Source organism: Hippopotamus amphibius, chromosome X, assembly GCF_030028045.1.
Source record: "Hippopotamus amphibius kiboko isolate mHipAmp2 chromosome X, mHipAmp2.hap2, whole genome shotgun sequence".
In the NCBI taxonomy this organism is placed as follows: domain Eukaryota; kingdom Metazoa; phylum Chordata; class Mammalia; order Artiodactyla; family Hippopotamidae; genus Hippopotamus; species Hippopotamus amphibius.
Window position 1 is genome coordinate 97,628,567 of NC_080203.1, and position 72,089 is coordinate 97,700,655.

The following is a 72,089-nucleotide window of genomic DNA, read 5'->3' on the forward strand; positions in this document are numbered from 1 at the left end:
TTTGCTCCTCTGACTCAGTCTTCTCCCACTTACAAAACCTCTCCTTTGTCTCAGACTACCTTTCTATTCTTTCTTTAAAAATTTTAAATTTATTTTATTTTTTATTTATTTTTGGCTGTGTTGGGTCTTCGTTGCTGCATGTGGGCTTTCTCTAGTTGTGGCGAGTTGGGGCTACTCTTCTTTGTGGCACATGGGCTTCTCATTGTAGTGGCTTCTCTTGTTGCGGAGCGTGGGCTCTAGGCTTGTAGACTTCAGTAGCTGTGGCATGAGGGCTAAATAGTTGTGGTTTGTGGGCTCTAGAGCACAGGCTCAGTAGTTGTGGTGCACAGGCTTAGCTGCTCTGAGGCATGTGGGATCTTCCCGGACCAGGGCTCGAACCCATGTCCCCTGCATTGGCAGGTGGATTCTTAACCTCTGCATGACCAGGGGAGCCCTACCTTTCTATTCTATTCTCTCTTTTTTAACCTCATGTGGCCCCAGCTCCTATCCTGGCTCCTCCCCTACTCCCCACATCCTCCTGGCTCACCGCAGTATAGGTTTAGGCCCAGCCAAAAGTCTGACTGTGTGTTGCTCCACAAACTCATCTTCATCCTCTGGTTCCCACTCTGTGGCTTCAAAGCCCAGACCCAATGGCGTTCTCTTGGATATACCACCCTGATCACATTATACCTTGCATTGTCTTCATAAGTGAACATTTCTTTCTTCCTTACAGTATCACAAACACCTTAAGAACTGGATCTATGTCCTACTTTTATTTGCACCTCCCACAAATAATAAAGCATTACTGTAAAAGCATTGTTCAGTGAATTTCTGTTGAATAGGGGCAGCATGGTGTAGTGGTTGTGTCCTGGCCTTTTTTTTTTTTTTTTGTCCTGGCCTTTTAAAGACAGCAAAGCCAAGGCTCATATCTGCTATTTGCTTGCTTAGTCAACCTCAGGGAAATCACCTGTCCACTCAGAGCTTCAGTTTCTCCACTTACAAAACAGAGAAGAATAGTATCTACCTTATAGGATTACTGTGTATCTCTCTAAAAGAGATAAATGCATATAGATATTTGGCACAAAGCCCAGCAGAGAGTAAACATCCATTAAATAGTTGCTATTATTATTAATAGATATGTTTGAATGAATACTGTTATATTCAAGAGCATGGTAAAGACTAGTATTCTCATTGATAATTGTAGATCATACCTAGCAGACTCTGTTGGTATGTTGGGATTTCACACACACACACACACACACACACACATGTCCCCCACCCACCCTAATCTGTACCCAGGTAGATATGATGTCAAATGTTATTGGCTTTTGGTGGGTGTCTTGCTAAGTACATATTATATATATGTATCCATCTAGAAATTTTCTACTTTCACAATGTTGTAGCAGACACTATAGCAGACTGACAATGAATCTGAAACCACTTATTTGGAAAAGTAGCTAGGAAGGAGAGGCATTTCCATACATTTCCATTTGTATGTTAATGATGTTAGTTTACCTAATTTGGAAAATGCAGCGTTCAGGTCAGGACTCCTGGTTACTAACCTCAAAAACTGTCTCTAGCTAATTAAAGCAGAAAGGAATTTATGGGCAGGATTTGTGGGTGTGGTTATAGGGGGCAGTTCACAGAATCACCAGGAAAGCTGGAGATCCAGGGTCATAAAATGATGACAAACACAGATGCAGCCCAAAAGACCAGATTGCTCCAAATGCCATCATGGATAGACTCTGAGTCCCCGGATACCCTTTGTTACAAGGCTGGGCTCTGTTGTACTTGACATTGGCTGCTATAACCTCCGAGATCTTGATACCAGTGAGCCCATAGGGAATAACTTGTAGAATGTCTGCAGGTCTTGGCCACTCCTCTTGAATGACACATCTGGTGAGTCAGGCTTGGTCACACCTGGCCCTGCAGCTGCTCTGAGGAGGGGAGAGGAAACACCTGCTCCCTTTAGGTTCTGCAAGGAGGAGGCAGGTCCTGCCTTTCACCTCCCTTGGGATTCCCCATCCTTTCAGGGGTATTTGGATGCTGGGCAATTCCTGTAAATATCCACTAGAGCTACCGAGAACAAGAGAGGCAACCTGAAAACAGAACCAGAAATAAAAGGCTCAAGAGGGTCCCTTGAGGAATTTCCCATCCAGCTGATAGGCATCTTCTTCTCCAAACTCTTCCCATTCCAAGTGCATATGAAATAACAGCAGGAGTATTCTCATCCCCTTTGGCATAGATAGAACAGTAAAGAGAGTCCTTCTTTCTCAGGAACATTAATGATGGCTGGTAAAGTAACCACACGTGGCAGAGTGACCTTTCTGAAAAGGCTGGTGATGTGATGAAAATTGTTACTGTTGCCAGATACCTATTGATAGGCTCAGAAACAGTCCTCTGGAGCCCAAGGGGCAGAGGCAAGCCTCCCTCTTGAAAGGGGCAGCAGATGGCATTCTTCGCCACCCCTGACAGAATAACGGCCGGAGGAAGCAGTGGGGCTCCATCTGGGAGAGAGCCTGTCTTCTGTGGCCAAGCAATCAATGTGTTTGCAATTTTTACACTTTCTGTGGTGCTCTTGCAGAAGGGCAGCTCGTAGGAGGCTGGAAAATTCCAACCAGGAAGAACCACACCTTTTCATGTTACTTCAGAGCAGATAGAGTGACTCTGAGAACCCAAAGGCAAAAGATAGCAGGGTGGAGTGGTGAACATATGTTGAGAAAAAAACAGATTATTAGGAGAAATGGAAAGGTGGATGGACGTCAAGCTCTGAAATTTGAAAATGTTGGTGGCCAAAGGATTTATCCACCCTCTCGATCTGACCCACAAAAGTGAGCCAGAAAATGTGTTCATGACTATTTCCATGGCTCTTACTCAGCTACAAGTCATTTCCCCTTTCAGATTATTTCCATTTTTAAGGTCCAATTTCCATTTGCTTTTTGATCTTCTGCTTTTAAGACATTTCGGCCAATATCATCATTGGCCAAGTGCCAGGTTTTCTTTCAAGGCTTTGAACTTGTCATTTATCCTTTATCCTTGTAGGTGGATTCTGTTTTGTGACTGGCTGGTCCCAGGTAGACAGGGTTTTCCTGGTAAAGCAAAAGAAAAGGGGCTTCTTACTAAAGGGTGAAGATCAAACTGAGAAATTGAAGACACCTCTTGTAAACATCAGTGACTGAAGTAAAGGTTCTGTGGAAAAGTAATAATGTAATTACCAATTTATGAATGAATAATAAATGATGTGATCTAGCTGAACATGACCGTTTCAGCATCAATAATTATATGGAGTTCCCACGAGAAATTTCTTCTTAAGTTTTATGACATTTATCAATTTTTTATATTCACTTTAATTCTTCATCCATGTTCTTTAAAAAAAAAATTCTGGAGCAGAGTTCATCTGACATAAAAAAATTATAACTGGTTCAATGGTTCTTTGTGTTTTCCACCAAAATTGCTGATGGTTTGCTGTCTTAATTTTCAGATTTAAGGGCAAGAATTATGAAACATTTCCCTTTGTATTCCCACAGCTCATAACACTATTATCCAGCTAGCAGGCATTTAGCCCACACACATAGTTACCTTTGTCATTTTTCTACTAGCTGCCGTGCTGTGGGTTGGCTTTACCTGTTATTCTCACACTCACATAACTCAAGGAGTCAAGGACGCCCACATTGTCTTCGTGTCTAAATCAGATCTAGAGTTTTATTCTAAATGATGCCGAAGAAGGCGCCGATTTAAGTATTATTGTGGATTTAACCATGGATCTGGTGCTAAAAATCATTTACTGGATGAACAACTCAGAAAAGAAGAACTCTCACCACCCACCCACATCGTGAAAAAAAAAGGGCAGCATTTTGCACTTGCTTCCACAGCATCGCCTGAGAAGGAGTTCTGATTCCCATGTTTCTCTTCTCTTACTGAAAATTTCAACTTCATCCCGGTCAGCTGCCGAAACGTTAAGCAGAATGCCACTCTGTCTTTGTATTTCTGTATCTTTCTTGCAGAAGGCACCTCTTTAGGGCAGCCACATGCTTGCCAAAGAATTAAATCCCGAATATTATTTAGCCCCTTATTATTTCCATAACACACACACACACACACACACACACACACACACAGAAAAAAAAAGAAAGAAAGGCGGAGGGCGGGGGAGGGGGGATTTCCTTGCCCTTGTTACTCTTACGCCGTTCCCATCGTAAGATGCTCCGTGGAAGGGAGCCTAGCGGTGGGCAGCGGCTGTGAGTCCCCGATACCGGGCGCCTCACATTTCCTTGGCATTCCCATTTGCTAGTGCGCTGCTGCGGCCGCACGCCTGATTGATATATGACTGCAATGGCACTTTTCCATTTGACATTCTCTCTCTCTCTCCCTCTCTCTCTCCCTCTCTCTCTCTCTCTCCCTGTGTCGCTTAAACAACAGTCCTAACTTTTGTGTGTTGCAAATATAAAAGGCAAGCCATGTGACAGAGGGACAGAAGAACAAAAGCATTTGGAAGTAACAGGACCTCTTTCTAGCTCTCAGAAAAGTCTGGGGAGAAAGGAGCCCTGCGTTTTCCCCCAAGGTAAGCAGGAAAACAGCGCTGACGGCTTGCCTAGGAAATTACTTCTTTCCAAAGCGAGCATTTCATCCTCCTCTCAGACAAAGAGACAACCTTTAAATACCACTTAAATTTGCATTAATTGAATTTGCATTAATCTGTAGTGTGCTAGCATTGTGTTTTGTAAATGAACGGGTCTTTGAAGTCGGTGACAGAGCAGGGGAGCCTCGCAGAGGGACTGGAAAATCTCTTTTGGTTTGACTGAAAGAGATTGGATTTTCAAACTCTGCGTAGTTAGATGTAACTTTGTAATGGTTCTTATATTCGACCCCGTGAAAGGAGACTGAGAAGCCGCTACTCGCCGACATGGATTCCTGGAGCCCCAGTATCTTCCCCGCCGCCCTCATCCCTCTTACAATGGGGGCACTATGAACGCCGGCAAGCCTGCAAGTTTAAAAGCGCACTGTTTACTTTTATTACTACTTATGTATGCTGCTGATCTCCTGCCTGGGCTCTGCCGGAGTGCTTAGAATGACTTCAAACAATAGGCAACATTTATTTCTAGCTTTCTGTGTCACGCTTTGCAGGAATCCTGTTCCTTTGCACCTTTCTCCCAACTTGCAAGATCTTCACTTCCATAAATGCGGTCAGGAGCGCCGGGGAGAGAGGAGGATGGGTTTACTATAGGATTTTGATTGGGCAAAAAGTCCGAGGAAATGCATGCTGTTTGCCTTGGCCTTATTGCAAAGGGTTATTTTTAGTAATCAGCTTGTCCCTGCAGCCCGACCGATGCTACCCTGTCCAAGCAGTGACCGGGAAAGGATGCTCCCACCAGCACAGGGACCAGGACCTGTAGGAATGACTCCTACAAACACCTGAGGAATATTTGGAGGGTTCTTGCAAGCTCCTGAATACAAGTTCTGTCTTTAAATGAACAATTGGGCTGTAGGAGGCCTGAGCATAACTCTTTCTTGGGGGACAGGAAGTTTGTCTGTGTACAGAATGTTAATGACTCAGAACACCCTGTAACTGAGGCTCATTGTAAACAAGGAGCCGAGATAAACCTGCATGAAAGAGGTATCCTCCCTTCTCTGCTGAGATTCAGGTGCAGGAAAGGAAGCTACTTGACAAGATGGGAGTCCCGTGTTCTATGCTCTTTAACTGTCATGAATAGCAGATATGGAGGCTGTGAAACATGTCTCTTTTCATTTATGATATTAGTGTGTTTTAATTACAAGGAGCCAACGTTGGCAAATTGCTCCAACACATAACCTTAAATACCAGGTGCACTTGAAAATGTAGAGATGCCTAAAATGCAGAGTTGGCTCTAGGCGGCTACCAAATGCAGTGGGGACTACAAAATGCTTCTCAATTGTGTGTTTTGACCAAATGCAAATATCTGCCCATTTTTCTGTCTTACCACTCTGGCTTCTGAAAGTAAACTTTTAGGTTCCTAGAGACCAATATTCATCAGGAACTTGGTTTATGGGAAACTCTTCTGATTTTCTCTATAACTAACCTAACAAGCATTGTTGAATGAAAATCTGGCTTTTGAATGGGCTAATTTACAACTTTGGGATTGTCATTATCCAAGAAAGATTTATTTATTCTGAAAAGATACCATGGATTCTATTGCTGTACAACTTTAAACTACTGCTGTTAACAAAGCATTTAGCCGAATCAAAACAATTTTCTCAAACTATTATTCAGACCATTATATGAGAGTGTCAGAACACAAAATGCAATGTTTTGCATCATTTACTTTAAAACACTTTTGGTGCAGGTAAAAGGAGAGCTGGCTGAAGCCTTCTTGATGACCATGTACCAAGCAGCTGACACCCACAGATGGAAACACGCCTGTGGAGTTTTCAATCTTAATTCGAGTTCCAAAGACACTGTCAAGGGGAAAATAAATCATTTTTCAATACATTTAACAATTTCCAACTCATTTATTTTCCTCGGTCCTTGAAAAATGTGGCGAGTTTCTCGGAATTATAGCCACCAGTGGTGGCCGGCAATTTTTACTGTATTTTAAGAACTCACAATTCAAGCACTATTATTCTTATTGGTTAATTATTCGTACCATCATTCTTTCAATAAGTTATGCTAGTCCTGATAGATTCAAAGGTGAATGAGACATTGTCCCGCACCCTAATTCTCAGTCTGTATGCCATCTCCAGTTAGATTTTGGAACTGAAATGGACTTGGCCAGAGGGTAAAATGGTCAATGAGTTCCTTGTTAGAAAGAACCATTTCAAATATCTGCTGGTACCCAGATTTACTGGAAATGATTGTCGTTTATCGGTGGGTTTTCTTTCCATGTGTGATAAAGGAGTTCCGCTTAGGCTTTTATCACTGGATCCTGGGGACACGTCAGTCACAGCTAACACAGCCTGGATCTTTCTTTCCTGGGTAGGAGAAGCCTGGAAAAGGGGCAGTTTATCCTTTCTCTGCTCCCTTGAGCCCCCTTTGGAAAGGACCACGTGCTGTCTGTATCAGGGATGGCTGTGAGTCACCTACTCAGTGACGGACATCAGGGCCACTTGCTGAATCATTGAATTAGAAACATGCGTGGAGGAAGATGCAGTCACTGTCTCCCACCACTTACTTGTCCCACCCCCCCGCCCCCAGGATCGAAACCAATGACCTCTGGGCCTGGCCTAAATTCAAGAGGCCCCTGGGAAGAAATTGCCGGAAGTTGTTCCCCAAACCCAGGTCTCCGTCAGAGCCACTATCAGCGTTGCTTTCGAATAATCCGATCTTGGGTTTTCTGACTCGGGTAGGTTACTGGGGGCGAAAACCCTGAAGACAGCATCACCAGAGTCCTTGATTTGGTCCTTATCAGCAGATAATCCCCCATGGTTGAATTAAAATGCCTCTGACTCCCTGGGGGGCCTGACTCACCCTAGCCAGCCCTCAGTTTCTTGGCCAGCGGCCTTTCAGGCCATCCTCACCTCTTCCCATGACAGTCAGCTAAGGCGACTTTGTCCAGGCCCCCTGACTGAGCTGGTGGGAGCGGGAGGGATGGGGCGGCAGGTGGCAGAACGGAGAAGAGCTAAAGCAGAGGAGGGAAGCTGGGCCGTGGGAGGGCGGGTGAGCTCCGAGGCCCAGATTGCTGTGGCCTGCCCTGGCTGTGATCAGCTGTCATTTCCTCTTCGTGTATGACACTGTGGAACATATTAAAATTTCTCTGGGATGGTATGTTTGGAATTCCTCTGATGCCCCACCTCACCAACTTACCCGGACAATAAAAGCAAGGTTGTAAGCCTTTGAACAGCTGGCAGGCTATATATTTCCCCTCTTTCTTTCGCATAATCTAATTCAGAAAAGAATCCCGCTAGACTGGCAGTGCCATGTCTGGGTACTTGTTTCCTGCAAGTTCTTCCTCCACCACCTCCTCCTGCCCTCCCTGGAATCTTCCTGGGTGGCATGTGGCTTTTCTTTGCTCTCCACCACTCCCACCCCGCCCCCTTTTCCCCTCGCCTGAGCTCCTTCCATTGTGAGCTTGCTCTTTGCTCTGCCTGTTTTCCAGACAGCCTGGGTCCTGTTCCATCCGGGGACAACAGCCCATGAGGTCTCCCCATCTCCATAGTATTCCCAGGATGTCATTCTTGGCAACAGCTTTGCCGGGCTGATAGGATCGGGGGTCTTTTTAGAGCGCCCCGAGCCTGAACCCACTCGCAGAGAGGAGCAGCCTCATGGCTTGGGCTGCCCTTTAGGCTGCTGAGAGCAGAGCTGGAGTGACCCGGGTTGGCAGGGACCAACATACCATCACAGTGACCCGCACATCTCCGGCAAAGGGCCGGGGGTGGGAGTGCTATGGGAACGCCCGGATGCACTTCGGCCTACATTAAGAGAAATGTGGTTATTCTCTGTTTCAGGGAGAGAGACAAGTGACTTGAAACAAAGCTCCCTGGATCCTTGGGCCCTGCCCCGCCCCCTTTCTCTGTCCTTCCCACATCCTTCCCTTCCCAAGGAAAAAGAAGGACAGATGGGACTTTTAATTTGGCTAGCGCGGGCCTGAATGTCTTTATGAAGCCCGTTTTGTGAAAGGGAGACGGGAGAAATGGATCCCGGGTTGAGCCGAACTAAAAATGCATGGGGCTGGGGAGATGGGGAGGATTTTTTCTTTTTTTTTTTCTTTCTTTTAAGAGCAGAACAACAGATCGGTTTATGAGTTGCAAATGGAAGGCACTGGACTTCTCAATTAGACATTCCCATTTAAGAGCCTCATGCAACCCCCTCTGCTCAGCATCCTTAAGAGATGCTGCTTATGTCCTCGGGACCAAAAGGTATTAAGGAGCACTCTACAATGCAGCTTCCTACTCCTTTTCTTTTCCTGGGGGCTTTGGTAGTCTTTTCCGAATTAGCTAAAGTTCATTAAAAGACCCTAAAGGAAAAATTGAACTCACACAGCTGAATTAAAATGAGTCTTTTCCTGTTAGCTTGACAAGAAGGGAAAAAAAAGAAGGGAAAGAAAAGAAAGAGAAGAAAGAACCAACTCCCCTCCTCTGCCACTTCTTGGGTTTTAATATGAATTATTCCATACAAGTCCCTAGGCTACAGAATCTATTTAAAGACGCCTGGCAGCATGAAGAGAGAGGGTAAAAATACAACCACTCTTTTGTCCATCAAAGGTTTTCTTTGGGAGGACATTAAGAGCCTTCCTATTTTCCTGTCTGCCCCTGCCAGTGGCAACATTCCAGCTGGTAGTACCCACTCCTCACCCTTCAGATCAGCAGTCATAAACGTCTGTGTTTGCCTCCAGGAGAAAACAAAGGGTGGGGAACCCTGCCGAAACCCCTGTGCATGTGCAGCGGGGTGGGAGAGGCTGGTACTGGCTTGGCTGCGCAGGTTGCGCGCTGCAAATTCACACACCCACACATTTGAGTTTTTGAGGAAGATTGCGCCGATGGCATTCTTTCTGATGCCAGCTGCTCTCACATCTGCAAAGCTTTTTTCTTGTGCGTCTAGCAATAGTTTGCTTGGTGCCATTCAAACTTACTGTCCCCCTTCATCAGAGGGTCTCAGCGTCTGATGGGTGAGCCTATAATTGCTGAGAGTCACACCCGCTAGACCCATTTTCAATAGAACGTAACACCCTGGATGAGGTTCACAGTCTGGGACAACTACTTTCTTGTTAGAAGGCTGCTGACTCAGAAAATGCAAAGAATGGGTAACTTTAGGAGGCAATATATCCCTCATGCTTCGAATCAGGAATTCATCCAATTAGAGTCCATTTCACCCCCATGTCCAAATCTGCACATGAACGTGAACTATAGCTTTAAACAGTTCTATAGGATTTGCAGTAGATACATTTTTCTTTTTGTTTTTCTACAAAAGCTAAGAATTTCTTCATCCCATTTTCCCTCTTCCAAGGCCTGGCTTGGTCCCAACTTTTTCTTTTAAGCTGTGATCCAACCAATTGCCGTATTCATTAAAAATGAAAGGGCAACAGGTTAATACATTTGAAAAAGTTGATGAGCTGTCAGAAAATGCTCAGGGGTGACCCTTCTGTAGGGCCACCCACCAACAATAGCCCTAAAGATGGAATCCCCTTCCATCCTTCCATCAATAGGAAATAAAAATAGGAAAAGAGCAGGCCATGGAGAAGTAACAAAAGAGAAGGAGGAATGATTATTTTTGATGTTTAAAATCTGCCACTGGAGATTTTCAAATAGCACAATTTCAGAACGGGGAGCTTCTCTTAATTTCACCTACTCCCTTCCAGGAAGAGGGGTTTGAACTCTGAAGTTGCCTTCTTTACTTGACATTAGAAAAGGAAGTCAACTTCTACAGTGAGAAAAGTACCCCCTTTCCTTAACTCTAAGCAAAATGTAGGCACACACATTCTTAATATGGATGTGAAGAGTCAAAGAAATCCCGTTCTTAATCAAAGTCTAATTTTTCTTTAAAGCACCGGGCCATATTTAAGGACTTGATACATTTCTGTGATTTCCCCCCAAGTTATGGGAAATGACTTCTTTTCAGAATTAAAATTTTTCTTTTGGGGTTTGAAATCCAAAGGCTGCAGAATAGAAGTGTCACGGAGAACTGGCAATCAAAAGACGTAGCCAGAGTGTGCATGGTTTAAGCAAAGCAAAATACGAACAGAAAACCAAAAGCCCAATAAGTTCAGGGTGATTAACAATAGCGGGAAACATATTTGAATGTGATTGGCTTTTTAAAAAATTTTTGTAAAAATTTTTATTGGAGTATAGTTGATTTACAATGTTGTGTTAGTTTCAGGTGCACAGCAAAGTGATTCCGTTATACATTTACATATATATATGTGTGTGTGTGTATATATATACCCACTCTTTTTCAGATCCTTTTCCCATATAGATTATTACAGAACACTGAGTAGAGTCCCCCATGCTTTAACCTTACCCCTTTGACATGCCTGAGGCTTTGTCCACAAGTGTTGGTTCCAGATTGCCACAGGATGGAATTCAGTATTCAAGTCCCATCATGGGGCAGAAAACGCAAACTGAATGGGGAATGGAAATACTGAGTTGCTCTATTGTTTATGCCCAATTTCTAACTAAGGGCTCTACAGCTGTTAGGTGAGATCACTACCCACCATTCCAAAATGCTGTCGTGGGTGAGGAGATTCAAATGCAGCTTTGGAAACACTTTGCTGGACACTTTGAAGAAAAGCCAACATACTCATTTGGCTCCAGGGTGAAAGGGAGCTTGTACCCTGAGCTAACATTGGTTACCTCTCATCTCCTAAGGCCATACCACCGCCAGCCAGCAACCAGTGGCAGAGCAAGTGTCAAATTACATCAGCACCAGGGTCCTCAGAACACCTGGGCAACTTTTCTTTTCCACAGGGAGAGTGTACATTTGTGTTTTGGCAAGACCAAGTGCCCTGCGTTGGGTGTCTCAGAACTCTCCTGCTTTCCTTCCAAAGGGTCTTACACGAGGTGAGTGGTAGAGTGTGTCTCATTCCTCATGTGAAACCCGCTTCCTGGGATGGAGTGGGTGACATAGAGGGAACCTTCCCTTTCTGGAATTTTGCTATTTGAAATCATTGGAAGGGCAGTGGCAGATGTGAAACATAAAAATAATCCTTCTTCCATCTCTTCTGTTACTTCTTTTGTGGCATCCTCTCTTCCTATTATTGGTGAAAGGATGGAAGGGGACTCCATGTTTAGGGCTATTGTTGATTTTTGGCACCACAGAAAGGCCACCCCTAAGCCTTTTCTGACAGCTCATCACCATATCAGTTGCAGTTTTCAGTGTAGTGGTAGATTTACAGAAATAATCCAAACCCCCAGAGGAAAAGACTTCAGCCGTATCCTGCTTCCTGACACATGGGTAATCAGCCTCGGTCATTTCCAATTTATGCAAGGTTTGTTCTTTAAAAGTCAGTTATGTCAACCATTAAGAACTCAGAATGAGTCTTTTGATGAAAACAATAGAAGCCTGCAGAAGCCCAGCACAGGATCCAAGCCCCAGACCCAATGGGCAACTCTTTTAGACCCAAGTCCCAACCTAGAGCTTCAGGAACCCTAGCACGAAGTTTCCATAGATGCTTTACCAAGCCGAGTGCCTTGCTCTTAACCACATCTGCAGAGAAGAAAACTCTCCTAACCAATCTTTCCCTTCTATCCTGAACCAAAGCGTCACAAATGGCCCCACTAGGCCATGAGGCTCTGCGGCTCTATCTGTTAGGAATAAGAGTCATTCACAAGGAAAGTGCAAGAGGGTTGAACTCAGCCTATATCATCATCATCATCAATTGAAAGAAGTTTAATTCTACTGTGATTGACTACTATTCGCCTTTCTCCTCCCCCCGTCTGGTGGAGACTGGAAAGAAACACTACAAATTTTAAGAAAGCTTTAAGAGAAATAAGAACTGCTTAAGTATCCTCTCTAACTGCTTCCTATTATTAACGACACGTTATTAATTTATAAACCATATTTAGTCCATCCAAACACCAAGTCAACTGGTTATTAAGAGCTATTTTTATTTCGGGGCACCAATCTGACCTCATCAAGGGGCAAAAACTTATAGCTTGGGCTTCAAATTTTGGCTTAGGCACCACATCAGAACTTGTTTGAACTTTTCTGTGATCATTAACTTCTTAAGTAAGGAAGGAACTCTTTCTGCCGGATTTCTTTGGGGAACGTGTAGCCCCCAAACAGGTGTGTACTCTGAGAAGCTTGGGTAGAGTTAGAGAATGTCAGCAATGGATAGAACCATAGAAACCTCTAGACCAGTCCTTTCATTTTGCAAATGAGAAAACTGAGCCCCAGAGAAGGCAAGTGACTTGCTCAAGATCACCCAGCTAATGACGGAAAGGTAGGGCTCAGAGCTTGTGGCTCCTCAGATCAGCCTTCCTTCCACCAGAGCAGACATCTGTAGAACGCTCTTCAGGTTTCAGAAGGTTGTGAAATAGTTATCTAATGTTTCTGACAAATGAATGCAAAAAACCGGGACATGGGACACAGGCTAGAAATGGGTTTGGGGAGGAAGAGATGAAACTTGTATGTAGGTGGGAGTGTGGATCACAATGAGAGGTTCCTCTGGATTTCCTGAAAAATAGGGATTTGGAGTTTCAGTCAGTCTCAAGGTCCAGTCCTCCCACACCAGTCCTGCCCCAGACAGTAAAACTATTCAATCCAAGGACACACACACACAGGTGGGGCCACTGGACAGCTGGCCAGAAATTACTTCTATTCCCAGTCCTTCTTTTTCACACCCTTCTTTACCCAGGCTTGTGATTGATTGCTTCTTTCCTGGGCTCTATTTCTCCTTCCCCTTTATTTCTCCTATCTCTTTTCTTCCCCCATCACCATCACTGCTGAGTCTGGCCATGCCTGCCTAGTAATTCAGGCTGGGAGAAAACAGACTATCCCAGACTGGAGAACTGTTGTTTAATCCCAAGGATGTCTTCTTTATCCTAAGATGGCTCTTTGGGAGCAGGCATTGCCTCCCACACTCTGCCACCTCTAATTGTAGAACAGACACCGTGAGAGGATGGGGCAGGAGCTGCTCCCTCCTCTCTGACCTTGTGGCTGCCTATCCTTGGAGATACCTGGGGCTGGCAGGCTGGAGGGCTGGCAGCGTGTGTGGTCAGGACCGCTGCCTCTGGGGCAGCCCGGCTTGGCTTCTTGGTTGCTACCGACGTGCTGCCAGATAGGAATAATATCAAAAACCACTCATTGAGCACATGGGATGCTTTCTAAAATCCAACATGCTGTTTACAATTTATAAATTAAGTGCCTTGGGAAGAGGCATCTGACTTATTCTCCAAGGCATCTAGTTGACTAGATCCAGTTGGAATTCTATGAGTTCCTGGGAAGGGGCTACTTAGCACTTCACACTCTCTGATGAGACTTTGAGTTTCTTGCTTTTCTAATCCCAGTATGACGTATTATCTAGTGGCAAGCTTTCTTCCACATTTCAATCTCTGGGTTTTTTGTGTTTTGGTTTTTTTTTTTTTTTTTGCAATTCCTTTGAGAGAGGCTTTATGTTCTGCCATTTTTACCTTACTCTTGCCTGCTATGATTGTTTTAAATGATAGCAAATATCAAATAATTCTGTCTGGCACACTGATGTCATTCCTCAGTCACTTGATTTCATCTGCTTAACTAGATCTTAGAGATGATGCGATGGATATTGCGTATGAATTAGATGTTAAGTGAGTTCATCAGCATGTCCAAAACAAATTACTCAGGGAAACAACGGGCCAAGACTCTTTGCTTGTGGATGCAGTGAGCTGGAAGAGGGAACCAGAATAGGACCTATTTTCCCCCTTGACCCTTAAATTTCATCTGATACAGCAAAAGGAAACACATAGTAGGTACTCAATGAATATGTGTTAAGTATATATTTGCAGAAATAAGCCCCGGGAGGTAATACCTGCGTGTATTATATGAAAACAGCCCACTGGAGAGAGATGGATTCTGAGCACCGCTCTCCCCTGTCTGGCAAGCAGGGCGCGAATAAGGCCACTCTTGGCACATGCCACTTGTCTTAGCCAGTTGCTGGAATAACTTGTGTGAAACCAGCACTTTACCCTTTGCCAGGCAGAAGGTCAGCCCAAGAGTGAGCTGATCTGTGGACACAACACCATCTCTCACCCAGGAGGCTGGGCCCACTGTAAGCTCTGCTATATTATTTCGCTGAGAATGACAGGTGGGGAAATCTGGGCACCAGTTGTTCTTTTCCACTGGTATCGTTTGGAGGGTAGCTCCAAAGTCGGGCACGCCAGCCTACGTGCCTCTCCTGCCGGCAGAGGCTCCACATTGGAGCTATTAGAATGTGGGCTCTGTACATCGGCCAAGTCCATGTCTCAGAGACTGTACCCGGAGCACAGAGCAGCCCAGGTCTACTGAGTTCAACAAAAGAATCGCTTTCTCACTCAATCCATCACTGGCTGGGCCGAGGTTCTAAGTCTTGATAGGCAGCATTTGATTTTTATGCTATGTGGCTTTAACAAAATTAAAATAGGTTAGAATTAACTTAATTTTGGGAAAAATGACAGAAGCTCCTACAAGACAGACATAGATACCCCTAGGCTGGCATAAAATGGGGATCTCAAGTGATGTAAACTTCCTTTATTCCTGATCTTCCTCTGTGCGTGCTTCCCAGGGCACTCTGCACACCCTCACCTGTGCACATCTGGACCAACACAATGTTAAGGCAACTTGACTTAATAAACATCACGCTTTTCTTGAGCATTCTGTTTCTTTCTTCTTCAACACAACAGTGTTGGTTCATTCAATTTGAACACAAGGCAAAAATCCCAATGTTATGTTGCAAGGCTCATACCTTTATGCTTCGAGGATTCTGTGAGTTCTGTGGCATATTTACACTGTTGCTGGCATTCTCATTTCAGAGTTTAACATAACAACAGAACAAAAAGTATCATGCATTATGAGCGTGTTGAAATGAAAAATCTGTTTCTTATTAGCAGTGAAGCAATATTTCTTCTGTCATTCTTTTATACTTTATCTTTATTACTACTTCTGGGTTCAGCTTATCATCTTTAAAGAGAAAATCAGATAATAAAGTTACATTTTGTGTGACATTAACTAGCTCTTTATCAGTGTAAATATCATAACATTTGCTTGCAAAACTATTTTATTCACCTTTCAGGAAAAAAAATTTTAACTGTGCTTGCAATTCAGAATGTTGCTACTAGGTGGCAGTAGTGCACAAGAACAAAATGGTCTACCTGGAAGAAGGTTTCACTAAGAGACTAGCATGTCTTCCCATATTTATAAGGAATAAAAATTTAATACTATTAAAATACTCAAACTGGCACAAACATTAAACATCCATTAACTTAATTACTATTTTTAAGCCAAGCTTTGATTTGAAAAGAGAATGCAATTATTTTTTAATGAAATTTTGGATAGGCAACACATTCACAAGTTCAGACATCTACAAATTTAAAAAAAAGATATACAGTGAAAAGTCTTTCTCTCATGCCTGTCCTACAAATCCCACAGGTCACTAACTGTATAGTTTCTTGCATATCCTTCCAGAGCTTCTCTATGTAAATACAAATTAACACAAATATACATTCTTATCCCTCCTTGTTTTAACACAAATCAGTAGAGCTTCTGCATCCTTCTTTATAGAGTTGCATAATATTCGATTGTATGAATGTTGCATAATATATTTAACCAGTTCCCTACTAATGGAAATTTTGTGCTGTTTCCAATTTTGTGCTATGACAACCAATGCTGTAGTGAATAACCATATGCTTGTGTGATCTCACATATAGGATAGTTCTCCAAAGTGAAATTGCTGGGTCTAAATTATATACATTTTCAATTTTCATAGGTATCACCAAATTGGCTTCTACAGAATTTGTACCACTTTTTACTGTACTTTCTCCAAAACAGGCCTGTTTTCCCACAGCCTTGCCGACAAGGTGCATGACTGGACTTTGGAATTTTTGTAAATCTGACTGGTTGAACAAAGTATTTCAAAGTACTTTAATTTTCATTTCTCTTAGATGGGTGAGGGTGCCCATCTTCTACATTTAAGGGCCGATCATATTTCCTTTTCTGTGGAGTAAACGCAGGTGCCAACACATACAACCGTACATACAAGTATACAGGGTTTTGTTGTCAATGTCGTTGCTTGTTTTTACCATCATGCTATGCATGTTTTTCATTCATTTGCTTTGCTCATTTAACCATATCTCCTGGCCAGGACTCTGAAAAGAAGTTGTCTGCAGTGGAGAGGGAAGGTTAGGACTGAAATGTCTGCTTTCCCCCTTCATCCGCTTGCCATTGACTCCTGGGGGAAATATCTGTAGACTGGAGTGGTGAAAGGAGAAATCTAATAAATTCTCTTTTGGAGGCTCATTAAGGCTTCAAAGAGACAGATAACCACTTGGGAAAATATAGTCATGTTCAAACTCGGGAAATGGTCAGTAATACTGAAGCCTCTGAACATGGAACCCAAGAAAGCTCTGGCTCTTTGAGGTGAAGCTTGCTGAGTTTCAATGTAATGTGCAGAGGAAAACTTAGAATATGCAGCTGAAAAGAAAACAAAAATGCTCTTCTGCATCCTTTGCTGATTTGGAGCTTTAAGCTCAGTTTTCATCAATTTTAGTGAGCCGTTGCCGTTAGCATGCACATAAAGGAAAGTGGTGCAAAGTTCATGGCAATATAGTGTCCTCAACTTTAGGATTATCTTCTGCATATGGAGATGGAGGTAACTGAATCCATAAGTATCTAAAATATTGGCGTTTTACAGAAAGAGAGGACTGCAGACGCCATTTTTCCCAACTCCCCTATTCTACAGATGAGGAAACCGGGGCTGGAGTGCTAGAGTCCAGATGGGTCCCCTCATTACTGTTCCCTGCCCTTCCTGTGATTTAGAGGGGTTCCCTGAAACACGCATGCTGAAGTTTTCCCACTGCCAGGGATGCTCCACTCTGAAACAGCCCTGTGTCACACACACTTTTTCCTCCTGGAATCCCCTGGCCGTACACTCGCAAGACAGCCAAACTGAGGTTAAGGGGGTCTGCGGCCACTATATTAGAACAAAACTAATTGACTTATATGTACTTGAACTTCTTCATCTTATCAATGCTTTGTCCTGTTTGTTCAGACTGTCCATGATTAAGACGCTTAAAAAAAGGTTGTACTATGAAGCAAAATAACCTTTTATCTGAAACAACTTTGAAAGTTTTCCTGAAGCTTTAATTATTGTGTTCCTTTCGTTTTAGATGTAATGTCAAGTCCCCCAATTTCCCTAAATGTTTGAAAATATTTTTGATGCGCTCTTTTTGCCGGTGTGATAGTGTTGGCCATGCCTTGGGGAGTGAGGTTAGTGAGGTGATTTGAGGAGATTCTGGACCCAAGTCCTTTGTCCAAGAGGTATATGCTTAAGAGAACAAGGCACATTTCAGGTATGGCATGATCCCACTTTAATGATAAGTCTCTGCCCCAACAACCACTTACTTTTTCAAATTATACCATGTGCTTGGGTTACAAAGGCTCTTCAGAAATGTATGCGTCTGTTGGCAAATACACATGTGTTGCGTTAACCGCACTGGAGGCCAGTCCACATAATGTGTATTTCCGATGCAGCTTATCATTGATGCTGGGTGGCACAGGGCTTCACAGAAAAACAGGATGAACCTGGAGTGCAGAAGTGGAAAACTAGGTGGATGGGTGGGTTGGACTTAGACATGGAAAACGTACTTCCTTCCTGTGGGATACGACTTGTGTTTGTTAGTGCTGACTTGCCTCCTCTCTAGCCCTGTAAGCTGACATTGACATCAAGGCTTACTGAGGAACTGTATAGACCCTCTCCCCTACACCAGCCAGGGATAAGGATGAGACCACCCTACTGAGTTATGGTATGGCCAGAACCACATGTTTAATCTTGACTATGGGTTCAAACTATCCTTGCTCCTAGGAACGTGGACTCCAGCAATTAAAGTCAACACATGCTTCCATTAAACCATTGTGTCCACCTCCAAATGATTATAAAGATGTACCATAAGCTATGGGGGAGGGGCATGAAATGGATGACAGCTTATGCTAATGACACTCTAGAAACCAATGTTCTCCACTCAAAATGACATGGAAAATTTCTACTCAGTACCTCCACGGTTCCATTCGTTTTTCTGGGGAATGTTTCTGGGGAAAATAATTTCTGTTTTCATTCCAGCTGTGCAGCAGATACAGTGGTGATGGATTGCGGGTGCAGAAAGTAAGACGAAACTCCGGCATACAAAGGACAATGACAACCAGGAAGCTCCAACCAGATCCTGCCCTTTCCTTGAAAGGAACTGGAGCCTAGGAGGTGAAGGCATTTCCAATTTTTAGTCCTCTGCCTCCCTCTGCTGTTACCTCTTGAGAAGTTTTCCCTTACAACAATGAGAAATCATGTACTAGCTGCATCCTTTTCTATGCTCTCCCTGCTGGCACTGATGGGAGATACAGACAGCAAAACAGACAGCTCATTCATGATGGACTCCGATCCTCGACGCTGCATGAGGCACCACTATGTCGATTCTATCAGTCACCCGTTGTACAAGTGTAGTTCCAAGGTAAGATCAAGGCAGAGAAGCCCTATTCCTTTGTCAAAAGATGGAGGACGATATGGCTGACTCACAGGGCTTGCCAGAGAATCACGCTCTTAGGGTTTCCCACCATGCTTTGAGCTTTTGTCAGTAAAGCTGCCTAATTGACCATGTACACACCCAGCCAGCTTCTCTCTTTTCAGGCTGCTCAAAGTCAGTAGGAAGGGCTGGAAGTTTCTCACCATAAAATCGTTGCTAGGCGCAAGGTTGGAGGGGTGTGTTTCGTCCCAGCTAGGGAAATTGATGAGCAGTGGTGTCCTTTTTCAAGAAAGAAAAATGGCGTCTATAGGTTATTGTAACTGTTTCTACCTCCCCCAGCAATAAAGAGGAAGGGAATACAAGAAATATGATTGAGCAGTGAAATGTACTTCTTGGGGGAGCTCTTCAAAGAGTTTCCTGGTCCATGCCTTTCTCTACCTGCCATGTTTATGTTAAAATGATTTCAAAAGAGAAATGGCATTTTGATATCATTTCTATCTTGATTATTCGAGTCTTTCTTGTTTGGAGTAGATTATATATATATATATTTTTTCACAGACAAAAGTGATATCTTAGTGTTGAGACGGGGTGTATGAAGGAATACCATGCTTCGAAGGCCACCAAGAGTGGCCAGACACATGGACCACCCAGAAGGGAGGCACATACTAGGGGAAAAAATAGAAGACTTCTCAGGACTGTCACTGTCCCCAAATAGTCACATGAATGAAATTTGCCCACATTTGGTAAATAAGAATTTGTTTAGCCCAACCTCAGAGATTTTCACTTCCAGTCCTGAGACTAGAACTACTTAAATATTCTCATATGGCAAGTATTTTTTAATTACTAGTATAATTAAGTAGTTTGGGTAATATCAACCGCTAAAATTGAGACCATGTAACTTAATGGCTCTACCCTCCATTTTAAAACATTACAACTCTGTCTGCCTTTAAAATTTCCATAACTTCTCTGATTATAGCTCAATGATGATGGCTTGTTTTAGCTTAGGGAGATCAGAATTTGGGTCAACTCACTTTAATCCAAACTTCCTGGTTCTTATTTGTACGTGTTGAACAACAACAACAAAAAGAGTAAATAGATAAACAAATTTTTGCAAGCCTACAATCCCTTCTTAGGAAAAAAATGTAAAAGAAATTGAGAAAAAAAGATAGGACATGTTTTTACAACTGTGATTGCTCAGAAACTGAGGGCCTGAGGTGAGGTTGACTAGAGCAATTATTAGTTTCTCCTCCACTCCCCCTACAGAGAGCACTTGTATTTAGTGTTTCTTATTCCATGGATGATTTCTTCCTCTGCTGACTTGTCCTCTATAATTATGGTTCTTTAAAAAAAATAATAATAAAATTATTTCAGGGACTTCCCCATCAGTCCAGTGGTTAAGACTCCGTGCTTCCACTGCAGGGGGTGTGGGTTCCATCCTGGTTGGGGAGCTAAGACCCCACATGCCGCGCAGCATGACCAAAAATAAATAAAATTTTTTTAAAAGGAAAGAAAATAAAATTATTTCAAAGAACGTGTTCATGTGATGATAGGAAGGAACAGAAAAATTGGAGCATCTCTAAAAACTAAAGAACAATCTGGAAAGATTTGATGAAATGATGGAGGGGTGCCTTAGCAATGATTACATTGGTTAAGGAAAGCTCAAAAAAGAGATATCCTTAACTCGAACCCAACAAACTCACAGTGCTTGAGCATGAGTCCTAGAAATAGACTTCAGTCTACCTTTGTTCACCTCTGTTTCTTCCAGAATACCATGATAAATAGTGCAAAATTGTGATTGTAGAGAAATGTTTGTAATTTCATGGGAACAATGTTTTCAAACATCCCAAACGATCCCAAATGTAACAATAGTTTTATGTAAATGGTGCTTGCAATTATAAACCTATCTTCCTTGGCCATAAAATATGCCTGGCAGAATCTCAACTACCCAGACCTTTTCTGGATTAGATTTTCTCTATGTACCCAGGAACAAAAACTGTTTTTCATTTTGAGATATTCTATAATTCTTAACTCTCGCAGACTCGGGCTGGTTTTCTCTCTAATGGGTCTCACTTAGCAAAATTATTCATCTTTACACACTTGGGATAAAATATATAGCCTGTGTCTCAGAAAAAACCAATGGGGGATTTTGCAAAGAGGACACTAGAGTGGATTTTTCCTCTATGCAAAAATTTCCCCTCAACATGAAGTTCAAAGGCCATTATTTACTACTGTTTGCCTGTCAATTGTTAATGCTTCCGGACTCCCATTTATCCAGTGTCTGGTCTTGGGAAGACAGATAAAGGGGAGCATGTGACCCAGGCTCAGGGAAGGTAGAGCATCTGCTTGAACACCTGATAGGTATCAGGCACCTCATACTATATGATCTAATTGTTGCTGACAAACCTCTGATGGAAAGCATTATCATTCCTATTTTAACTGGTAAGGAAAACTGAAACCTGAAGGAAGTATTAAGTAGATTGTTCGATGTCATTTACCCCAGGAATCGCAATGTCTGCCTCGGAGCATGTATCTTTCAATTCATCTTTCATTCATTTCATTCAATTCATTCATGTTTCACTTGGCTTTTCCTATGGGAGGAATGCAAATAGAGTGTAGGAGCCACTATTTATTTTTTATTATTTTTTTAAAAAAATTTATTGAAGTATAGTTGATTTACAATATTGTGTTAATTTCTTCTGTACAGCAAAGTGACTCAGTTATATATATATTCTTTTCCATTGTGATTTGTCACAGGATATTGAATATAGTTCCCTGTGCTGTACAGTAGAACCTTGTTGTTTATCCATCCTATATATAATAGTTTGCCTCTGCTAATCCCAAACTCTTAATCCTTCCCTCCCTTACCCTTCCTCCCCCTGGACAACCACAAGTCTGTTCTCTACGTCTGCGAGTCTGTTTCTGTTTCATAGATTCCTTTGTGTCATATTTTAGATTCCACATATAAGTGATATCATATGGTATTTGTATTTCTCTTTCTGACTTACATCACTTAGTATGATAATCTCTAGGTCCACCCACGTTGCTGCAAATGGGAGCCACTATTTAGAAGTCCAGGCTCAATGTCTAGTCTGTTGAAAATAATGACTTACACTCAGCAATCTTTGTAGAAAAATAAAAATAGTAGTGAAAGCTTTTCTGGGAGCCTTCCATGAGACTGTCTATTTCCCCTCACTCTGAACTTGCAACTGGCAAGACCCCGGGGCCTGTCACCCATCTCCTAGCAATTCAGGAAAGGGCCAAGATGCAGTCAGGCAGAAAAGACTGGCCACAGTGGTCCACGAAGGAGGTCTGTGTGGCCACAGATCAGGATGTGCCTGGTGGCTTTCAGTGGTAACACCTCCTAGGATTGGGTACAAAACACTGCGGGAGTGAAAGCTTCATTGACAGTCTTCACTGAAATTTTTAGTAAAGGTGGTAGAGCAAACAAGCAAAGGATCAGCGGTTAGTGGAAATGAGCTGTCTGGGGAACATTTCAGGGAACTGACATCCCAGGCTTTGAAGTAAGAGAGACCTGCTTTCAAATTCCAGCTCCACAGTTTGCCAAATGGGTGACTTAGGGGAAAGTGAAGTCATTCTTTAGGGCCTCAGTTTCTTCCTAAAATGGAGCTAATGCTGTCTCCCTAAAAGTGCGGGTATGGGTATTGGTGATAATATTTGTAACGCATCCAGCCTAGTGTTCGGCATATAATAGACATGAATCAATGATAGTATGATCTCGATGATGAAGTTATAAACTGGACAGGTGTTTAGACTCACTTTTCTATTTCAGTCACCACTGAAACCTCAATAACTATCGGGATCTCCTATAGCCTTAAAGGATTAGGAAAATGAACCTCACATGCGGTTCTTGTTTAACACAGAAGCCTGGCGAGGGTGGGGCAGCACGCAGAAGGGCAAAGTCAATGTAAGCCACTGTGCTGGCTGCTAAAAAGGGGGATCAGAGTCAGAGAGAAACAGATCCTGCTGTCTGACCTCCCTTCCCAGGTGAGCGGAGGAAGGAGGGATTGGAGGGGTGCGTTCTGGATTCTAGCCAGGGAGGGGTTTTCAGGAAGCGAGGCTGGGAACGTGAACCAGCAGGGCAGGCCTGTGAAGTTTGAGTCGGGTGAGGAGTAGAAGATGGTGGCCCCAAGCCAGGAGCGGGGAGCCAGGGCATGTGGTCGTCTGAACTCTGAAGGGCCACAGGAGCAGGTGGTGGTGGTGGGGGGGCGGCACAAAGAAGAAGGAGGAAGACGGTTCGGGACACAAAGCCTGGGGAAATCCCCTGAGGAAAGGGGACCCGTCATGTGCAGGGCTGAGCCTCAGGGTTGAGAGGGGTTGGTTAGGATCCTCAAGTCATCTCCTAGTGCTGCCCACACGAAGCTCACAGCGTGGTAGGAGAAACGAGGGGAGTCGGGAATATTGAGTTTATAGCACAATTGACTACTGTGCAGATATGACTTGATTTTTTCTAAAAAAAAAAGGAACAAGCTTATACTGTGGTGGGCAGTTGAGGCACAAAAGTAGAAGAAAACACGGACCACGTTTTTGCCCTCATAATGCGTACAAGTAAATGGGGGAGAGAAGGGAAGGGAAGCGTTCTGTGTGCAAAGGTCTCTTCAGGTCAGTTTGAGTTGTAACCAGAGTGAAGGGACCGGCTACTTGGTGGAGTCTGCAGAGTTCCCTCCCACCCTCCCAGAGCTCTCACCACCTCCCACGACCCCTTCATTCTTCTGCTTGCCATTTTGCGGAGGCCCTCAGCCACCTGGCACAGACCCTTTGGAGGTTGGCCTGGGTCTCTGGAGATGAGTTGAACAGTCACCTTTTGAGGGTGCTGGTGAGGTGAGGAGTGGGAGAAGCAGAGGAGACTCATGTTCCTGAGGAGAAAGGTGGGGTGCTTCAAGGGGTGTCATGGAATAAGAGATGCACAGTGTTCACTGCTGTGAAAAAGGCAAAATATGTTTCTCACTTGACCGAGGTAAAATAGCCAAAAGTCTATTCTAGGATGGGACAGGTGGGTCTTTATTCTGATAGTGATGGAGAGCATGGCCTGAGCCAGGAATTCACAGGGGCTCCGAATGACAGGAAAAGAAAGTGGCTTTGGAGATAGCGAGTCTTTCAACAAGCGGTGATGGAAACCATCTGTGTTTGGCTTTTCTCTCACTCAGAAGACAGTTGTGTATTGCAGCAAAAGAGATAACTGTCTATGAACTGTAGGTCACCAGAGAGAGCAGGAGCCTGAGGTCTCCAGGAGCAGTCCTTGGTCTCGACCCAGGAATCACAGCTGGCTACAACCCTCACAGTGTAGCCTGAACTTGCCTGTGACCTACTTTAGCATCTTATGAAACTCAAGGGCTTGAAAGGCTGACTTTCATGGCCTAAGAGTATAGCACTGTGGTTAGGAGAGAGAGCTCAGGAATCAGGCTGTCTTAGTTCAGAATCCTGGCCCTCCATTGTACAGCTATGTGAGTTCAGGCCGGTAACTTATCCTCTGCCTTTGAATTTCTTAATTTGTAAAATGAGGAGAGTTTACCTTTTGAAATAGCTGTTAAGTATTAAGTTGCCTGTGAAGGGCTTGACACAGTGCCTGGAGCCTTGTAAACATTCAATACATGTTATATATCATTATCAATACTATTCTTTTATTATTACCCAAGGACCTTCCATTACTCTTAGCCTCAGCACATGGAAATCAGATTAGAACATGAAAGAGTTTATCCTTGACCAAATACTCTGAACCCAGCAGTTTGTGTTAAAAGGAACCAGATATCACATCCAGCTAGAGCCAAGTGACTACAAGGTTGGGGGGATACAAAGGGGGTGCTGGAGAAGGTGCCTGGCTTCCTAGCATCAAGCCACTTGTTGGGGGGATCATAAGATAGCAAAAATTAAACTGGACCAAAAGCAGATAACATGCATCTGACACCCAGCTGAGCCGTGAAAAGTCAATAGATGTTTGTATGAGCAATAACCACCTATTGAACCCACTCCTCTAGTGGTGCAGCTCTATGTGGCTTCTTTGTCCAAAAAAATTCATTTCTTGATTTGATAATGGAGCAGTGTGTATGCTCTCCATCAAGAGCAGTTAAGCGCAGTGCAAAATGCAGAGGAGTTAATAAAATACAGCCAAGTCACCTACGTATGAGGAATGTGCATTGACCATAAACTGGGGGCCAATGTGTGAATAGGTGAACAGATGTTTGAAAGCGTCAAAGGTTTATTGAACTGAAGGACGAATTGATTAAGGAGTTAGTATGTGGTACCGTCCAATGAATTTCTGGGCGTCCCTAGGAGTCCTCAGATCACTGGGGGATAGAGCTGGGGGAGGGTCTTGACAGTGGAGGAGATGTTATTTAGGACTGCCATGATTCTTAGAAGATTCAGTTTGGAGATTGTGATGATGTGTCCCAAGAAGCCCATAGGAAAAAGATCAGACTCATGTGGTTATGATATGGTTATGACTCCCAGAGGCAGGTTAAATTAGGTTAAAATAGGGTGTGAGTTGGCACATGTCTCAGGAAAGCATCTTAATATCAGGAGGCAGGATATTATAGTGATTTAGACCAGAGGTCTGCTTTTAGACAGACCTCGGTTTGACTTCAGTGCTGCCTTTTACCAGTTTTGTGAGTTTGGGCAATTTACTTAAACTCTCTAAAGCCTCAGTTTCCTCATCTGTAATAACAGTACAGATAATAGTAGTACCTTTCACATAGGATTGTTATGAGAATTAAATGAGATTAAACGTTGTAAGCGCTCAATAAATGTTAGCTGCCATCAGTATTATTAGCTAAATAATCACTATCTAGTGATGTATCTAGAGCGGAGCCTCTTGAACTTTAACAGGTCCAGAGCCTTGCTACTCAAAGTGTGGACGTTAGCACAGCAGTGCCGACATCAACCAGAATCTTGCAAGAAACGCAGAATCTCTGGCCTCACCCAGAACTCCTAAAGCACAATCTGCACTTTAACAAGATCCTCAGCTGATTTACATGCACATTACAGTTTGAGAAGCTCTGGTCTGGAAGAGGTCAGACATTGTTCATTAAATCTGTAACATAGATGAGTCATGGCAGAGACTAAAATGTGAATATCAAGAGTGAATCTGGGAAGCAGGTATTTATCCCTTCCATTCCTTAACGACACTCATTCATGGATCTTATCTTCCAAACCCCCTGCTTGACTCCTCCAACACACACACAAAACAGGGCTAGATTTTGATATAGCTTCCAGCTTTGAGATGGAATCTATATACACTTGAACTTTGAACAACATGGCTTTGAATTGCATGCGTCCACTTACATGAGGAATTTTTTCAACAGCAAATATTATGATACTACATGATCTGTGGCTGGTTGTATCCTCGGATGTGGAACCGTAGATAGGGACGGCCAAGTGTAAATTATATGCAGATTTTGGAACACAATGAGGATTTGTGTCCTTGACTCTCCATGTTATTCAAGGGTCAACTGTACTGGGAATCTCCCAGAGAGGGGATTTGCATGTATGCTGAGAACATCAAGGGCCAGATACTTGTTTCATAGTGTCTTCTTGCAGGAGAGGGCATTTTAATTTGGCAATGGAGGATAGTTGGGATTTCATTAAGTACAGCCAGGAGAAAAGGACATTCCTGAGAGAGGAAAGGCAAAGGCAAGAAGCAGGGAAATTCAGGGCAGTTCCATGGACTCTGAAGTAATTAAGCTTCATTCAAATAGAGAGTGGGTGATGAGAATGAGAACAGTTGTCGGTGAGGCTAGAAAGATATGTGAAATCCAGGTCATGGAGGGCCTTAATGCCTGTTCAGGATGTTGGATTTTATTCTGAAGGCTGGGCGCAGCCACTGAAGGTGTTTACTGTACACGTCTCTGCATTCTCCTTGCCCAGAAAGTCCAGCTCCTGAGGAAGAGGGACCCATTGGAGGTGGCCCCAGAGTCTTCAGTGCTGGCATTCTTGTCCTTCAGGATGAGCTGAAGGTGGAGCTTGAGACCTTGAAGACTTTTAGTGAAATCACTATTAGGTTAGTTCTACTAATGGCCGTAGATTGCTGACTTGGTCATATTATGGACAGTGCTAGTTGCCTGGTCATTCAAGGGCAGCATTTGGTTCACCTGTACGTGTATCATTTGGGTACGACGCACTGCCATGTCTTTGCTTTCTGAATGAAGTCTGTTGGCACAGGTTAGCTATGTCCATCCAGACAGAAACTGGATCTCTAAAGACTCCATCTGGGGAGGTGATTCTTTGAAGAACTGCTGAATCCGCCTAATAGATGATCCACATTAGAGATGAACAAATTTAACATTACTCCAAAGTGAGATATCAAGGAGCTATTCCCATGTACTAGCAAGAGTGAGAAGGGACTGGGAAGACCTTGAACTCTCTCTCTCTCATTAGAGGGATGGGGCAGGCACACAGGGATGGCCTGTGTGACATAAACCTATGGCATAATCTCTCAAAACCCATTTCAGATCATGTCTATTTTCCCTATCGATGTGAAGAGCAGGCAGGATAGAATTGAAGCTTTAATAAAATCAAAATGACTTACAGCTACCATTTTCTCCCTGCCTCTGTGACCTTTCAAAGAAAATAAATCAGTAGGTCAAGTCCGACTTATTCTTCACCAAGCCCTGCTAATTGTTTCCATATTCTCTTGTTGGTTGCTAAAGAGATTGCTGCATTCATCCCAGTATCTTTTCAGATAATGATGTGAGTGACCTATAATTACCAGAAGTCATCTTCTCTTCCTTTTGGAAAGAGGGGCAGGCCATTTTCTTCTTTTAATTCTTGGGCATTAAATTCTGTCCTATAGGATGTTATCAGAGATAACAGCTGGTGAGTTTTCAATAATAATTGCCAATTCCTAAAATACCATGAGGTAAATGTCAAACAGTTTCATGCATATTTATGTACCTTTTAATCTTTTATTTGAGTAGTTCTACTTTTTATGTTCTTGTTGTGGATTCTGGAATATAGGGCAACTTTTTCTCTATCGCTTAATATGGAATTCACCAAGCAAGACCCTCCCACAAAAACATAGACCAATAATCTCAGGGTTCTCCCATCTTCTATGCCCCAAAGTATAGAGTTGTATAACTTAATGAATTAAGCTGCCCACCCTACCTCACCCATGACTGCCACTCCCAGGATACCATTTATGTATGGGATACCTAAATAAGCCTCTGCTCCATCCCTTTAATCTATATGCAAAATATAAAGTGTGTGCTTATGTCCATTGCTTGGGGGAGAACTTTGGCAGTTTGCATCCTATTCTTAAAGGATCTGCTTACTAAAGCCACATTAAGAGCCACTGTAAAGAACACACAACCTCTGCTACTTCAACCCGAGCTTTATTATCATCCTAACCTACCTTTGGAAATGGAGATGATCAGAAGGAATGCATCCTAATATTTGCCCTAAATGACACTGGAAACTCGATTGCACAGATCTCAGGCTCCTTCAGTGTATAAGCCCAGAAGTGTGATTCCAGGTCCTCAAAACATACCCTGTTTCTATTTCATTCTCTTGTTTTAAGTTGTAGTGCCCAGAATATTTCTTCCTAAGTATCACTTAGTTATCCTCTTTTTCTTCTTCAGAAACCATATTCCTTTTCTTTAGTAATTCCCTGCACATAGCAAATTCCTTTTTTCTGTAGTCATTCTTTAATGCAATTTGGAATGACTTTCTACATTTTGAGACTAATAGAACTGGCATGGGGCCAATGGTAGACTACCACCTGTCAGTAGAAATTTCTTTTGTTCTTCGGTTTTTGTTTGCACATCGTGGTGGTGGGCCGAGCCCAGTGGTTCTAAACCCTCAGTGCACTTCAGAATCACCTAAAGAGCCTGGAAAACCACGAAAGCCTAGGCTCAACCCCAAACGATTTTAATTCACTTCATCTGAGATGGGGCCTGGGTGTTGACATTTTAAAAGCAAATTTGCAGCAGTCCAGGTGATGCTATAGTACTTTATATTTTTGCTTATAATGACAGCTACCAATTCTTTTTCACGTGGGCTGGGAAATTTCATATAATGGCAGCTGAAGGGCCATTTTCAATTGGGAAAATTCATTTATATTTGTGGTAAACTTCATTTTGATGAAAAGTTGCACTAGTGTTTTACCACCAGATGGAAAAAAGATGAGCATCATTTAAAAATTAATGCATTTAATTACCAAGTGTAAAATGGATGGCTGGTGGGAAGCTGCTGCATAGCACAGGGAGATGAGCTTGATGCTTGGTGATGACCTGGAGGGGTGGGATAGGGAGGGTGGGAGGAAGGCTCAAGAGGGAGGGGATATGGGGATATATGTACAAATACAACTGATTCGCTTTGTTGTACAGCGGAAACTAACACAACACTGTAAAGCAATTATACTCCAATAAAGATCTGGAAAAAAAAAGAGGAACAAAGTGAAAAAAAATTAATGTATTTAAAATACAGAGAAAAATATGTATATATTATATCAGGCTTTGTTTTGAATGAATCTTTTCTCCCAATCCTTACTGTAACTATCTTGTGCTATAACTCTAAAGCCATACAAATAAGCGTGCTAAACTGTGGACTTAAAAGTAGGTGTGTAAATATTTTTGATCAGTATTACTTGGAAAATAAAACAACCACATAAAATAAACCAGTATTCTATTTTCTTTACCTGTTAAATATTGGGAGATATTTACATTTTTAAAGTAAACTTTAAAATGATGAAAAAAAAAAAAAAAGCAAATTTGCCAGGTGATTCCGATATGTGACGAGGGTTGAGAGCCACTGGTCTCCTCCAGCAGGAACTCATCCAGCCAGGGGTGTTAGGACCTTTTAAAGGATGCTGCAGGACCTGGCTAAAGTTTTGGCTTCCCTAGTGGGGGTAACCACTTCTTTTCTCTCCCCAGATGGTACTCCTGGCCCGGTGCGAGGGGCACTGCAGCCAGGCGTCACGCTCCGAGCCCTTGGTCTCCTTCAGCACTGTCCTCAAGCAGCCCTTCCGCTCCTCCTGTCACTGCTGCCGGCCCCAGACGTCCAAACTGAAGGCACTGAGGCTGCGCTGCTCTGGGGGCATGCGACTCACGGCCACCTACCGGTACATCCTCTCCTGTCACTGCGAGGAGTGCAGCTCCTGAGGCCTGCTGTTGAGTGGCTTCTGGATGGGACAGCCCCTCTCCCTCTCTGAAGCATTTCAACCAGCCAGGGAAGGACTGGCAAGGGAAGAGTTAAGGCAAAAGGAAAAAAAAAGAAAATATGTAGCAATTCCCACAGGATTCTGCATATTCTAGTAATAAAGACTCTACATGCTTGTTGACAGAGATACTCTGGGAACTTGTTTTCCATTCCCATCTCCTTTCCCTGGTACAATTTCTCTTGGTTCCTTTTCAGATTCAGGCATTTTCCCCCTTGGCGCTGAATGCTGTTTGGGTTTCCAACAATTCAGCATTAGTGGGAAAAGTAGGCCCCTATGCAAGAGTGGGTCAGGCTGTCACTGTTTGGTGCAGATTAGGGAAGCATTTGCTTTGGAAAGCAGGAAAGCCCAATTCTTTCTTTCTGGGACATCCTCTGGCTTTTTTTTTTTTTTTTTTTAAATCTTGTCATTTGGTCTAAGGTTGCCATTGTTGCTAAAGGTTACCAATTTCAAATTCCAGGCACCAAGCATGTGGATATGTTTAGCCAGATTCATTCACAGCCAGCTAACTGACATTAAAATCACTAACAAACAGATTCTCCTATGTGATGCTGGAACTCCTGAGAGCCATTATTATTATTCAGAAATGACTTTGGGGAAGTAAAAGTGGCAGAAAGAATTTGTCACCTTGAGGGTCTCTCAGATAAATTATGTTAACATGTTGTAAGGGAGTAGACTTTTAAAGACCTGCACAAATACGGATCCTGCACTGACTTTGAAAAAGGCATATATGTACTAGTGGCATGGAGAATGCTCTATACTCGTGCATGCAAATTAGACAACCAAGTACGAATCTATTTGTGGGTGTGCTATAGCTTTAGCCATGTCGTGGGCATTGTTCTCTAATATCCACTTGTCCATGGGAAGCTTGCTGCCAAAAATGGTGGCCTGGCTCATCTTCTGAACATTTAGTTCAAAAGTATTTTGGTCCTTGAGGCTCAAAATTTGAGTTATTCCCATGTTTTGAAATAAAAAGAGAGTATCTTCAAATTTTTGATGGTGTAAGGATCGTTTTTTCCTACTCTACATCCTACTATGATGCATCTCTTACGGTGTGTATGTGGGGGGAAGGGATCCAAAAATAGAGGGAGATCAGGTTTCAGAACGCACTGGTGGGGGCATTTTTAAAAAATCAATGTACTAGCGTGGTGGGGGCTTATGAAATGTGGTCTTTAGTCTCAGAATTTAGCTTATCGAATGAGCACAAAATCTGATGCATTCTGGCTCCCTTAGGAACTATTCTCAGAAGAAAATAAGTATCCACAAATGAAGCCTGAAGAACAAGAAGGAGAACAAATAGTTCACAAACAATGGTTTCTGTGTCATTGATGATCCAGTGACCCAGGGCCAATGGTACGCGTGAGCATTTACAAGAACACGCGTGGTGCTGTCACAGTGCTATGTGCACGTCAGGCATCTCAACACTAACCCAGACAGGCAACTCAGTTTCCAAGGCAACCTTGACACCATGCTGTCTTGGTTCACCAGAGATGAAGGTGCACCCCACTGTTAATACAGCCAACCTGTGAATTACTTTTTCTGTAGAGATGATGGTTTTGTCCATTCTTCGGCATAGCTTTCACACATTTTTTAGAAAGCCAGCAGGGTTAAATTTATATCTGTGGCTTTGGAACAAAATGAAACTAATACTATTAAACCTTGACCTTGATCTTAACCTTCATGGTGACAGAGCCAGCCAGTCCACTAAATTGGAGGTTCTCCCCATTCCGAAGGCAAATGTGAAATGGTAATTTGGACCATTACATGAAGGGAAATTTTGTCATAAAAAAGAATTACATTTAATACCTAAAGTTAAATGGTTATAATTCTTAACCGATGATGAAAGTATTAACTGCTGGTCACATTTATAGCTATTCTTTCATGTCACTAATCAAAAAGTGAAAATAATACTTCCAGTCTTAAAATATCTCTTCCTGGCTTTGAAAACTCAATTTGCTTTGAGAATCGTAACACCCCAAACGCCAGTCTTTATTTCCTGACTACCAATTTGGGACTGGACGGGGGTAGTTACATGACTCATATTTTCCACACTCTCTTGAAGCCATAGAATGTGTTCCCTTCAAATTGTATTACATGGTTTATTGTCAAAGTTTCCCCCGTGGAAAAAGAGTAGAATATGCTTGGAACATCAGAGAATCATAGAACGTGGCATTGGGAGGGCCATTAAAAAGCTTCCATTCTCCTCTCTCCCTAAATAGATTAGCAAACGGAGACCTGTAGAAACCCAGGAACTTGCCCAAAGTCATACACGTAGTCTTGGATTTGGAACTAGAACCAAGACTTTCTGCTTTCTGCAGCCATGGGTTCTTTCCTTCCCCTTGGCAGTGAAAGGAGCCCTGCTTTTCACAGGATCTTGGGTGCTGATTATGGTGAATGGGCTAGAAAAGAGTACAGTGAGATAAAGTAAAATTTAATGGGGCATATCAAGGCTGAGAAAGAGGAAAAAGAGTTATCGCTTTCCTAAAGACCTAAAAATAGCCCTGGGAACTGAGAGAATTTAGACATGATTGGATATTAAGTTACTATGGAATTTGCATTATATCTTTAAAAAATTAAACATATTTAGCTTGATGTTAATGTCTACCCCTAAGGATTGAGAGAGAACCAAATGAAAACATTGATCAGTTAAAAACACTACTCGTGGAATGCCTAAGGAATGTCTTCCCCATTTGCTCTGCATTAATAAAGGGAAATTAAAATATGTTATAATCCCGGTAGCTTACATCTTAAAAATCTGTGTGATAATACGCAATGGTGGAGGGCAAGCCTCTTGTAAACTGATCTTGTCCTCATAATTTATAAGCATTTAATAATAATGAGTTAATAGTATAGTGGAAAATGGAGAAGTTTATGGACTGAATTGATTTTCTTGGGAATCTCAGTTTCCCAGACCAATCACTTCAGTTTTATTCAAGTAACCTCCTGAACTTTCCCCAGAAGTTTAGAATGAAGGACAAATCAACCGATCCTGGTCCTGAGGAAATAGCAGTTGGTTTTCTGCTGAACTCAAGTGTTTGCAAATCCACTCAACACATTATTTTGTATTGGGTAGAACAGGCTGCCTACACGTTATGACTGGGGAACTGTTTCAGGAAGTTGATTTCTTCCTTGTGACACTGGAGAAATTAAGGTACAGATTTGCTTTTGGTCACTTCTTCAGGCCCCATTGAAACATACACACTTGAACCAGAAAGCTACCCAAGATGGAGTGCTACCCAATGCGTGGGGGACAGGGGTTTGGGAAGGCTTAGATCAGTAAGGGAAGCCATATCCTGGTGACACTGCCTTCTTCAGGACCCCAGGGCACAGCCACATCTTGGTAGACAGACAAGCCTGTTCCCTTCAAGAGCTAGAATAATGGAGAGGCTTGGATTTGGGAAGAGAGGTTCTGCCCATAGCTGTATCATTACACCCCAGGAGGACTATTTGCACATTGAAACAGGCTTAGTAATGCCTGTTTCAATGTGCAGACAGGTCCAGCAACTACTTGCTGAAGGATGATAGTTCATGAGCAAATGACATCATATGCCAACAAATCAATGTTTTCTTGTAAGTCTTCACTATATTAATGAAATATTTTGGTATATTCTACCATAAATCTATGAAAATGTGGTAATTTCTTTAACTGAATTGTGAATGTAATTCCAAATTTGTCATAAAGACACGCTGTGCCCTCAGATATTAATGCCATCTTCTCACATGGTAGACAGAACATTTAAAATTTGGCAGCCATGGTGAACATGAACATGTATACACCAGCGAATGATTTGTTGCCTCAGCTGTCAAACCTTTCCGGGACTGCCTCAGCTGCAGAGCCACCTTGCCCAATGGCATGTTCTTTCAGGGTTGGCTCTCACATCCAATGACTGATGTAGGTGGGGTAATAAGAGCCTGATTATCTTAGTCTGATGAAGGATAACTCTAGCAGGCGATTCTCTCTCTAAAGCCGTCCAACTGGGTTGGCTGAGGCGTGTCAGCTCTACCTCTCTTTCTGCCCACACTTGCTTCCCTCCTTGTGTTCCACAGGTGCCTATCCCTAATAGACACCTCACATCACAAGTTCCATCTCAGACTCTGACACTTGGGAACCAAACCTGCAACAATAATTTTTACATATTTTATTGGCTTGTAAAAGGAAGCAAGTGCATCTATGCCATCTTGTCTTCTTAAGTGGCCCATAATATTTAGGGTTCAAATCAATGTCTCTGCTTCCTCTAAATGCATAGCTTAAACATATGAACCAGCACCTACTATGTGTCAACTAGAATGCTAAATGCTGGAGATACTGAGGTGAAAAAGCCATAGCCTTGATTTTCACATGTGCACAACCTAGAGAGGGTAAGAGACAATTATAATGCGTGCACTGGTGACATATAGAGATAATCTGCAAAGCAGACCATCTTGTATGCTTGGTTTTAAGGTGTTTTAAGGTGGCCATTTTAAAAGTAAGGAGCTATGACCTTTGATAATAACATTATCTTGGTACAACACCTGCACAGATGATATCTCATCCTTATGAGGTAAGTTAATTATTACAAAAATCTCACAGATAAGAAACCAGAGATTGTCTTCTGATCTTAAAGTCTGTGCCTTCTTTGTGATTTCTGAACACCTTGTTTCTCTTTTTTCTAAAGCTTGAAGACAGAAGGAAAGGACCACCGAACCATCTTGTGTGGATATCTGTCAGTTCTCGTTAGTAAACTACAGTTCCAGAATGTGAAGAGCTTGTTGACACAAAGCATACAGGGCCTTGACCCCATAGAACTGTAGAGAATATACTATTCGAATACAAACTTCTGCAGAAAATAAATACGTTTCAAGCTATATATGGAACCAAACCTGTCCTCGTGAGTTTAAAACTCTATTGTATTTGGCTGTAATCTTTTGAATAGCTTCAATATCCTAGTGTTATACATACATGTTAAATTGAATGCTTTATTTTGAAATTGTTGAGAGTTAGACATCACTCCCCTGGAGCAGTCTGACTTGTGTGGCATGTCATTGTCATCGTCATCATTGCCGTCATCAGCATCATCGCCTTTTTTTTTTTAAGCTCTTTATTGGAGTATAACTACGTTACGCTATTGTGCCAGTTTTTGAGGTACACCAGGGTGAATCAGCTGTATTTATACATATATCCGCATATCCCCTCCCTCCCACGACTCCCTCCCATCCTCCCTATCCCGCCCCTCTAAGTCATCACCCATCATTTTTAACCTTGATTAACAGAGTATAATGAAGCGGACATTGTGCTTAGCACTTTCTCTGCTTTATCTCATTTAATCCTCCCAACAGACCTTGAGGTTAATACTATCCCGACTGTACAGATAGCATGAATAAATTCTTATGGTTTCTTATCACTCAGACTTTTTTTTTGGTATCCCAGAATTCTTCATTACCTTCTGAGTGATCACCAAACCTACTATTGCCATAATCACAAAGTGTATATAAAGTAACAATCCATGTATATGTGCAGTGGATATAAATTTAAAGAGGTAAAGATCTTTCCTTGTAAGAGCTGACATTCTAAACCCTGCATATGGTTTTAAATAACTTCTTAACAATGTGTCCTCTTCCATTTTGATCTACACCACCAATGTGTTTTTTCCATAATCCTACCATCCAGTTATTTCCTCTTTACATAGAAACAGTCTCCTTTGCCTGCCCTTATAAAATTACACCATTTCATTTGCGATTCATGACTTTTTAGGTAACTGTCATTGGAAGAAGCCATGAGAATCCATAGTGCTAATGGAATCATTGGTCTGAAAAAGGAACGTGGAAGGCACGTCATCCAACTCTTTCATTCTGTAGAAGCTTTTGATCTTGTGTCTCCTGACTTTTCAACCAATGCTCACACCATTGGCTGATGTTATATTAGTGATTCTTCTTGCATGACAGTTTCCCATCAACCATGCAAATGAATTCTTCATTATTGTTGTTGAAACCAGTATAATAAGGCTTTCTTTAACCTTTTCCCCACTTCTACCCACTAATTTGGAGTGCTTCAGTGTGCATACCATTGCATCTTAAGAGTGTGAACTCTGGGCCCAGAATGACTGAATTCACACCCTTGCTTGGTGTTTATTAGTCATGTGACTTCTGGGCAAGCTATTGGGCATTTCTGGGCCTTGGATTTCCCATCTGTAAGATAGGATGAATTTATGTATAGACTTCAAGGTTCTATTATGAGGGTTAAATGAGTTAATACATGATGTGTAGAAACCCAGAACTATGCCTGGCGCTGAGTAGCATTCCTAAGTATTAGCAGCCATTTGCATTATGCATTCAGAGTTCAAACAAGCTGTAACTTCTTAAATAGAGCTTTGGTCAAACTGAAAGTTATTCTTTTCCATATTTTTCCCCGGCAAAATTTTATGCATTCTTAACATTTCTTGTTATAGTACTATACAAAAAAAAGTTTTCATTTTGAAGGTTTTGGTACTAAATTGGTAGAAATAAATCAGAGCTGGTTGTTATTTTATAGCTTAATTTCCAGCTTGTGTATTCTGCCTTAAAATTACATTCATTCTAGTGGCAGAAGACACTTATTAGATCATTTATTTGCCTTCCTCCATGCACGAATCAGGCTTAGATGAAAATAACTAAAGCAATGAAATGTGCAAGATTTTTAATATTTTTCTGGGAAATTAATTTACTCTGAAATAACGTACAGCCTTCTCTTCCTCCCATCATTCCATTATTCTCAAAACCCTGTCTTCTCTCCCCCTGCTTCAAACCCCCCTTTAATAATAACCCTTTACAGCTGTGAGCTAATGAGCCTATTCTCAAGTATATTCTGAGTAGTGGCCTGCTAGAAGCACTTCATGAAGGCACATTTTGGGTTAAATTGAAATTTAAGGACACAGAGTTAGGGACTATATGTTCCACCACAAGGAAGGGAGGATTATATTAAATACTACAAATTAATGCATCTAAATCATTTATTCCTTACGTTAATTTCTATTTTTCCAGAGTAGTACAACTACGGATTAGCACAGTTTATACATTTTTCCAAAACAGCACAATTATTGATTAGCACAGCTTAATATATCTAAATCATTTATCTTTCACAGTAATTTCTATTTTTCCAAAGCAGCAGTAATTTACCCAGAGCCAGAAACCTTTGTTGCAAACCTTGGATTTGAGCAAAGAGTAGAATATCTAATTAAAGGTGGAAAATTACAATTCTATATGACTGAAGCTGTAATGTGAGCTACATAAATCATTTATAATTTCGTAGTACCCACACTTAAAACATTTTTTAAACAGGTAAAATTAATTTTAACAACATATTTTATTCAATCCAATCTATCCCAAACATTATTATTTCAACATGTAATCAATATGAAAAGTTATTACTGAGATCGTTCACATTCTTTTTGTCATACCAAGTCTTTGAAATCTGGTGCTTATTTTATATTCACAGTGCTTGTCAATTCCAACCATATATTATTTTTGAAACATGTGTGCTGAAATCCCTGTGAAAAAAAGGGCGAATATGGTGAACAACTCTAAGAACAAGAGCAAAGAGGTTGAGGCAACAAATCATGGTTGAACTCGTTTAGAACCTCACAAGCAGGGACTTCCCTGGTGGCGCAGTGGTTAAGAATCTGCCTGCCAATGCAGGGGACATGGGTTCGAGCCCTGGTCCGGAAAGATCCCACATGCCACATAGCAACTAAGCCCATGTGCCACAACTAATGAGCCTGCACTCTAGAGCCTGTGAGCCACAACTATTGAGCCCACGTGCCACAGCTATTGAAGTCCAACAGCTATCGAAGCCCAAGTGCCTAGAGCCTGTGTTCTGCAACAAGAGAAGCCACTGCAATGAGAAGCCCTCACAGCGCAATGAAGACTAGCCTCCGCTTGCCGCAACTAGAGAAAGCCTGCGCGCAGCAACAAAGACCCAAAGCAGCCAAGTGATTAATGAATTTTAAAAAAACCTCACAAGCAATAGTTGCTTGGACATTTAAGAAACTTTACTGTCCACATGGCTTTGCTTAACAATTTCCTAGGCGTCAGGAAACCCAAACGCACTCCTGGCTCCACTACCAACCAGCTGTGTGATCCAGGGTGAGTCACGTATGCTTTCTACTACTCAGTTTTGTAGATCAGAGTATAAAGATCTCTTCCTATATCATGAATATTCTTTACACGCACGTACACACACACACACACACACACACACACACACAGAGCCCTGCTCTAACACTTACCTATTCTCAAGGTAAAGGAACTTCTACACAGTCTGTTTGTGTTGTACTTTCACCACTAAGAAACCCTATATTTTTACTTATTGAGTTTCTCCATGTTTCCTTTTCTTCTCTTCAAGAGTTGTGCATGCGTCGTATTTTATAGAAGTGCTTAAAAATAGAAGCAAGCTCAATCAACTGTATAGCACAGGGAAGTCTGTGCTGTGATCATCACAGTCATACTCTGTGATGACCTATATGGGAAAAGAATCTAAAAAAGAGTGGATATACGTATAACTGATTCACTTTGCTGTACAGCAGAAAGTAACACAACATTGTAAATAAACTATATTCCAATAAAAGTTAATTTTAAAAAAAGAAAAAATAGAAGTAAGCTCATTAAAATTTTGCTCTGACAAATTTTGGAATAGAATGAATTGCTGGTAATGCATCACTCATTTTGAGAACGTTTTTAGAAAGGTTAAATATGTTATATTTCACAAAAAATGTATCACATTTTCATGATCTTTTCCATGTAGCTCACTCTTCCTCTCTTTCCTTCTAACAAAGGCAGCAAGCAGCAGATCGATGGGAAGGGATCGGAGTCGTTCAATCGTGGGTGGGTGGGTCAGCCATCCCTTTGCTTCTGTGTATCGAGGCCCTGGCTATATGCCAGGGGTATTTGGGGCAAAAAGAGAGCAGAGCGATACAGCCTTTTAGGCAGAGTGCTCATTCATAATTAAGTTGCTTAGTTGCAGGGCCATTAAAGGAAAACTTCAAATACCCTGACAGCAAAGCCACCTGTGCTAAAAGCAGAAGCAAGATCGTGCAGGGGAGAGGCAGAGCCGATGGCAGATGCTCAAGAAGCACTGAGCAGAGAGGCCATTTTGAAAGACAAAAGCAAGAGCCTGGGCTGTGTGTCAGAGGAACCTGGCGAGCATTGTTAGATCTGAGACTCAGAATCTATTGCTGTGGCCCGTGTTAATGCACAAGAACCTTAAGCCTTTCTTTGTTTTCTGTGTTGCCTCAAACAGGAGAGTCTGATTTTAAAATAATAAGCCCACGACGTCATTCATGGGATATTTATGCAGCATCCAGTATTGGGCTAGCCACGATGAGTACAATCTCTACTTTAATTCTCTCAACAACTTGATTGTTAGGTGCACTTTACAGACAGGGAAACCAAAGCTTAAAGAGGTTGAGTGATTCGCCTTGAGTCTCACAACCAGTAAGGGGCAGAGGCAAACTAAGCACAGATCTCTGTCTACTAAGCTTTAAGATTCTTTTTCTTTTTGCTCCATCCGTTCTCTGTCCCTGCACCCACCAAAGGCTGACCCTCAAAAGTCACATTCCCATTGGTTGACTGTATCAGAGGGTCAGGATCTAAGGTCAATCTATTCTAAAAACCTCCTACCACTCCAGTCTTTTTAAGATTAGTTCCTATTTCTAATGGGTCCTTAGTAACTTCTAGGGGATCTGAGGACTCCAGCTTACCACCAGGGCCCTGTAAACTTCCGAAAGAAACATTTAAGTCAGACTTTCCTTGGCTTTGAATACAAAGGATTTGGGTAAAACTCAACTGGGCTTAACATAACAGAAACCTGCTTGGATCATTTTTTTTTTTGCTCCCTGTAATGATATAAAATAGAGGTGAGGGATCAGGTCATCTACATCACCTTCCCAGAACCCAGGGCCACACTGATGGTAAAACAGGGGGTGTCCCTAAAGATAATCTAGTTGAACAACCTTGTTTTTATGCATGAGAAGATCAGAGAGGTTAAGGCCAGAAATGTAGCAAACAGCAAAGCAGGACTGGAGCCCCCATCTCTCCCAACCAAGGCTAATGGCTGTTGGATAACTGCTCAATTCTCCCCGCCCCTCAGCCTCCTCCCCCACTGCGACAATGGCCAAGTTCAGACTAGACTCACTGGCAGTCTGAGCTAAGGAATAACAGGTACCTACAATAGAGCAAGCCAATAGAGCTTCTGATAAACATGTCCTACGCTTGGGAAGGGGGGAGAGGGATAAATTAGGAGCTTGGGATTAAAATACACACATTACTATATATAAAATAGATAAACGACAAGGAATATATATATGTTATATGTGTGTGTGTGAGCGCGCGTGTGTGTAACTGAAGCACTTTACTGTCACCTGAAACTAACACAACATTGTAAATCAAGCATATTTCAATAAAAATTAAAAAACCCCCGAAACTATGGCCTACTCTTTTAAACAGGCAAGCACTACAGATAACATGTACCTCTCCAGAAATATAACTATCCCAGACACACAGCATGTGATAGTGGCCCACCGCTTCATTCTAGGCGGGCAAAATTTTTCACAGTGTCAATCCCCCAAAGCATTCTATCACAGCAAACAGCATTTGAACAACGCATCTGGTATGTAGCCTTTAGATGGTGCTAATGTTCTACTATTAACACAGAGTCTGCAAGAACTCTTTATGCTCAGAATCAAGGAGGTGGAAGGGACCTTAAGAATCTGACTATATTTCAAACCTCCTGTGCCAGGCCCTGGGAACACACCCACAAACACGTTTGGAGGTATCTTGGTAAAAATACATTTCTGGGACACTCATTGCTATAGCAAGGTTTTGGTCATGCTAAAGGTACCAGACTACTCTGGCAAGCCTCATGCAATCCATGACATCAGTCAATACTTTAAACAGGAATATACATCCTCAGAGTTCAGATTCATCTCGAATCTTTGTGCATTGACTGGAGCTTATAGCAATCTTGGTTTCTAATGTCTGATTGTGTTGCCAGATTGGGTGATGGAGCCGTTCATTTTGTGAGACAGTTTTCTTCGGGAAAGCCTCATTCATTCACTTAAGAAAGAACTGGTGAAACCTACCATCATTCATTTTTTTCTCTGGCTCTGAAAAGATGGATCAGGGGAAAAACACATCACACCATAGCAACCTTTCTTCTCTTTTCCACACATTGTGAGCTCCTGGGGCTCCGTTTGTCTCATTGTCCTGCCAAAAGAGACAATGCTTCGCTCTCCAGTTTTTCTTTGCCAATGCAGCGGGTGACAGGCTGTGTCACGGTCACATTGAGAAGTCTTTGACACTGTCGAGGTTTTTTATGCAGGGAAGAAAATAACTCCTTGTGCGTTCCCATGGACGTCTCTGCACATGTGGGAGCTGACAGAGGTTCCCAAAGCAGGATGCCACACTTAGTATATATACTTGTGGGTATGTGTTTTTGTGTGTGTGCATGTGTGTGTTTATATCTGCCCTGAGTGGAGGAGAAAGAAGATCTAGGGAGCAGGAAAGAGTAAAGGTCAGGAAGGGGTGAAGTTCACATCCAGATTACCTGGTGAGAAAAAGTTGGGGAGGGTCATGATACCATTATTCTCATCTTTAAAGTGCTATTATAATGGAAAAAAATCAGGTTGTCCAGAAAGATCATATGAGGGACAGAATTAGATTCAAAGAGATGGAAATCTTTGGGAGACAGGGTTCAATTCAATTTCAGCAAGAACTTTTTTTTTTAGTTCTTAAAATTAAAAAACATCTCTACCTTACACAAGAGTTGCAAGAGAAGTACAAAGAACACTCACGCTGTTTACCTAGATTCCTGTTGTTAATATTTCGCCATATTTGCTCTGTCTTTCTCTGTTTCTGTCTCTCTCTCTCTCTCTCTCACTCTTTCTCATATGTATTTTTCCCTGAATCATTTGAAAGTAAATGGCATAAAAATGTCCCTATATTCCTAAATATTTCATCATGCATTTCATAAGAATAAGGACATTCTCTTACATCACCCGAGTAAAGTCATATACTCCATGCTCAAATTTCAGCAATTATCTGAATGGTATCCTCAATAACAATATTTTTCTTCCTGTGATCCAGGATCCATTAGAATACATTTCTGGTGATGTTAATAAATATGAACTTTTTAAGATTTGGGGTTTTCGGAAATGAAAGGGGCTGTATCAAATATCAAATATTAGCTTGGCAGGTATATCATATAGTGCTTACCAGTGTGGCAGAATAAAAGACTTATTTAAATAAATAACCTAAGCAACCCAACACCTTTGTGGTTAAGCCTTTTTGTGCCTTGTGTATGAAATTTGCCTGCCTCAAAGTGGTGAAAATATCCTCTTAGGTCTTCTTCTGGAAGACTATAATTCTAGATTTTACATTTCAGTTTATAATACATCCCCAAATAATTTTTTGTCTGTGTGAATGGAGCGAAGTAAGAGTTAAGGTGCTCTCTTTTTCTTTTGTATACAGTTGTACCAGCTCCATTTCTTCAGAATATTATGGCCCTGCTAATCATCAGATAGCTTTCATAGATAAAGAGATTTGGCCAAAAGTTTGCACCCAGATGAAAGACTGGTTAGAGGGGGCATCACATTGGGAGGGTGGGGTCATATGAGGGGCTGAGGGCTTGCGTTCCTTTGCCTCAAACATCAGTGGTTGGGAATTAGTCCTGGGGGTCTGAAATGTCACTTGTGGTCTTCTTGCTGAATTTCAGAAGGCAAGAAACTTGCTCGTTGCTTTAGAAAACACTTATTAGGGACCTGGCCAAATGGTACCACTTGGGAGAGGTTGTTTCTGCCCAAGAAGCAGCCCCTGAGAGTCCAGGGGAGCTCAAAGCAATTAATACATAGGTGGGGATTCTAATGTGGATTTTACTTGCCAAATACAGAACATGGTATGAGTTTGTTTCAGAGGGGGTTTGGTAGGAAGAGACGTTCAAGCTGGGACTTGAAGGAAGGGCAAGAGAGAGCTAGATGGAGAGGAAGGTTAAGATGGCAGCAGCATGGGGACTTCCTAGGCGGCGCAGTGGTTAAGAATCCACCTGCCAATGCAGGGGACATGGGTTCAAGCCCTGGTCTGGGAAGATCCCACATGCCACGAAGCAACTAAGCCCATGTGCCACAACTACTGAGCCTTCACTCTAGAGCCTGTGAGCCACAACTATTGAGCCCATGTGCCACAGCTATCGAAGTCCAAGTGCCTAGAGCCCGTGCTCCGCAACAAGAGAAGCCACCACAATGAGGAGCCTGTGCACCACAATGAAGAGTAGCCTCTGCTTGCTGCAACTAGAGAAAGCCTGTGTGCAGCAATGAAGACCCAACCTAGCCAATTAATTAATTAATTAATTTTAAAAAAAGATGGTACCAGCATGTATGGGGGTTAGGGGAGCTGGCAGCCAGCAATAGGGGGGTATGGGAAGTGAGGCAGAGGGTGGAGGAGCATGAGGATGACAAGGAAAGGAATGTGGTGGCTGACTTGCCTCTCCAGGAACTTTGTGCTGTGCTAGGGACTTTAGACTTGATTTTAGCTTCATTGTGATGTCTTTGAAAATTTTTAAGTGTTAGTGACTTTTCTCTGCAAAGAGCTTTCATGCACAGAAAAATATTCTTATAGTTATTTGTGTCTATTAAATTTATCAAAGTGACAAATATAAAATCCTTTGTTTTTAAGCTTTAAGCTCAACTTATGTTATATTTATAACCTTAGTGATTTTTGCATAAGAAAAAGAACCATCACTTAAATTGGTTACTTGATTACTGTGCACTTATTTCATAAATTTGACATATCAAATTCTCCTCAATATTTAACACGTTTCAACTTTAATTACTCGAATTACCTTAGATATTTCAAACTACGTTTACAAAGTTAATACATTTGATTCTCTCACGTTTACAAAGGCAGATTCACAAATATAATGTGAAAAACTTTCCTAAAATTTAGTAGCTCAAGTTCTCTCAAGTATTCCAAATATCTCAAAAAAAGAAAAGAGAAGCCCAGTTGGAGCAAACCTTCAACACTTAGTACACTTGTCCAAACGGAATGTTCCCAAAGTGTTTTTGTTTTTAATACCTTCCTTGTGTTACTTAATTAAGCAAAGAGAAGACATTTACCAGTTCAGTTTAGATGAGGTTTCTTAGTCAGACATTCTGGGCTGTAAAAGTCTGACCAGAAGCTTCACAGGCCCTGTAATTTATTATTATTTTATTTGTTTATTTTTTCTTTTCTACCACATTGTGTGGCATGCGGGAGCTTAGTTCCCAGACCAGGGATCAAACCTGTGCTCCCTGCAGTGGAAGCACAGATCCCTTACCACTGGACCGCCAGGGAGATCCCAAAGCCCTGTATTTTAAAACGTTCCTGGGATTTGTTTTACTGGAGTAAAGAGTATGGTAAGACACACAGGTATGGAAATGACTGCCATAAAGGCATAAGTTCACACTCACAGATCCATAGAATCAGGACGCACTCCGCATCATACAGGGCCACATAGAGAAGCACCAGAGTCAGTTAGGAGGCAAAAAGAGTGAGGGGGAAATGTAAGCAAGAGACTTTATTGTGGTTTTTGTGGAAAGGAATGAGCTAGGTTAGGTAGGCAAATGGAGCAGGCTTAGGATTGAAAAGTTTGAATAATTTTGGCAGGCTCTGGGCTATAAGGATGGTCCCTAGTTGTCTGGTACCTAGCCCTGGAGTGATTTAGGGCAGAGGGATAGTGTCTTGAACTGCAGGATCCTGATAAAAGGAGGTAGATGGTGGGTATGGACTTAGGATTGGTTGGTTTGCCGCAAGATGTTTGCTATTTTTAGGAATTAGCTAAGCCTGGGAGGGGTAGACGTTCCCTAAGTCCCCAAGGCCCCAAGATGTCAAAGCATCATAAAATATAGAAAATAAAAAACATGATTCATATACCCTGGGAGTCCCACTCAAGGTGAAACAGGAAACTGTTGGGAAGGCCTCCTTTTTGTGGTCAGCTTTGTCTACCATGTCACCTGTCATGTGGGACTTAACCAACCACACAAATTTCAAGTTCTAATCATACAATATAACATAGTATTTCTGACCTGAAATCATTCTTCTATTATATTAGCTGGGGCCCTTTGGGGGCCCTCTGATTCTAATTCCCTTTTGCATAACTATTGGTAATACTATAAATTAGGGCTTATTACATTATACATGGATGGAATTTTGAACCATGTACTGTGGCCTCATTGCATCCCTTGTCTCTTTTCTCTTTTTAATTCTCATATGCCTCATGAATTGCTCTTCTGTTATTGCTTTATTCACCTATTCACACAAAAACGAATTACTGAAGGCCCACTATATGCCTGGCATTAACTGCTGAGGATACACCAGATAATAAAACAGACAAACATTCCTGTCCTTGTGGAGCTTTCATTCTAACAGGGAGACAGACAACAAGCAATGCACATAATAAATAAATTAATTGTACAGTATGTCAGAAGGTGGTAAGTGTTATGGAAAAAAGAGAAAGTCAGGCAGGGTAAAGGAGGCTGGGAATGCTGGCGGGGAAGTGAGAAACGTTTGAAATTGGGTTGACAGGGTAGGACTCACAGAAAAGGGAGCATTTGAGCGAAAGCTTCATGTTTACTAATGGCGTGATGTGATCATATCTGAAGATCAAGGTTGTGGTTTCATTGGTGACATCTGTCACCCCTAAGGGTTAGATGAAGGCATAATGGGAGGAAGAGTAGAGAAAGAAGAGACATGTGACTTGCAGATGAGGTGAAGTGTTTAGATTCTGGAGGCGGTGTTAGAGTGGGCTGTTTGTGAGTTGCCCCGCACAGTCTGCCGGGGTTGAGGGGTGCTAGGCCCTTAGAAGAGCTTGGCTGGACTGGGCAAGATGGAGGCCAGAACCAGACACAAGTATTTCAGTCTCTAGCCCAGGAATGGTAGTGGAAGCCATAAGAACAAGCAAACAAACCTTTCAGGGAACGCTGAGACCTTCCACATTTAAGGGGCAGGTAGAAAAAAGAGAATTGCTGGAGAGAGCTGAGTGGTTTCAGTCAGAGATGCTGAGGCAAAACGAGGAAAGAGGAGTTGAGGAAGCAGAGGTTGGCAAAGATCTAGGGGCTTGTGCATCACCCACCCAAGGATTGTGTGAGGACTGGGGGGATTTGGTGGCATTATGGGGAATATTTGGTGACCTTGACCAGAGACTTTCCATCAAAGTGCAGAGGAAAGGGGCCTGATTGCCAGGGGAGGTGGACTGTGGGGATTGGAGGTTGCAGAAATGAAGCCAGCAAGGCAAGTCTACTGGGCTTCTTTCAGATTTTCTGGGCAGGTGGGGAGGAAGGGTCCTGAGGGGTGAGCTCCTGTGGCCTGCTCTGCCCTATCCAGGACCTGCTGACTCACACCTCTTGTTCTCCAGCGCCCTCAACTGCCTTTTAAACAGTATTTATTGTCTTAAATTAGTTTGTATAGTCAAGAAAACTCTTCTCTGACCTTTCAGGATAGTTAACACAAAGAGGCAGAAAAGTGACAAGCACTCTGTTATTCTGTAATATGTTTGCATACTGTCATTACTTTTCAGTACCCAAACCTTGCCTCTGGCATCTTTAAAATGGATTTCTATATTTTTATTGATCTCATTCACTTCTACCTTTCTCCTTTTACCTATTTTCATTGAGCCCATTTTTAAAAAATCATTTTAAAAGTAAATTGCTGTCAATAACTTCTAGGGGTTTACAGCTGTAGATTTTTGTTTGGCCATTTTCTATATTCCTATTTTTTTTATTAATTTTTATTGGAGTATATTTGCTTTGCAATGTTGTGTGAGTTTCTGCTGTACAGCAAAGTGAATCAGTTATATATATACTCATATCCACTCTTTTTTATATTCCCTTCCCATTTAGGTCACTACAGAGGACTGAGTAGAGTTCCCTGTGCTATACAGTAGATTCTCATTAGTTTTCCATTTTATATATAATAGTGTATATATTGTCAATCCCAATCTCCCAATTCATCCCATCCTCCTTCCTGTCTTGGTAAGCCATAAGTTTGTTTTCTACGTTTGTGACTCTGTTTCTGCTTGGCAAATAAGTTCATTCATCTGTACCATTGTATATATGTAGCACATCTTCTTTATCCATTCCTCTGTCGATGGATATTTAGCTTGCTTCCATGTCTTGACTATTATAAATAGTGCTGCAATGAACATTGGGGTGCATGCATCCTTTTGAATTATGATTTTCTCCGGATATATGCCCAGGAGTAGGATTGCTGGATAATATGGTAGCTCTATTTTTAGTTTTTTAAGGAACCTCCGTACTGTTCTCCATAGTGACTGTACCAATTTACATTCCCACCAACAGTATAAGAGGGTTTCCTTTTCTCCATATCCTCTCCAGCATTTATTGTTTGTAGATTTTTTGATGATCAGTGTGAGGTGATACCTCATTGTAGTTTTGATTTGCATTTCTCTAATGATTAGTGATGTTGAGCATCTTTTCATGTGTTTGTTGGCCATCTGTATGTCTTCTTTGGAGGAATATCTATTTAGATCTTTGGCCCGTGTTTTCACTGGGTTTTTTTTTTTTTTTTATTGACCTGCATGAGCTGTTTGTATATTTTGGAGATTAATCCCTTGTCAGTTGCTTCATTTGCAAATATTTTCTCCCATTCTGAGGGTTGTCTTTTCATTTTGTTTATGGTTTCCTTTGCTGTGCAAAAGCTTTTAAGTTTAATTAGGTTCCATTTGTTTATTTTTGTTTTTATTTTCTTTACTCTAGGCTGTGGATCGAAAAAGATCTTGCTGTGATTTATGTCAGAGAGAATTCTGCCTATGTTTTCCTCTAAGATTTTTATAGTATCTAGCCTTAAATTTAGATCTTTAATCTATTTTGAGTTTATTTTTGTGTATGGTGTTAGGGAGTGTTCTAATTTCATTCTTTTACATGTAGTACAGCTGTAATTTTAAATCTGGGAACATTTCTGAGAAAATCCAACCATGGCAATATGAATTTCCCCTTTCCCATGGACTCCTTTTATTCAACCAATTTATTTTATTTAGACTTTCTCCCCCTCCTCCTCCTCCTCTTCTCTCTCCTTCTTCTCCTTCTCTCTTCTTCTTCTTCTTCTTCTTCTTCTTCTTCTTCTTCTTCTTCTTCTTCTGCTTCTGCTTCTGCTTCTGCTTCTTCTTAGTCAGGTTTTGCTTCTGGAATGTTGTACTGAGTATTAGAATACTAATATGTTAAATATAATACTTGCCATCTGTTTCCAGTGTGTAGTTTAATAGTATAGCAATAATCCTCTGGAAATATAGAAGTTCTGATTTCAGTGTACGGGTCTGATTGCACCCTACCTCCATGTAACACTGAGCAATCAGTAATCGTGAAAGTGAGCTTGTTAATGTCTAGTAGGTGGATACTTCATTGAACGTGGTCTGAGCAATGAAAAGGCTGCGGTCTCTCCCACGAGCAATCCAAAGTAACAGGTGTAGATTGTTCTGTGGTTTATGTATGTCATCGTGGACATTATCTCACTTGATTTCTGTAACAACCTTGTGGCATAGGAAAGTAGGTTTATTACTATCATTTATCAATCTCATTTTCCTGAAAGGAATTCTGGGAAGGTAGTGTTGCTGGCAGCAGCACACCTTTTGAATCTTCACACACACACACACACACACACACACACATAGATGCAAAGCAACTAAGATAGTAAATCTAGAAACATCTACAACAAAACCAAGTGGCAAGGTGTCCTCATCAACCCCGAAGGAGAAACAGATTGGAGACAAAACACCAACAGCAACAAGACTGGTTTAGGAGCAGCCACTGTAGAGAGGGAAAAAGAGGAAAAGAGTGGGAACTTGCAGTGACCCCCAAGAAACAGACAACCCAAAAATTTCCCATCGATTTCTCCAAAGGACTCCCCCTTAGCCTAGAAAGCTCAGGAGTCAACCTGAGAAGAGCCTAAACTAGAAAGGGTATTTCCAGGTTCCAATCTGGGAACCATGTTAAGGTAGAATGTTGCTGGAGTGGTGTGGGCCCTAAGAACTCTCAACGCTGACCTACTGAAGCGCCCTTCCAAGACAAGGCCCACATGAATAGAAATAGTTGCTCTAGAGGCAAGGAAGGAAAAGAGTAAGGGAGACAGCGAAGCTCAGGAAGGAATTCAAGAGCAACTTCTCAAAATAAAACTTGAAAACTCGTCTAGGATGACCCACCAGAACAGCCAGCCTTAAGACGTGTTCTAATAAAATTATTGGTGTTTTCAAGCTAGAAGACCATGCCATTTATAAGGGAGATAAATCACATTGATATTAGACTATTTATGCTCAGAGAAAATGGAGTCAGCATATTTATTTACGGGAAAGAAAATGTGAGCCAAGGCAAGGTTTTTGGTAAGCAACCAAGCTGACTTTTAAATATAGAGGCCACAGGCAGACTGTGGTGAATTTAGAAGAATTTGGGGAATATTATTCCCATGAGCCCTTTCTGAAAAATCTACTGGAGAATAAACTTCAGAAAACCAATAAATGATCTGAGACAAAAATCATGGTAAGAAGGGAGAAAGCAGTTTGTAATGGTTATCTCTGACCATGTAAATGATGTAGTATTCAAAAAATTGAATGAAAAAAATTGAATGAGGAAGGAGAGAGTACATAGAAAGTAGGATAAGTTTGCTGATGGCCTTACATATACATAATTGGATCAAAATTATATACTAGGGGAGGAAGAGGGGGTAGAAAGTGTTTATGAGCTAATTTCAAAATGGCTCATTGTAGACTGTATAAACAAAAATGGACGAAGGGTATTGCTAAAGACATTAGCATATAGGTAACCGTATTCGTTTTCTATTGCTGTTGTAACAAACTATCACAAACTTAGCAGCTTAAACAATATAAATTTATCGTCTTACAGTTCTGAAGGTCAGAAGTCCAAAATGGGCTAAAATCCAGGTGCTAGTAGGGTTGCATTTATTTTGGAAGTGCTAGGGGAGACTGCATTTCCTTGCCTTTCCAGGTTCTAAAGATACCACATTCCTTGGCTTGTGGTCCCCTTTCTCCATCATCAAACCTAGTCATGTGAGTCGAGTGCTTCTCACATTGCATCCCTCTGACCGTGCTTCCATCATCCTATGTCTCCTCTCCCTTTGACTGTCCTTTCTTCCTCTTCCACTTTTAAGGACTGTTGTGATTACATTGGGCCACCCAGATAATCCCGAATGATCTCCTTACCTTAAAGTCAGCTGATTAACAACCCTAATTCCATCCGCAACCTTAACTCCCCTTTACCATGTAACATAACATATACACAAGTTCCAGGAATCAGGACATGGGCACCTTTGGGGGAGGGCATTATTCTGTTTGTCTCAGTAACTACATACCAGGTTCCAACAAAAACATAAAACTTCCCGAATGTCAAAATATATCCTCCCTCCAAAAAGAGAGAGAACACATAAAATAGATTGAAGGAAAAACTGAGGCTCAGAAGTAAATAAGCTAATCACTGGTAGACCCAGAGCTCAAACCTAGAATATCTAACTCCAAATTCCTTGCTCTTTTTATTGCTTCACGTGATCAAGTCCAAAGCCTCATCTCTTAAGAGGTAGAATTATGACTGTCAACCTGGTCCTTGTAAATAAGGAGTCTCTAAAGATAAAGCGATATATGATTGTGATCAAGATTATTATTCCTAAGGGAGGCCTAAAACAAACTGTGGAAGGTAGAGGAGATCAAGAGGAGCTGAAGGCATAATTACTATCCTTAAATGTAGAGTAGGATTTTCATGGGGATAAATTGGATCATTTTTCTTTATCTTCCTAGAAGACAGAAATTCAATAAGAGATTTAAGTGAAAACTGCAATAACTTTAGGTCTTCATTAGAAAGAAATTCTTTTCTTTCAAGAGAAGAAAACATTGGAAGAGGCTTGTGGTGGGAAAGAAAGGGATTTTCTGCTGGGGATCCTTGAGAAGGGAAAAAAATAGCAATTTGAGACAATTTCCCAGCCTTGAAGTGTGGGCCAGGTAATATGGATGATTTCTTTGGATCTTTCTTAATTCTGATAAGAGATGACATGATTCTGAGCACAGAGTAGAGGGTGTGTCATGTGTCACAGTTCAAACTCAAACTGCTGCTGTTTCTGACCATCACTGGGTAGTTTGGAAAACTCATCAGACGGAAGTGTAAAGGAAAGCTTAGGTGTCAAACATTTGGAATGTGCAAAGATGGAAGAAACACCCGCATAACTTCTCCAGTCTTGTAGGAAGCAGTTTGAGTTGTCAGAGTGTGTTTGGGGTTTTGATTCTCATTCTGTCATTTACTGGCTGAGTGGACTTGGGCAACTGACTGAACTTCCCTGAGCCTCAGTTTTCTGATCTGTAAAATGGGCATAATGATACATATGCCAGAGGTTTTTTTAGGAAGACTAAATGAGGGAATATAAGCCAAGTTCTTAAAGATGGGGCCGCAACATGACAGGCACCCAGTTAATGATATACTCCTTCCTTTGCACAAACCACGAAACAGGATGCATTTGATGTGAGATGTTTCCATGTTGCCACTAACAGTCCTGAGCAGCATCTTCCTAGGATCTGCGTTCCTAAGCATGTGCCTTCTGTGCCTATATTTTCTCTCCTTTCCGCCATACTCACATCTGCACCCCAGATTTACATTTGAGTGGTCCTGCAACAGATATTGCGTGGATAAGACCTGCTCCTACTCTCAATGACAAGCAGAAAACAGAACAGACACAAAGAGACCGTTATAGAACAACATGAAAGCACCATGAGTGGTGTGAGAGTAGCCAGCAGACACTATGGTGTCCTTAGGGTCATAAGGTGCTTGGCAAGATGGCAGGTAGTAAATCTAAGCTATAAGTTGGCCTTTCTGCTGGCATGACTGCTCTTTGATTGGATGCTCCTGGGGACAGGCACCTCCCTAATGTTAATTCCAAAGAAGTGGTTCTAATGGTGAAAGATATGCTATTGGTAGTGATAGATGCTTTTTCTTTCTCAGGCTACTCTACTTGGTCATTTAAGACACATAAGATGCATACATAGGGTGGAAATCTCTCCAGGGCCATCTGACCTCATCCTAGAAAGGAGAATCCTTCTAAGAGATTTTGCGAATTCCAGCTCTACCAGCAGAGGCGGCACTTAAGATCAATGCAGGCAGCCTGACTGTGCCCGGCTACTATGAGCCCTAGCTATGTCTTGGCTTCTTAGTATATATTTCTGAAGATCATTTAGATAAGCAATTTATGGTTGGCTAGGAGCTAAAGGATCACAGATGGCCACAAATTCTTCCCCTCCCACCAAGCGGGGCAGTCTATTTCTGCAGTCCTTGACTTTGGGTCAGCCTTGTGATTTGCTTTGGCTAATGGGGACTTAGCTAACACGATGTAAACAGAGGTTTGAAAAGCACTCGACATTTCAGGTGATGCCATTCTAGACCAGCCTGCCCACAGCAGACAAGCAACTGACCCTAGACCAGAGGTTGGCTGGACAGCTGCCTGTTTCTGTAAATAAAGTTTTATTGGAAAACAGCCAAGCCTATTCATTCACTACTATCTATGGCTTCTTTAGCACTATACTGGCAGAGTTGAGCAACCGTGACAGACATTGTATTGCCCACAAAACCTAAAATACTTACATCTGGCCCTTTACAGAAAAAGTTTGCTGACCCTCACCTTAGACAAATGAGGAAGCCCAGTCAAGACCTCCCTAGCCAGTCCCAACCCAAATTGCCAGTCCACAGAATTACAAATTAAACAATGGCGGTTTTAAGCAATTTAATTTTGGAGCAGTTTTCTGGGCAGCAAAAACTGACGGGTACAGGCACGTAAAGGTTTCTCAGAGAAGTTTGAGAGCTACCTACAGCTAAAGAAAGCTTGAGAAGTCAGATGAAAGTAGCACAATCTTTTCTGCCTTCAGCTTTTGGCAATGTTTTGGAAGAGGAAATTGGTTTATTTTCATAACATCCTTGCACATATATATGAACTGAAAACAGAGCAATTTGTCACAAGAGTTATACATATGGTTCCACACCTATCAATCTATCAACATCTATCAGTCTATCTCTGTCCTGTGCGTGTAGCGATTGCAGACATTAAATAACTGCACAGCTATAAGAGATAGCAGAGACTTTGCAAATAAAGACACTTGGATATTAAATTTTGACAAAACTTTTGTTAAAGTCGTTCAGACTGCTTTTCTTTATAACTATGAGGATTGACACAGTGTCATTAATTTGCCTCTCTCACCCAGCAGAATGCACTTAATCCCAAATTAAATAATAGCTGTTTGCTGGTTTTTTAGTCTGTCAAGAAAGTATCTTCTGTGTGGTAAGAAAAAGGAAGATTTTCTTCTTAACTCCCAAAGAGCAGATGTGTTACTTCCATTTGAGCAATTGGAAGTATATTTCCCCTACCTCACAATTCCAGGCCCCCAAACTCTGGAAAATAAAATGCCTTTTGGAAATAAGACCACCTCATCATGTTTGTATGCAAATTGCTTACTCAATCATTCTTTGCGTCTGTTTTGAAAAAGCTCACGTAAACAAAGGGACCACATGTGCCTAGAAGGCCCCAAATGAAATATTTTGGGTTGGTGGATTGACTTCTTAAACCAACATTTATGAAGATTTATGTGAGAAAATAAGAAATTGTGATTCCCTCCATGGTGGGAAGGAACTAAAGCCAAAAGTTACATAAAGCCCTCCAATGAGTCATCTCATTCAATCTCAATTTTGTGCATGCAATTTCCCGGCACTGAAACCTTGCTCAAACTAAATCTTCACTGTCTCATGAACATTTCAAAAGTTAAAATTGCAAAGATTTTTACTATCACTTATTAGCCTCTAGGTTTCTGTGGACACCTTTCTTATGAAAATATATGAGTCATGTGATCATCACAACCTCTTACTCTTTAATTAAGTTGCAGATTAAATTTACTTTGCTTCATCTGGTAGGTACCACCTTGTTCAGTTTCTGATAAATTCTTAGCGAGTATTTTGCTGTTCTGATGAACTCAGGATATTTGAAACCACTAGACAATATTTTACATACCATTTTTCAGCCTCAATTTTAATTTAAATGATCTCAGAGAAAAAAACAGAAAAGAGACTTATCCCAGAAGCTTTTTCTCTGTCTGAAAATAAAAAAAAAAAGACCCCTTCATGATTATAAATTTGCCATCAAGGCTTATATAATCAGTCACTGGAGAGTTACCACGAGATATATGTTGTGTCTAAATTATGAAGAAATTACTTAATGACAAAGTAGGACTCACTATTTAAAAAAAAATCATCTACAACACCCTACAAAAGCACCTTGCTTCTGCAGACCTCAATGTTTCTTGCTAAAATACTGGTAAATAGGGAATAAAAGGTACAGACATTTTTACAAAGTCTTGGACATGTAAATAGGTAGGTTAAAAAAGTAATAACTCGAAGTGAGAGAGTAGCATAGACATATATATACTACCAACTGTAAAATAGATAGCCAGTGGGAAGTTGCTGTATAACAAAGGGAGTTCAACTCGAGGATGGAAGATGCCTTAGAGGACTGGGACGGGGAGGGTGGGGGGGAGTCGAGGGAGGGAGGGAATACGGGGATATGTGTATAAATACAGATGATTGAACTTGGTGTACCTCAAAAAATAAATAAATAAATAAATAAAATGAAAAAAAAGTAATAACTCTATTTGTAAAAGGTTTTCAAGCTAAAACAAGTCTCTATCTGAGTACACACTATTTATTCTTTCTTTCTCAGTCATTATCTTTGTGAAAGAGAGCAAACAATGAAGCAAGAAATAAGTTAAACTGTAATCAACAACTTGAAAAACAAATATATCCTGATTTGAGCCAGAGGCATAAATCTTATCTTTGAAGTAAATAATAAGTGGGCAGCATCCAGTTAATTGATGAAATGGAATGGTCCAAAAGTGGCCCCTTTCACAATGAGCGTACACTGATTTGCAGGTTAAAGCAGTTTGTATGCACACAGGTCACACAGGCTTCTTTGTTCTAGATGTGACATGTTGTTGCAGATCAAAATCAATATCTTGCTATATTTCAGTTGATGTGAGTTATTATGTACAAATATGATGAAGACGTCTTGCAATTTCATATTCATTAAACCATGGAGGCCCTGTTTTTCCCCTTGCAAAATCAACATAAAATTTACAGTTATTATGTAATTACATACAATGATTAAGAAGATGTGGCTGAAAGGAAGGTGTCAAAGGATGGAAATCCATTTAGATCAGCATTGAGAGCTCTGTGAACAAAAGGAAATTTTCCTAAACCCAAGAAAAATTCACTTACAACGGTGGTCTTTTCCCTATGTTGTCTGTCAGCTTTTAATCAACTTCATTTTCTATCCTCTTCTACTTTTTTAGGGTTTAGTTCCTTTGTTGATTCATCTTTCCACTTTTTGCCTTTCTCCCATGCCTTTGCTCATAAAAAATTTCCCCATGAAAAGGGCACAAGTGACCAGGACCAGTTCTAATTAGCAAGAAGAATCAGTGCAAAAAAATGGGGTAATCGCTTTCATAAAAGGAACAAAATTGCCATGTATATTAGTTTGCTCAGGCTGCCATAGCAAAAATACTACAGACTGGGTGGCTTAAACAAGAGAAATTTACTGCCCCACAGTTCTGGGGGCTGGATGTCCAAGATCAAGGTGTCAACAGGCATGGTTTCTTCTGAGGCCTCTCCTTGGCTTACAGATGGCCATCTTCTCACTGTGTTCTCACATGGTAGTCCCTTTGCGTTGTCTGTGTCCTAACCTCCTCTTTTTACAAGGACACCAGTCATATTAGATTAGGGCCTACCCTAATGATCCCATTTTAACTTCTTTACCTCTTTAAAGAACTTGTCTCCAAACAGTGATACATTCTCAGGTTCTGCAGGTTAGGACTTCAACATACAAATTTGGGGAACACATGATTCAGCCCATAACATCATGCAAATCAGTGTCCCTCTGTAGAACAAGGTGAAGAGAAGACGTTATGCATGTAGGACTTCTCTTCAGCAGCATCACCACCACCATGGCAACCATCTTCCTTCTCTCTCACCTCCTTATCTTGAAATATAGTATCAGGGAAGATTAGACCGGGAACCACAAAGCCTGATCTGACTTTAGTCCTGCCTTTGACATTGTATCAATAACTTGGGGAGACTCCTTCAGCTCATTGGGTCTTGGTTTCCCTCTCTGAAGTGTTGGTGGAAAGCAAGATATTCAAGATTGTGTCTACACCTGACATTTCACGATTTCATGATTATATTTGTGACCGTACCCATAGGCAAAGTAAGGAAGATTGGAGGTTATTCTAGGATGATTCCTATTGCTCCCAAATCTCTCCCTAGCTCACTTATTACACTATTAAATTGTGCTCTTAGAAGTTCTTTCCTGCCAAGTGAAAGAAGCCAGACACAGGAAAGCAAATTCTGTACAATCTCACCTATATGTGGAATCTAAATTAGTCAAACATGTAGAAGCAGAGAATAGAATGGTGGTTTCCCAGGACTGGATGGAGGGAGAAATGGAGGGGTGTTGATCAAATGGTACAAAGTTTCAGTTACATAAAATGAATTCTGTAGATCGATTTTACAACATAGAGCCCATGATCAACCATACTGTTGTATACTTTTAAAATTTCTAAAAAGGTAGGTCTTATATGAAGTGCTCTTATGACAAAAGGAAATAAAAAAAAAGCAAAGGGTGCAGGAGGAAACTTTCAGAGGTGATTCATAAATTTATGGCATTAATAGTGATGATGGCTTCACAGATGTGTGCTTTTTCCCAAGCACGTGAAATATCTACAGCTTTTTGTATATTCATCGTGCCTTAATAAAGTGATTTTTAAAAAATGCCTTCTTTGGGTGAAGACCTTGCCCCTCTAAACATCTTGTTTAAAATGTTACTTTTAGGAGGAGCAAGTATGTAAATAATAATGTGTAACAATGCATCTCTGGACTGGCTTGCTATTTTTCCAAAAAGTGTAACTGGTTGCATGATTTCAATGTGTATCCTTCCCATCAGTCAGCAAGAAATATCTATTTAGCCTTTACAACCTATTACTACTAATAATTACAATAGCTCCAATTTATTGAATACCTACTAAGTGATTGGTTTCTGTATCTACTATTTCTAACACTTAGCAATTCTAGGAAGTAGGTTTTATTATCTCCATTTTGCAGGTAAAAGTTCTGAGACTCAGAAAAGTTGATTAGTTTTTCCAGTTGTACACAGTTAGTAAATTGAAATCATGGTCTACTTGGAAGCACTTCATCTCTTCCTAATGCTGCATTATTTCATAACTGATTCTGACAAAGATCTTATATTCAGGGACTTTGCATACTAGCAAATGAGCTCAAAGAATAGAAACAAAGTAGGACATGATGAGGACATGAAGGAAGGACTCTACTTCCTTAGAAGTAGATTACTGCCCAAACATTTTATCACTAATGAGGTTTTATCATCAGCACCAGAAGATGATGAAAACCCTGACAACACTGACAATAATGATGATTTCTAGATCAGGAAATCTGAAGATCTTCAAATTTTATCTGTAAGACTACTGAGAGGACACCAAGCACGAGATCATTTTAAGATAGACCGTTGGAGGGAGTAACGGGAGGGAGGGGATATGGGGATATATGTATAAATACAGCTGATTCACTTTGGTGTACCTCCAAAGCTGGTACAAGAGTGTAAAGCAATTATATTCCAATAAAGAGCTTAAAAAAAACAGACCCTGTAAGATGTTTTAAATCCATCTTGAGGACTGGCATTTTTTAGTGTTAACTTTTTACTGATATAAAAATAATGTATGTTCATCACTGAAAATTTGGAAAATACAGAGAAGTATGAGGAAGAAAATACAGTAGTCTGTATTCCTATTTTCAGTGATAATAACATATTTGTGAATGTCATTCTGGTCATTAGTTCCATGAAATTTTAATATGGTTGAGTACTTACTATATATTTGATTTTGTTCCTATTTTTTAACTTAATAACTATATTTTGTCTCTAAATTCTTTGTGAACATTATTAATGATGCAATATCATTTTATTCTTTAGATAGAGCATTTATTTGATCAATATCAGACTGTTTCCATTGTTTTATAATTTGAACTTTTTCATGTGCAAATAAATGTTTGCATATAGAATTATTGTTGCTAAGGATAGGTTTTCAGAAGTGGATTTACAGGATAGGAAGAGAGGAACACTTTTAAACTGCTGATAAATATTTCCAAATGGCTTTCACAAAGATAATTCTTATTTTTATTTCCACGGGCAATATAGATAAACACTCATTTCATTTCCCCTTCCTTGCCAATTTTGGATTTCATATTTTCTTAGTCTTCTTTAATTTGATAGGTAAAAACAGATTCTAGTTGTTTACTTTTAGTTTGTAGTTATTTGATTACTACCATTTTCAGTAGTTTATCACAAGCCTACTTAGTAATCGAATTTAGAATTTTGAGGAATGGACTCATTTGTATTTTGAGACCATATTTATTTTTGTGTTAATTTCTATTCTCTTTAATTTACAAAAATTTATAAACACGTTGTGTATAAATATTTGTTGAAAATAATGTTCTTAACTTTTCTGATTTGTATTTAATAATTCCTGACATGCAGTTTTTTCTTTCTATCAATCAGATCTGTGTTTCCAAACACAGGCTTAAACTTAGATATTCTGTTCACGGAAGGATTAAATAAATATCCATGCCTATTTTTTTGTATTTGCTTCTTGTATTGTTTACATTTGCTTGGTTTTCATTTCACTGTCATTCTTTACTCCAATTGAAATTGATTTCAAGTACTTTGTGTGGTAAGGATATAAACGGATTTTGTTCCCAAATAGTTAAGTAATTTTCCAGCTCATTTTACTGATTAATTCCTCCTTTTGACCACTGATTTAAGGTGCCACCTTTATTACACATTACATGACTACCTGTCAATGATATACAGATTTATTGATCTGTCAAGGAATTCTTGCACCAGCTAAAAAAATCTTTTAATAATTGAAACTTTATGACGCACGTTAAAAATGTTATTATTTTGAATTTCTGCTTCCATTCAAAATGGAATAACAGGGACATAGAACAATTTTTAACAGAAAAAATTCAATGAAAACAACAGTTTTCAAACATTGGACATCAGGCATTTGGAGGACCCTGATCCCTGAGAGAGGATAAACAAATGAGTTGAGCAAGTTGAGCCTGATGCTCAAAAAGAATTCCCTGGCAGCAATGTGGGGACGGAGAACCCCGATGAAGCTTAGCGATTTCCCTGAGTTGAGTTTTCAGGACACACACTGAAGAAGAGAGTGTCTAAAGAGAGTTTTCCAGAGATCTTCATAGGATCCCCTCAACTGAGAGCCGATCGATGCCTATGCATAAGAGAAATACCAGAGGCTGGGGAAAGGAACTATCCAAAAGCAGCAGAAGGAACATCTCCAGGATTCACAGAGTTAAGAATAGTTTTTTCTCCTACTAGTTAGAGAGTAAAACCTCATAATTCACAGGGTCTCAGAGAGAGTAATCACATGGATATTGACTGAATCATGAAATAGAAATTAGATCTTCACTAAAGGCTACTCAGGTCTCATCTTACAAAGCATAAAACAAAGCCTTAAAGTAATCAAACTGTTTTCAAGCAGTCTAATTACGTCCTAGAACAAAGCTTGAAATTTTTTTTATGAACACAAAAACATCTAACTACCAACAAGTAAAATTCACAATGTCTAACAACCAATCAAAAATTATGAGGCATAATATGACAAAGGAGGCAAAAATATATACTGTAATGGAGAAAAGACAGTTTCTTCAATAAGTAGGGCTGGAAAAACTGGACAGCTACAGGTAAAAGAATGAAATTAGAACACTCTCTAACAACATATACAAAAATAAACTCAAAATGGATTAAAAATCTAAGTGTAAGACCAGATACTATAAAACTCACAGAGAAAAACATAGGTAAAACACTCTTTGACATAAGTTGCAGCAATATGTTTTTAGATCCATCTCCTAAAGGAAATAAAAGTAAAAATAAACAAGTGGGACCTAATTAAACTTCAAAGGTTTTGCACAGCAAAGGAAACCATCGATAAAATGAAAAGACAACCTACCGAAGGGGAGAAAATATTTGCAAATGATATGACTGATAAGGGGTTAATATCCAACATATATAAACAGCTCATACAATTCAGTATCAAGAAAACAAACGACCCAGTTAAAAAATGGGCAGAAGATCTGAATAGACATTTTTCCAAAGAGGAAATACAGATGGCCAACAGGGATATGAAAAGATGCTCAACATCACTAATCATCAGAGAAATGCAAGTCAAAACCTCAATGAGATATCACCTCACACCTGTCAAAATGGCTATCATCAAAAAGACCACAAATAACAAATGTTGGCAAGGATGTGGAGAAAAGGGAACCCTTGTACACTGTTGGTGGGAATGTAGATTGGTACAGCCACTGTGGAAAGTAGTATGGAGGTTTCTCAAAAAACTTAAAATAGAACTAACATATGATCCAGCAATTCCACTCCTGGGTATATACCCAAAAAGACAAAAACGCTAATTTGAAAAGATACGTGCACCCCAATGTTCACTGAAGCATTATTTACAATTGCCAAGATACAGAAGCAAGCTGAGTGTCCATCAACAAATGAATGGATAAAGAAGATGTGGTATATATATATATATGTATGCAATGGAATACTACTCAGCCACCAAAAAAGAATGAAATTTTGCCACTTACAGCAGCGTGGATGGACTTGGAGGGCATTATACTAAGTGAAATAAGCCAGACAGAGAAAGAAAAATACAGTATTTCACTTATATGTGGAATCTAAAAAATACAGCAAACTAGTGAACATAACAAAAAAGCAGACTCACAGATATAAAGAACAAACTAGTGCTTACCAGTAAGGGAAGGGTGTAGTAAAGGGATGGGGGTGTGGGGAAAAAAGAAAAACAAAATTAAAATAGTTGTCTTTTGTGGTCTTAGTTATATATAGTGAAGGCAAATGAAATAAATATTTGGTGATTTTATAATGTACCACATATTATTTATCCATTCATCTGTCGAAGGACACTTAAGTTGCTTCCATATCTTGGCTATCATAAACAATGCTGCTATTAACATTGCGGTGCATGTATCTTGAATTAGTGTTTTTGTTTTCTTTGGATATATACCCAGGAATGGAATTGTTGGATCATATGTTAGTTCTATTTTTAGTTTTTTGAGAAACCTCCATACTACTTTCCACAGTGGCTGCACCAATTTACATTCCCACCAACGGTGTACAAGGGTTTCCTTTTCTCCACATCCTCGCCAATATTTATTTGTGGTCTTTCTGATGATAGCCACTCTGACAGGTGTGAGGTGATATCTCATTGAGGTTTTGACTTGCATTTCTCTGATGATTAGTGATGTTGAGCATCTTTTCACGTGTCTGCTGGCCATCTATATGTCTTCTTTGGAAAAACATCTATTTAGATCATCACATTTTTTAACTGGATTGTTTATTTTCTTGATATTGAGTTGTATGAGCTATTCATATATTCTGGATATTAACCCTTTATCGGCCATATCATTTGCAAATATTTTCTCCACTCAGTAGGTTTTCTTTTCCTTTTGTTAATGATTTCCTTTGTTGTGCAAAAGCTTTGAAGTTTAATTAGGTCTCACTTGCTTATTTTTGCTTTTGTTTCCTTTGCCTTAGGAGACAGATCCAAAAAAATATTGCTATAATTTATGTCAAAGAGTGTTCTGCCTGTTTGCTTCTAGGGGGTTTATGGTTTTCTAGTCTTACATTTAGGTCTTTAATCCATTTTGAGTTTATTTTTTAATATGGTGTGAGAAAATACTCTGATTTTATTCTTTTATATGTAGCTGTTCAGTTTTTACAGCACTACTCATTGAAAAGACTGTCTTTTCTCTGCTATACATTCTTGTCTCTTTTGTCATAGATTAATTGACCATAAGAGTGTGTGTGTGTGTGTGTGTGTGTGTGTGTGTGTGTGTGTGTGTGTGTGTGTTTATTTCTGGGCCCTTTATCTGGTCCATTGATCTATGTGTCTGTTTTTGTGCCAGTATCATATCGTTTTAATTACTGTATCTTTGTAGTATAGTTTGAAGTCAGAGCATGTGATACCTCCAGCTCTGTTTTTCTTTCTCAAGATTATTTTGGCTATTTGGGGTCTTTTATGGTTCCATACAAATTCAGATATTATTTGTTCTAGTTCTGTGAAAAATGCCATTGGTGTGTTGATAGGGATTGAACTGAAACTGTAGACTGCCTTGGGTAGCATGGTCATTTTAATAATATTGATTCTTCTAATCCACTAACAGTATATATTTCCATTTGTTTATGTCATCTTCAATTTCTTTTATCAGTGACTTATAGTTTTCGGATTGCAGGTATTTTACCTCCTTAGTCAGGTTTATTCCTAGGTATTTTATTCTTTTCGATGTAATTGTAAACGGGATTGTTTCTTGTTTCTCTTTCTGATATTTCATTGTTACTGTACAGAAATGCAACAGATTTCTGTATATTAATTTTGTATCCTGCAATTTTACCAAATTCATTGATGAGCTCTAATAGTTTTTTGGTGGTGTCTTTAGGGTGTTCTATGTCATGTCATCTGCAAACAGTAAAAGTTTTACTTCTTCCTTTCCAATTTGGAATCAAATTTTGCCATTTACAACAACATGGACGGACCTGGAGGGTATTATGCTTAGTAAAATAAGTTAGACAAAGAAAGACAAATAATGTATTTTATCACTTGTGTGTGGAGTCTAAAAAATAAAACAAATGAATGAATATAGTAAAACAGAAACAGACTCACAGATATGGAGAACAAACTAGCGGTTACCAGTGAGGAGAGGGAAGAGGGGATGGGCAAGATAGGGGTAGGGGATTAAGAGGTACAAACTACTATGTATAAAATAAATAAGCTACAAGGATATATTATACAGTACAGGGAATATAGCCAATATTTTATAATAACTTTAAATGGAGTATAATCTGTAAAAATTTTGAATGACTGTATTGTACACCTGTAACTACTACTGTAACTCAATTATACCTCAATAAAAAATGCAAAAAAAAAAAAAAAGGCATATGCCCTTTGATTGAATGCCTTACTCTTGGAAATCTCCTCTTTACAAATAAATTACCAGTATATAATGATATTTGTACAAAAATGCTTATTGCTATGTGGTTCATAGAGGTAGAACACTAGAAATAAATGGAATCAAAGAGGGCATGATTGAATACAATATATTCATCAACTGTACACTATTATCCAATGATTAAAAAGAAGATACCACTTGATTTGGAGGGATTCTTATAGGAATGTTCTGGGGGAAAAGAGGCAAAACTAGGTGTGTAGTATGATCTACTTAATAAAAAGAAACTATGACAAACACCCAAATGTGTGTATGTGTATATATGATTATGTAAGCTCGGTAAGAAATATGGAAGGATACATGCTAAGTAGTCAACATTGTGTATGTGAATGCACTAGCACACGTGTGTGTGTGTGTGTGTGTGTGTGTGTGTAGGAGAAGTGATTGTGGGTGAGAGTGGGGGGGGGGTAGATGGAGGAGCCAAGCAAAAGTGAAAAAGGGAACAAAAAGTTTGCTTTATTGAAACATATATATATGAAAACATGTATGAATTCTCATAAAATTTTAAAAATGCATTTTAAAAAGAATGTTATAAATAACAATGTTTTGTGTGCTTAATCCATACTTAAACACCTTTGGAATTTGAAGCTGACTCTTACAGATGTCTTTTGTTTTGAGAGCCTTGAGCTAAATAAAGGAAGCTTTGTTTTCCTCCAGGAAGGATTTCAGGATTATGTAGTTCATAATTTCTGATCTTACTGCCAAGAAAATATCAGAACCTCAGTCTATGAAATCCATCCTTTGTTTTATGTCCACATATACACACCCTCTCTCCATTGCTTTGTCTCAGGCATAGACATCTGACCTACTTATTTTATTTTTAAAATTTATTTTTATTTATTTATTTATTTATTGGCTGTGTTGGGTCTTTGTTGCTGCTTGCGGGCTTTCTCTAGTTGTGGCGAGCAGAGGCTACTCTTCATTGCGGTGCCCAAGCTTCTCATTGTGGTGGCATCTCCTGTTGTGGAGCATGGGCTCTAGGCGCACAGGCTTCAGTAGTTGTGGCACATGGGCTCAATAGTTGTGGCTCACAGGCTCCCGAGCGCAGGATTGGTAGTTGTGGAACATGGGTTTAGTTGCTCCACGGCATGTGGGATCTTCCCTGACCAGGGATGGAAAATGTGTCCCCTGCATTGGCAGGTGGATTCTTAACTACTACGCCACCAGGGAAGTCCATGACCAACTTATTTTAAAATGTTTGTTATTATGATCAGAATTAGATATTTTATGGTTATTTCTGAAGCAAATGGAAGATAATATAATCAAATGTATCCCAGATAAAAATTTTCATTGTTTTGGATGGTTTGGGCCTGAGCAATTACTTTGAAAAATCAAATAAAGGAGCTGTGCTTTCCCCCTAGAATTTAAATAACACCTGCTTTTTCTCAGGACAGTTGGCTCAAGCCCTACCATATGCTATTTTACTATAAAGAGGCCTTAGATATGAAGCACCTTGGGCACCGACGTAATTCAGAATGATTTAAAAGGCACCAGTTAAATGAAAGGTGGTATCTTGAAACAACAGATGGGTTCAATAGCATAGGAAAAATACAGGAAGTATTTAAATCTGAAGCACATGGGACAATGCACAAGCTGCTGCTCCCTATCCCTAAAAATCAAGTGAACAAACAAAACCAGAAGTCTTCTTTAAGGAAAGTGAGATTCTCTGCGGTGTTTAAAGAAATGGAGGGACTATTGCTATTGTTTTTATATGGAAATGAGAGGAGAATGTGGCCAAGAAAGATAAAACTATAATTCAGGCACAATTTTTAAAGATCTAACAACCCTGGAAGCTTGTTGCTATTTGACACCAACATATATTTGAATCTCAGCATCTAGTAGTTTTATGGAAAGTTAACCTCAAGCTCAATTGTTTATGTCTCTCCATCCTGAATTCTGATCGCACTGCAGTGGATAACTTTCCTGCAGCATCTAAATACGTGGGACTTCACTACTCAAATTTTTATTTTATGAATTTATTTGTCTCTAAGACAAAACTTTAATGTGTCCAGATTGTGTGTGTAAGTGAACTGTGGAACTACAGGCACTGGCTTCCTTGTGGGACATTTTGGTTTGTCTTTAGATAGCAAGTGCACTTAGGGTCAGAAAGAAGATGGATGCAATTGACCCCAAAGAGTACTTTTCGCCGGAAATGTAGTTGAAAGCTAACTCTTGAGGGATTTGAACCATCACTCAAAATACCCCAAATTCTGGGCATTCCAAGTAACATATATTCTTTTTGTCTTTAATTTTGTCGAATAGTAGGTATTAAGTAAATTTTAGTTGGACAAACAAATTGGTATTTAAAACTCCCCCTTCGAGGCAGCTAGTGGTGTAATTGCATCTGCTTTGATTCAGACCCCTCCACCTGTTTCCTGGATGATGGAAATCCATAGTCTCTTAACAGTCTAGGGTCCCCCAAATCCCATTAGGTTGCTGAAGTCAGCAAGATCAATATGAAATACAAATTCTTTTCCAGCTTAAAATTATTCAGTAGCTTCCATTAATTTTTAGGATACATTTCAAATTCTTTATCCTTGATATGCAGGCAATATGATTATGCTCCTGTCTGTCTCTCCACCTTACCCTCTATCACACTCTTCAGATTCCCTTCCTTTTGGGAACATTAAGACATCCTGGATATTGTGCTGCAGTCATAGAGCTACTATACCCTTCTCACACAATCCGGAGTCTTTCAAAAGTGGTCTATTCATCTTGTAAGCTCCCACTTCTTCAAAATGAATTTTTGTCTGTAACATCCTCCAGAAAGCCTTCCTAGCTTCCTAGTTAAAACTCAATATTCAAGTACCAGATACTATTTAATGGGAGGTTAAAGGAGTGTGTTTTTCTTTTTAGGAAGTATGGGAACTGTGCTTTGGTCAGCAAATCATCATAGAGAAGAGAGATTTTAAGCTAAACCTTTAAGAGTGGGGAGGATTTAGATAGGGGAAGAGACTCAGGCATTCTTAAGCAAGAAGGAAAGGTTCAAACGAAAGTATTAGAAGAAAAGGTACTTATACCAGATGCTGAACAGAGTGATTTTAATATTTATTCTGGTCCCAGTATTACAGTTTATGAGTAGATATTCGTGCTTACCCTCTTCAAGTTAAAGTATAGCATCATGTACCTTTAAAGACTATTAAGTAAACTTATGAGGAAATGTCCTAATAAGATAAGCTTGTGTTATTACAGGGCAATTAGAGACTTTGTACATTAAAAATAAGGACAATACACACTAAAGAGCTGACAGGGAGATTAAGTAAAATGGATATTGGAAATTCAATGAGAATTGGCCAAAAAGGAATTCTAGACTTAGATTCCTTGAAATTTAATACACTTTGCCCTAGGTAAGATTTATGGCCTGCATGCTTGTGGTTTTGCATTCTTAGTAAAATACATCCAAGGCAAAGCATGAGAATAGCAAAGAGAATGAGTTTAAGGTTACTTTGGCAAAGTAAGCCCTTTAAGGTGTAGGGCACCTGAGATATTAATGCCTAGTTACAGGGCAGAGGTCTTGGGATCTCAGTGTACTTACTATGGATAGCAGGAAAATTATATCATGATTTGAAGTCAGTGACATTATCATGAACCAGCAATTAAAAGCCATTTTCTCCACCATTTTTTTCTTTAAAAGAAATGTGATCATAAACTATATCGGTATGTATGAAAATGCACAGATAGTAGTTCTTTCTTTATCCTCAAACTGGGCAGGACCATGCTAAAATGCCATATCTATTCCATGTTCTCTAATGCAGGATGGATCTAGAGACCTAAGAGTTCAAAGGTGAGTCACTTTGCCCAGGAGAACAAACTCCATTACTGTTTTTATTTTTGTCTGAGAATGAGACGACCTAGGGGTCAACTTAATAGTGCTTTAAATATACAAAGCACAGGTTCATGAGAGTGAGGTTTATTGTTCTATTTCATTGAAAGAAAAACCAAAGCAAGACTTTAACAGAATGAAGCTCTTAGATAAGATGGAAGAAAAGAAGGGCTTTTTGATAATAAGTATCTAACAAACACTTGAATGGATTACTCAATAACCTTGGAAATCTTCCATTCAAGTCTTCTGTAGACAATTACAAGAGTACTGGGCTGGGGATCAAAAGACCTTTAACCTTTTGTCACTAACTAGTTCCATGACCTTGGACAAGCTACTTAGATTCTCTGGGTTCTAATTTCTTTATCTGTAAAATGACAGCTTTCGACCAATAAAGGACACCTTTGATTCTTAGCTAGATTCTCATCTTGCTGAGATGATTCCTGTCTCAAGTCAAGGAAATGGACTAGATTTCCTTGCTAGCCTAGCTAATGGCTTACCTCTTAAATAATGCTTTTCCTCTTAAAGTGCTAATTCCTTCACAATTTCTTATCATTTCATCAGCACTCTAAAATAGAAAAATGCAAAATATCTTTTTTTCTAAAGTTTCATATCAAACATATTTACACTGAAAGGTGAAGCTTCTATGTTGCTTGAACTTTCATGCTTTGCAAAGAGTACTATATGATTTCTTGGAGCTCTTTACAACAATTCCCCCAGTACCAAGAATAACTTCACAAAAATGTTCTGTATGCTGTGATGGAGGCACGTGTGTGAGTACAAAGGTGCCCAGTAGAAGGTCTTCAGGCCAACCGAGGGGTTCAAGGAAGGCTTCCTGGAGGACAGGACATTTGAAATGTATCCCAAAGAGTTAATAAGAAAGCATTATAGGGTGCTTCCTAGGTGGCACAGTGGTGAAGAATCTGCCTGCCAATGCAGGGTACATGGGTTCGATCCCTGCTCCAGGAAGATCCCACATGCCGTGGAGCAACTAAGCCCGTGCGCCACAACTACTGAGCCTGCGCTTTAGAGCCCGTGAGCCACAACTGTTGAGCCCATGTGCAGCAACTACTGAAGCCCACGTGCCTAAAGCCCGTGCTCCACAACAAGAGAAGCCACGGCAATTAAGAGCCCTTGCACCACAACGAAGAGTAGCCCCCACTCACTGCAACTAAAAAGAAAGCCCGCGCATAGCAAAAAAAAAAAAAAAAAAAAAAAAAAGAGAGAGAAAGCATTATAGTTAGGGTGGCCAGATACAATACAGACACACAGTTAAATCTGAATTTCACACAAACAATTTTTTAGTATAATTTTTAGTATAAATATGTCCCATATATTGTATGGGACACACTCACACTAAAAAAAATTATTTATTGTTCATTTGAAATTTACATTTAAGTGGGCATTCCATTTTTTTTTATGCTAAATCTGGCAACCTGAATTCCAGCCTCAGCTCTATCTGCTCTTCTATGCCCCTGAGATACTACATTACTCATCTCTCTCCAAGGCAGTATCTCCCTTCTATAGCATCTTCCCAGAATGGCCATCCCTGACCATTGGGGCCCCACCCCCATTAAAGTTAATTACTCCCTCCTTTGTGCCAACACGATTCTTTAACATTAATCTCTATATAAAGACATCACACTGTATTGCAATTATTTTTTTATGTCTTCAAATAGTATTTTATAAAGAGCCAAAAATACACAGTGGGGAAAAGACAGAGTCCTCAGTCAATAGTGTTGGGAAAACTGGGTATTCACATGCAAAAGAATGAAATTGGAACCTTATCTTATACCGCTTTTAAAAACCTGAATTAGATTAAACACTTAATTGGAATTGTAGCCATAAAACTCCTGGAAGAAAATATAGGAAAAAAACTCCTTGACATGTGTCTTGGCAATGATGTTTTAGATATGACACAAAAATTCACACAATAAAAGCAAAAATAAACGAGACAATCAAATTAAAAATCTGCTGTACAGTGGAAGTAACAATAAACAAAATGAAAAGACAATGTACAGAATGGGAGAGAATATTTTCTTGTTTTAAAATTTTTATTGGAGCATAGTCAATTCACAATGTTGTGTTAGTTTCAGGTGTATATTGCAATTATTTATTTAGTGTCTATCTTACTATTGGAACATAAGCATCTGGAGGACCATGTCTTATTCATCTTGGTACGTTCAGAGTGCCTGGAATGAGATCTCTGTGAACATTTGCTGCCTAAATGAATATATGGATGCAAATATGAGTGAATGGCCCATGTGACACCAATTTCCAAACTAATCAGAGAAAAAAAATAGGAATGACATTTTGAATAAGAACGTTTACATATATTTCTCTATTTTCTTCTGCAAATTGAGTATATTGGACATTTATCATGTAGTAGACATTTTTCTCCCTCTTGATTGCCCAGGATCTAAACTCCTTTCTTGCATTTGGGGAATCTGTTACTGAATTCACACAATGACATGGTGAGAGACAGGTCCTGGCAACTAGAGCATGGTCATGTGATCCAAGCCCAGTCAATTAATATGGACTTTGGATTCAGAATGCATTCAGGGTTTGGAAATCAGAATGAATGATCAGGGGAGTTTAAGCTTTATTCTGCCATTGCTAGTGTAGTGGCCAGCAGTGCCCAGGGGTGACAAGCTAACTGGCGAATTTTCCTTCTGCATGACTGTGACAGTCCTGAGTGCTGTTTGTCATCTATTTCCAGTTTTTCTCTTCTTCTGAGAACATGGTACAATTGCATTTCCTGGCTGCCTTGTGGTTGGGTGGAGCCATATGACCAGTTATGGCCAATGAACTGGGCTGGAAGTGATGAGTGTTCCTTCAGGGCTGAGAATTTGATTGGTTGAGTGAGACCCTCCAGAGTCATCTTTTCCTTCTGGTATGGCCACTGGCAAGGTTTGAGATAGTGGCTGCCTTATCAGCCTGGGGCCCTGAGTGACTATGTTGAGCAGAGGTCCTCTGTCAACCCAAACTGTATACATGGATTGAGTAAGACATAAGCCTTTATTGATTTAAGCTGCTTAAACATAACCTAGTCAACCCTGTAACTTTGGTTCCTGTTTATTTACTAGCCCAGTTTTTAATCTTCCCACTGATTCTGTTAGCCAACCTATGTCTTTCCAACAAGTTCTTTGTTTCATAAGATAGAATTGATTTCAGTTGTTTACTCAAGAATATGAAGTGGCCCACTAGGAATATAGTGACAACTGTGACAGAAGATGGTCATTGCAATGTTCTACCTTTAATTTGTAAGAAGAAAGTTACTTGGGCCTAGGAGCTGTTCTTTCAAATTGTTATGAACAAGAAGTAGAATATCCAGGAGGACAGAACATTGTCAGAAATCCTAACATTTCATGGCTTGGTACCATGCTACCTCTGGCATGCAGCTGCCACTTTTACCATTTGAAATCTATTCCTCCAGGGCTGATGTGAAAGTCAAGTAAGAAATGTCACATGAACAATGTTCTGTAACTGTAGCAAGGTTGTACAAATGTGACAGCTTATTCCTGACCCAGGCTGGGACTGACCCAGTCTAGGCCATGGAGAATTGAAGGAGTCCCATTGCAGTAACACTTGAGACTGAATTATTAAGTCTTTATGCAAAGAACCGATCACTGTAACCACTGTGCAAATATGGGAGGAAAGTAGGGACCTGGGGAAGGAAGAAACCCTAAGATGTCAGCTTGAGTTTCAGCTGGGTTTGGGTACATGGTGTGTTAGAACATGTGCCTGCATGTAAGCTTTTATATATAGAATGGATAAACAACAAGGTCCTACTGTATAGCACAGAGAACTATATTCAATATCCTAAGATAAACCAAAATGGAAAAGAATATCTAAAAATAATATTTTAAATATTAAAAAATATATATTATATATGTAATATATATAATATATATATAGCTGAATTGCTTTGCTGTGCAGCAGAAACTAACACAACATTGTAAATCAACTGTACTTCAATGAAAAAATAAAATAAAATAAAATAAAAAGTTAAAAAAGGAGAACATCTGCCTGCCAACCCAAGCTGTCACTGGGATGAAGCCAGAAGCGCTCTAGGCTAATGGGAAGAGCATTACGTCCAACTGAAGATTCACTTGAAAGCTTGTTTCTTATCATGAGGCAACTGCTTCTGGATTCTTCTACTTGACAAAAATATTGTATCAGATCCTTCAGGTACATTGCCTCATATCCTCCTAGCACATTGTTTGTCCCCGCTCTTGAAGTAGCAGCCAGTTTTGCCCATGTTTATGTTCATAGTTCTATCATTCATTACTTGTGTGACATTGGAAAAGCCCCCATCCCTGGTAGTCACAGAGTCCTTCTGTGTGTGTTTTTGTCACCTCTGAGGAGGTGACTTGGGTTTCAAGTCATCTTGTAAATAGCCAAGGGTAAGGCTGTGACCTCTGGAATTTGGACCCTGCCACCCTTGCCCCTCTGACATTGAGGGCCTCTGCCCAGGCTCCACCCTGGGGTATGGCCATTCCCAGTTAGGAATTCTCAGCCACTCTGCTATTGCTTGTGTGGCTGTTATTTTTCCTCACAGTGACTGGGTATACATTTACTTTATTTTAGAATTATTTGTAGCTTGGCATTTCTGGCTTCGTACACTCTTACTCTGGTCAGCCTATTTTAAATTATTTTTCTACGAATTAGTACCCTATTTTTTTTTCTATTCTTTGACCCTCTAAGATTTATACTTTTAAAAATTCTTCCCTTTGATTATCTCTTCATTGTATTTGATCTATTATTTTTAACATCACCTTTATAATATTTTCATTCTTTTTTTACTTCCAAGACACTAACAAACTCTTTTGATTTCAACTCCTTATATTTT

The 72,089-nt window shown here is 40.4% G+C and overlaps 1 protein-coding gene across 1 annotated transcript; it reads left to right on the forward strand.

Moving 5' to 3' along the window:
- The first annotated feature begins 4,430 nt into the window (after positions 1–4,430).
- NDP (norrin cystine knot growth factor NDP) lies at positions 4,431–30,214 on the forward strand. Its single transcript, XM_057718989.1, has 3 exons — positions 4,431–4,540; positions 18,672–19,053; positions 29,946–30,214. Exons 2-3 carry the CDS (start codon positions 18,880–18,882, stop codon positions 30,171–30,173), a joined length of 402 nt encoding a protein of 133 aa, XP_057574972.1. The 5' UTR covers positions 4,431–4,540; positions 18,672–18,879; the 3' UTR covers positions 30,174–30,214.
- The last annotated feature ends 41,875 nt before the right edge of the window (positions 30,215–72,089 follow it).

Excerpts from the sequence above, each read along its gene's own strand:
- NDP (XM_057718989.1), top strand. The coding sequence starts at position 18,880 with ATGAGAAATCATGTACTAGCTGCATCCTTTTCTATGCTCTCCCTGCTG. Across the intron at positions 19,054-29,945 it reads TGTACAAGTGTAGTTCCAAG|ATGGTACTCCTGGCCCGGTG; the intron begins GTAAGATCAAGG and ends TTCTCTCCCCAG.